We start from the raw sequence: 72,089 nt of genomic DNA, 5'->3' as shown, positions 1-72,089 counted from the left end.
TGCCCTTTTAACAACAAACCCTCTACTTGTCTTCTAAGTTCTTCATGCTCTTTTAGGCTCATGTGGTAGTGTGGGTGATTAGGTAGATTAGAACTTGGTACAAGATCAATTTGGTGTTGTATATCTCAGAGTGGCGGTAACCCCTCAGGTAGATCATTAGGAAATACATTTGCAAAATCATCTAATAAAGATTTCACAGCCTATGGTACTACACTACCCTTTGAGCTCTCATTTCCCAACAATACAAACACCAATCCCGAATCAAACATCTCTTCAACAAATGCCCTTTTAGCTAAGAGATTATTACCCCATCTTGAAGTTGGCTCAGGTTCAATCTCCTTACAAGGCAACAACATAATTTGTGTGCTACCAAACATGAAACTGTATGTATTCTTCCTACCATCATGTTGAACCTCTCTATCATATTGCCATGGTCTACCAAGGAGAAGATGACATGCATCCATAACCACCTCATCACACCATGCATTATCCTTATATTTCAACCCAATAGAAAAAGAAACCAAGCAACGTTTAGATACAGTTACCTCATTGCCCTTTTTGAGCCAAGATAGTTTGTAAGGGTTAGGGTGCATCTCTGTTGCTAATCCCAATTTTTGAACAGCCTCTTCTGATACCACATTCTCACAGCTTCCAGAATCAATAACAAGTCTACATACCTTGCCCCCATAGTACATTTAGTTTGAAAGATATTGATTCGAAGCCAATCCTCACCTTTAGGTTTGCGAGGTGTGAAACATGCCCTTCTTGTAACTAACAAAAGACCATCATCCCCTTGCACATACTCCTCTTCCTCTTCAACAACATAAATAGCTTCTTGTTCAAAGGTATTTAAATGATCATTATTACATTCTTCACTCTCAATAAATAAACCCTTACCATGCCAGCCACCCTTCTTGCAATCAGCCATTCTATGCCCTGCCTCACCACACTTGAAACATCGAGGGTCAGAACTACTAGCTGCAATACGGTTGGGTTGTGGATTAGCTTGATTAACTTGGTCTTTTCCTTGTGTAGATTGTGTAGTTGCACCATAAGGAGGAGCTACTTGTGGTAATTGGTTGCCACTACTATTTGAAACCATATTAGTCCTCCTATTCATCATCTTCTCTAAATGCAAAGCTCTCTAATGGGCTTCGAATACAGAAATTGGGTCAAATAAATTCAAAGTATCTTGAAATTGTTGCCTCATGCCCCCAATATAACGTGAAACTAATTGATCTTCCGAATTTGCAAGGTCAACTCTAGCTACAAGTTGATAAAACTCTCGAGTATACTCATCTATAGATTGTGTAGTTGTTGATATAATGTACGCATATAATTATGGGGCAAGAATGCAGCACGCATATGTTTCAAAAAAAATTTCCCAAGCATTGATTTTAGATTTACCTTGGCAAATACGGCCTTGCTTTAATTGTTACCACCATGTAGCAGCACGTCCTCTGAATTTGGTCGCCACCAAAGAAACTCCTTTGTCTTGCAGCACCTCCTTAAACTTCAAAATTTCTTCAACCGTAGCAACCCAATCTAGGAATTCTTCAGGTTGTAAACAACCTTTGAACTCTAGAATATCTAATTTGAACCCAGATTCCCATTTGTTTGAATTGTATGAAACCAAGGGTTTCTCCCTCCTCCTCCTATGTCCAGCAAATGGATTTTCCATCTCATCCCCAACATTATAGTCTACCTCATCTTCCTCCACAAAACGTAGAGTTGGACTACGGTTTTGAGGTTGGTTAACAATGGCTAAGGCAGACAACTGCTCTGTCAGCGCTTCAAACTGCTTTTCCTTCCGTTGAAAGCATGCCTCTAGTTGCATATTGCGTACAATCTCATCGCATTCATACTCACCATTTACAATAGTGCGCCTTCCCCCATGTGATCCTTGTGCCATGGTAGGAACCTAACCTAGCTCTGATGCTAACTAATGCAGCGTAGGCGTGTAGAACTAGAATCTATAACACACAATTACTACAACTCTTCCACGAAACCTAAGTTCTATAAGAACACTAGGCCAGTAGGAAAAATAATAGAGAAAACCTTTCTAACAAACTTTATTAAAAAACACATATAACATAAATAACCTTTCTATAAAGAGTATTTATAGGAATAGAATTTCTCCTAGTCCTTTTAGGAAAAGAAATAATAAACCTATTTCTACTTGAGAAAGGAAAAACAATTTAACTAGGAAAAGAAAAACAATTAAAATCCCAATTCAACTAGGAAAATGATTTTAATTCAAAGTACTAGAGTAAATAAATCCTAATTCAAATAGGAAAAGGAAAACAAGAAAAACTCTTTGTTCTTCATAACGTGATTTGCATCACTGATTTAGCCGCATTTCTTAATTTTATGAAGTTCTGGTCTTTATTCTAAAAAAAAAAAATAGCCCAAACAGAAGTTAGTGTTACTTCTGCCCTTGTAATTAGGGGCTTCCCTAGAATTAGTGTCCCTGCAAGACATGATAGTAAAAGGGTTTCAATTGGTACTTGTTCTGGGAAACTAAAAGGTTCAGAGCCAAAGTTGATTGAAATTGTATATGGCTTTGAGCAAGCTACTTAGATTAGGAAGCCTCCTTCATTTGAACCTAGTGATGAAGCCAAAAACGGTCGTTAGTTGATGAACTCGTCTAAAAGCTTGGATGAGGTAATGTTCCCTACAAAGGTGAAAGAAAAAGACACCGAAGTGGCGTAAGTCAATGGTTCTCCAATGATTAAGTCAATAGGATCAATATCTCTCAGAGAATCATAATATAATTCTATCTGTTTGAATTTGTGTACCTTTCTCTTGGTACTTGGTGGCTTATTTTTAGCCATAGTACAACCATTCGAAGGCTCATTATGAGTGTAACTGATGGCAGCCTTTTAATGTCTCTTTTGGCTGTTTTGAGTAACGTCTGTCTACACTTAAATGGAGGCTTAACTAGTTCACGGTTGGCCTTTCTAACCATTGGAGCTCGTTGGTTACGAAACCATTTATTACTGTGCCATTAATGCTATGTAGTCATCTTCTCATGGACGGTCATGTGGATTGGATGCTCGTCATATGTATGGACGAGCATGTAAATTTAATATTTGTCCATTGCATTGACGAGCATGTAATTTTAGTATTGTCACTTGGTATGTTTTTTTTTTTTTTGGGGTAATCAAGATAATATCATTAACTAAAAAACATCAACAACTGAGCAATTACACTCATACACCATTCCATCAGCATCTAGGCTGAGCAAAAGGGAAACATCACTATGGGGGGTAATGGAAAATTACAAAATCATGGGAAAGTAGAGCTCCTCTTCTAGCAAGGGCGTCAGAGCACTTATTGGCCTCTCTATAGCAGTGTAGAACTCTAGTTCTCTAGATCTTCTGCAGACCAGCCTTGCAGTCAACCATAATAGTATCATTGCTATTAAAACTACCTTCATCCTTCTGCAACAACTCAACCATTAGCTTGGCATCAAGTTCAATTAAGACATTGGGCAAGTTTAAATCAACACAAATTAATGCCATCCCGTAATGCCCATAGTTTTGCTGCCACATTGGTGGTGTGCCCAATGGCTCTAGAATATCCACACACCCATTCTCCACTATGGTTACAGAATAATCCACCTCCACCTGCTTTGCCTGGGTTACCTAAAGAAGAGCCGTCTGAATTTAACTTAAACCAATGCTCCGGAGGAGGTAGCCACCGGACTTGAATAGTTGTCAGTGAGCAGCGGTGTCTTTCATTCACATTGAGAAAGGTGAACTTAGATGCTTTAGCAATTGTTTCAGCCATAAGAGGCTTTTTGATGTGCTTATTCCTAAAGATAAAATTGTTACGTCTAAGCCAATGACATGACACACCAAAAGTAAAGAGAGTGCTCCAAGGGATGCCCACAGAGGAATGAAGATGAGAAGTACAGTTAATCCGCAGCCAAACCAATAAATTTGTGCCATAAAATAGATTGGACTGAATTGGAGGGGGAAAAGAATTCCAGAAATCCCGAGCATGTTGACAATATCTCAATGTATAAATAATGGATTCTACATTAGCATTACATAATAGGCAGCAGGGAGGTATGTTCAACCCTCTCATATTCAGAACTTCTTTGGTTGGTATGCTTCGATGAAAGTATCGCCAAAGAAAACATTTGATCTTAGGCAGCATAGAAATTTTCTAGATCCAATTTCCTATGAAATGATCACAATGGGGGTTGTTATGTGTCGTACATGCTAGCTTATAAGATACCTTAAGCTCGAACTCCCCATTTGGAGAAGAAAACCAAGAAATTCTATCTACCCCAGCCGTTGACATAGGGATGGGAGTGGCTTTTATTTTCTGGCTTAAAGAGAAAGGAAGAACAAATGATAAGCACCACAAATTCCAGAAACTGTTTTGAGTAATATCCCTCAGCAAAATAGTATCCTCATTCCTCTAGAAAGGGCCTGCAATAAGGCTTCTAATAGGCCCATTGCTCAACCATTTGTCATGCCAGAAGGATAATAAACTATTCTTGCCCAGAATCCACTTAATGCCCTTCTTGAATATTGTTTCGCCTTTACTTAAAGCCATCCACGTGGTTGAACAAGATATGTTTTTGAATGTAGAAAGTCTACCTCTTCTAGTATATTTATGAGCAAGAACTTTAGCCCATGGTGAATCTTTCTCTTAATGAAATTGCCAGTTGAGTTTGGCAAGTAAAGCCAAATTCTTTTCTTTGGCCAATTGAAGACCAAGACCACCCTCCTTTTTTGTTTTGGTGATTTTCGACCAACTGACTAGATAAAGCGTTTTTTTGTTATCCGTTGTACCCCAAATGAAGTTACGACACAATCTATCAATACCTTGGGTAATCTTTGACGGAAGGGTAGCACATTACATTGAGTAATTTAGGATAATGGAAAGAGTAGTTTGTGTTAAAACAAGCCGTCTAGCAAAAGATAGAAAATGAGCTTTCCAACCCGCAAGTTTGCCTTGAACCTGCTCAATCACCGCCCCAAAATCTTGCGGAGACGATGTGTGCTTTAAGGGAAAACCAAGATACTTACCCAAGGATGGTGTGGAGTGGAACTCTAATATGTTGCAAAGCTCCTCTCTACAACTATGATCCGAATTGGGTGAAAAAAATACCCAAGATTTCCCAACATTCATCTTTTGGCGAAAATCTCACAAAACGTGTCTAGCACCTCTCTTACAGCCCGGCAATTTTTAACATCAACTTTTGCGAATAGAACAAGATCATCCGTGAAGAATAAATGAGAAAAAGGCAAGCCACCCCTAGAGGTCGAAATTGGATCTCACAAATTATCTTCACATTTATCCGTTATGAGTGCCCCAAGGATTTCCATGCACAAGATGAAAAGATAAGGGGAGAGGGGGTCTCCTTGCCTAATACCCCTTAAAGGCTGAAAAGAATCTAGTGCCCTACCATTAAAGAGAATCGAGATGGTTGAAGACGAGACACAGCTCATAATAAGGGAGATGAGGTGGCTAGGGAACTTAAACAAAGTAAGAGTGTTCTTAATAAAGCTCCATTCAAGACGATCATAAGCTTTCTCCAAATCAATTTTAATAGCCATGACTCCTTCTCTACCCCTCTTTTTGGATATTGAGTGCTCCTGAAAAATGATGGCGTTATCAACACCCTTTCTCTTAGGCACAAACGCTGTTTGAAGTGGCGAGACAAGGTATTCTAGGGCTGGTCGGAGGTGAGCCACGATAAGATTAGTTATAACCTTGTACACCATGTTGCATAGGCCTATGGGTTGGTAATTATTAAGCGTTTCTGGGCTGTTACACTTGGGGATGAGAGTAATTAAAGTTTTGTTGAGATACTCTGGAACGTTTCCAATGTAGAAAGATTGTTTGACTTCATTCTTAACCGAATTGCCAACGATTAACCAGAACCGTTGAAAAAAGCCCGCATGAAGTCCATATGAACCTGGAGCTTTGTAAGGTTTAAGAGAGTGTAGTGCAGCGAGGTCACCTGGTATGGTTGGTAACTTGGTAGACTTGTTTTTTGTTTGAGCTATTTCCTTTTTTTTAGGTTGGTAACTTGGTAGACTTGTTTTTTGTGGTAACTTGGTAGACTTGCTTTTTCTGTTTGAGCTGTTTCTTATTTTTTTTAGGTTGGTAACTTAGTAGACTTGTTTTTGTTTTGAGCTGTTTCTTGATGACAGTACAATTAGCCACGCATATTCCTCAAAAAATTATTGATGGTAGACCGAAGCATTATTGCACTCTGCACATTGGTCTAACTTTATTGCATTTTTTAAACCCGCCAAAAGTTTGTCCGGCTATACTGGTGGAAAATAAAAATAATGACTTTTTGGTCAAACCATAAGGATGCATGTGAAGAAAAAAATATATTGTATTTAATATTTGGGGAAACAAAAAGAAATATATATATATATATACCTCATTTATCTATACTTACTTATGTAAAGATATTAAGCTCAACAATCATATTTCAAAAGAAATCTTCATCACACCACTCCGACAATTGATCAAAGCATTGGATGTGGCTAAGAAAGGGCGACCTAAAATGACATAGATTTGTGTACTGGCATTCAGAGCAGGCTCAGTGTCTAACAAACAAAATCAACAGGAAAGTAGAATGCATCCACCTTAATCAGCACATCCTCAACAATACCTCTAGGATTTTCACAGACTATCAGCTAATTGAAGTGTCATGGTTGTGGGTTTCAACTCCCTAAACCTAGCTGTAAATAAACTGAATATAGCATTAGGTTCACACTTGCCCCAAATCTAACAAAGCTCGCTCAATGAGACAATCCCCAATCTTGCATGAAATTGTAGGAGATCTAGGGTCCTTACATTTCACTGGATATTTATTCTAAATGATTGAACTAACTTGCTCTGTCAAAAATGCATTTTTAGGAACATTTGTTTTTCTCTTCATTGTCACAAGATCTTTTAGAAACTTAGCATAAGCAGGAACTTGCTGAATTGCATCAAGAAATGGAATATTAATTTGCACTTGCTTAAAAACCTCTAAAATATCTCCAAATTGCGCACTTTTTTGAGGATTGATTAAACTTTGAGGGAATGGAGCTTTAGGAACAAACCTCCTATCAAGGGGAGAACTAAGATCCTGAATTGGAATTGAGGTTGAGTTGCCCTTATTTTCTTTATGATCATCCTGTGAAATGTGAACTCCTTTTTCCTCTAACACAGTATTTCATTATCCTCCACTTCTAGCATTTTCACTTGATTATCAACTTGTCTACCAGACCTAAGGGTAGTAATAGACTGAACAATTCATGTGCATGAGTAGAACTAGAAGAATCATTAATTGCATACTGCCCTTTTGGGTTAGGTATAGGTTGACTATGAAACTTTCCTTTTTCCCTCTCTCTAACTTGGGTTGCTAACTGGCCAACTTGATTTTCCAACTTTGAAATAGCTTGAGTATTCAAATGGGTGGAACTTTTCATCTCTTGAATGGCTTGGCTCATTGATTGCATGAAAGTTTTGAGACTCCTCCAAAGATGGTTGTTGTCTTGGTGGTGCTACAAACTGAGGTGTTGATTGAGGAATGGGAGGATATGCTTGAGTAGGTGGACGAATTGACTTTGTTGATGCCTTGTTGCCCACCTATATTTGTGGGAGGCTGATTTTGCCTCCATGAGAAATTAAGATGGTTTCCTCCAATTTGGATTGTATGTCTCTAAAAATGGACTAGCAAATGTTTACCATAATTATTTAGTGCATTTGCTTGCTCAGTATAAAAATTAGGGTACCCAGTTACGGAAGGAGACATTTGTGTTGTATGCATAGGACTTGCACAAATAGAACATGTTTCACTTTGAACTTGATTGACAGAATTCATCCCTCTACCTAAAGCTAAAGCTTCAACCTTACGAGTGAGATTATCCAACCTAGCTTTTATGTCTAAATCTTCATTGACTTCATACAATCCTCCTTTCTTAATTGCAGGGGCAGATCTCTCTCTACGAGTGGAAAAATCCCATTGTTGTGAGCTTTCTGATAAATTCTCAAGAAATTGTATGCCTCATCATCTACAAGACTCAAAAATCCACCACCATTCATGGACTCAATCATGTTACGATTTGTCTGAGTCAAACCATTATAAAAATATGTACTAAAACCATGATGAGGACACTTTAAGATCAAGTCCTTAAATCTCCCAACTGTCATAAAATTTCTCTTGTTCATCCTGATAAAAATCTGCAATTTCTCTCCTCAAGCATTGGTCTTGGCCATTAGGAAAATTTAGAGAGGAATTTTGTGACCAATAGTTCCCATGAAGTGATAGATCCAGGTGACAAAGAATTAAGCCATGTTTTTGCCTTATCCTTCAAGGAAAAAGGGAATAAACGCAAGCGAACAGAGTCATCAGTGAAATTCTGGAACTTACAAGTAGCACAAATCTCAAGAAAATCCTTTACATGCATATAAGGTTCTTCTCTATCCAATCCATGAAAAGTAGGAAGAAGATGGATTATCTGTGGTTTCAACTCAAAATGTGCAGCAGTGGTTGCAGGCAATACTATGCAAGATGATGGGTTGGTGGTTATGGGTGAGAACAACTCCTAAGAGTTTTTGAATCATCTCCTGTTTTCCCATTGTGGATGAATAATCAAAACTAACAAGACAATTTTCTTTATCACGTATCCAAGTTCTCATACACCAAGCATAAAGAAATAATTTTTTTTTATATTTAAAAATAAATAAATTTCTTGGGCTCCGTCGAAGGATGGTATTTTTTTTCTCTCTCTCAAATCTGCCTATATGTTGGCTAAAGGGTTAAATGTTTTAAACCCCACACTTTTTCTGCTAACTGGATTTGGAAGCTGAAAGCTCCCCAAAAAATCCTCATTTCCTCTGGCTGTGTTACTACAATAGCATCCCGGTTAAAGAAGTGTTGGGTTCAAGGGGTTTTACCATTAACCAATCTTGCCCTTTATGCAACAATCACCCTGAGTCCATTGTTCACCTATTAAGAGAATGCCAAAGCTCGGTTAGCTTCTGGAATAAACTTGGGTTGCACTCTAAAGTCATCCAATCCTTGGGGTGCCCTTATTGAGTGGCTTCATTTCAATTGTACCTGTAGTTTTCCTTCTAAGCACCTTGGTATACCTTGGAAAGTCATTTTCCTTTTCGGGTTATGGACTCTCTGGTTGAATAGAAACTCTATGGCATTTCATGGAAAACAACAAAGCCTAGATATCGTGGAGTCTTGTATTGCAAAAGTTGCTGAGTTCCACTTCCTCGTCCAAGGTTCACGCTCCATGCCCAGAAAATCCAACGTTTTGCTACCTGGTCTAAGCCAAGTGTGGGATGGTTTAAACTGAACACTGATGCGTCAGTTCTTCCTTCTTCAGGTCGTGCTTTTTGGGGGGGGGGGGGGGGGGGGGGGGGGTGGGTCTTCTTAGGGACTCAAATGGTGCTTGGGTTTAGGGCTTCTCTAGACTCATTGGTTCCTCTAGTGTTCTTCTTGTAGAGTTGTGGGCCTTAAGGGATGGAATAGCTATGGCTTAAACCTTAACATTGACAAATTTATTATTAATCTGGATGCATCTGAAGTCATCAATCTTTTCTCTAAACCAAGCAATACTAATTGGTTAACCCAACCTATTGTGAATGACTGCAGGAGCATGCTTCAAGCTTTCCTGATGTATCGCATGCAACACTGTTACAGGGAGACCAATAAAGCTGTTGACTTGCTTGCAAACCTTGGGCGCTGCCAAGATGAATTTTTGTATCTTATGTAAATCCTCCTTTTGTTGTTATGGAGGCTCTGGACTATGACATTAATGTTCTAACCCATTCTATTCGGGCTTCTGTAGCTTTTGATTAATATTATAACTCCACCGTATTTTACAAAAAAATAATAATAATGTATAGCCACAACATGGTAGTTGACAATAGCATCTCCTATGGTAAATTTAAAAATACGTCTTTGCTGTCCCAAATCCCCGAGCCAATCGGAAAGCACCAGTCCCACCAATAATTGGCATCTCACGCAGTGGTTGCAGAGCTGCATTCCTGCCCAAAATAGTGAGACTGCTACCATTGAATTTCCTAGTTGTGAAAACAAAGTTCATGGCCACAAGTAGGCTTAGTTCTTGTTGCCCAGCGGACCCGTATAGACCTTGAGGCTTGAGCTCAACCCACAAGCATAGAGGTGGGTTCAGGCCCTTCTGTTAATGGGTCATCAAAGATGTTGAGTAGTCCAAACAAGGAGGGTGATTTCTTAGTCATTGATGCTTCGGCTACTTCCACTGCACTTGGGTTTTTGCCTGATAGTGTCATGAAAGTAAAAATGGAGCCTAGAGACTTTCTCTTTGGCATGATGCAGCTTTTGGATCCATTCATCTACTTCTTTGGTGCTGTGCATCAATGGTATGCAATGCCTATTGAGAAAAGCAATAGAACTAGAGCTAGCTTTGTCATTCTCTTTTTCTCTTTCACTCGCACAATGAGAGTTAGGGTAGGGAGGCTCTTTATAGCGGAAGATATATATATATATATATATTTTGGAGAAGCAGAAACATTTTCTCCATTTTAACTTTTATGAACACATTGCACGAGAATCTGGACACAAGAATATTGATTGAAACGTGTCAGATAGCAGGAGCATAATAACTGGTATTAAAAAAAATTAACGTTTAGCACACAATAGTTTTTATATTACATATTGTAATTGGAATGATAATATTTTTTACTTAGTTTGTTACTAAACAGGGGCGGACCTACAGTACGGCGGGGGGCCATTCCCCCCCCCCCCCCAAAAAAAAAAAAAAAAGCTAGTGTGTATATATATATGTTGAAATTTTAAATTTTGGTCCTAATAGCACCCCCTCCCCCAAATTAAATAATAATAAAAAAATGGTATACATATGTAATTTGAAAATTAAGATTTGCCCATAAATATATATATATTTTTTGATCTCCTCTGAAATAACATCAAGTTCCATTTTGATAAATATGTTAAAATGTTTAAAAAACACTTATTTTATATGTTATACTTTGTTGACATTTTTATAATATCAAATGTTTAGGAACACTTATTTTATATGTAGTATTTTGTTGAATATGAAATAAATGTTAGTTTTTATTTTCATAAAAAAAAAAATTGTTTTAAGCTTTGGCCCCGCTCAAGTTCAAATCATGGTTCCGTCCTATTACTAAATATCTTTAATATGAATCAAGATGTCAAAAGAGTTGTGCTCCGCTATAATTATTGGTGTCAAAAATCAATCCAACATGTTGATGATATCAGTTTATTCTTCAATCTTAGAATCAAATCAAATTACAATATATATTCATTCTCAGAAAAAATATATATATATATATATATATATATATATATATTTCTTTTTGTTTCCCCAAATATTAAATACAATATATTTTTTTCTTCACATGCATCCTTATGGTTTGACCAAAAAGTCATTATTTTTATTTTCCACCAGTATAGCCGGACAAACTTTTGGCGGGTTTAAAAAATGCAATAAAGTTAGACCAATGTGCAGAGTGCAATAATGCTTCGGTCTACCATCAATAATTTTTTGAGGAATATGCGTGGCTAATTGTACTGTCATCAAGAAACAGCTCAAAACAAAAACAAGTCTACTAAGTTACCAACCTAAAAAAAATAAGAAACAGCTCAAACAGAAAAAGCAAGTCTACCAAGTTACCACAAAAAACAAGTCTACCAAGTTACCAACCNTTTTTTATAACTAGAGTTAAATTTATGTGGTTTTGTTTCTTTTTTTTATTTAGGAAGTTGAATCAAAGTTGTTTTAAATGTGTGACCTTTTATTATTGGTTGGGACTACTTGGGACCTAGGTCCTAATAATTTCTCATTTGAAGAACCTAACAGCATATACGAATTGAATAGAAATTCCCAGGAAAGAACCTACTTAACGACACAAAAAATCATCCAACTTCTACACACCTTGTCAAACTTATATAATGGTTTTGAAACCCAGACTGTTCAAATAACTAGAGAACGAAGGAGTTTAAGGTTTTTGAGGTTATATAGAGGTCTAACCAATGTCGAACCATGATGATATCATAATTAATTTAAAAATTATTTAAAATATAAATAAATATAATAAATTAGTATAAATGGAAAAAATGACTAAAATAGTTCCAAAAAATAAAAATAAAAACCATCTTTCAAATGTATTTTTTATATCAACAAAATATTATTAATTGTTAAAAAAATAGTGATAAAAAGAAAAATTATTAATTCACATTATACTATCAAGATAAGATAGAATTATATTATAGACAAAACAAATATTTACAAAATTATATATTTTTATGCAAATATGTATAATATTTATACTTTTTTAATCTATAATATAAATTTTAATTTACAATAACACATGAATTTAACATATGAATACGTGGGTTTTGTAGTACCAATAAATTACTGCAATTAGATATTTAAATGTCTCATAAAAAATGTAATTAAATGAAAATGGTTTAAAAAATTTAAAAGCAAATGAATGGTGAAAACATGGCCACATGTCCAACCTTTTCATGGAGAAGGGATAGCGTCTGCCATATTGGTAGACAACTTTATTGGTAAAAGAAAAAAAAAAAAATCTAAAACTTTTGATTTCTTTTGGTTTTGCCATTTCGGGTACCAGTGAGGGAGGAAGTAAGAAACCCCAGAGAAGCAAGAAGAATAATTGCAGAAAGAAAACACAGAAGATTGGAGAAGAAGGAAAACTGGAAAACGCAGAAGAAGCAGGGTAACGATAAGGTTTGTGCTTTTCATTTCTATTTTATTTTGTGGACTTGGTGTGTTTTGGGACTGCATAACGTCAACGCCCCCATCTTTTTTTTATTTATTTATTTTTTAAGCTTCAGCCTGACCCGTCAGACCCAGCCACTGTATTTTTTGTGTAGAGCGGATTTTGGGTTTAAAGAACAACAGTTTCCGGCCGGTTTTCAAAACCATAAATAGAACAGAGATAAGAAACTTGACACCCAAATACTCAGACCGAACCAAATGGTAAAAACTGGGGAAAAAAAATATAAAAATCCAAACAAATAGGAAAAAAAATTACTGTAATCTTTTCCTAGCAGATATCATAGCACCGGCAGTCATGGTGGCACTTGCAGCATTTCGGCCCTGGTGGCCCTGGCGGCCCTTTCGGCCCTTGCAGCCCTGGCGGCCCTGGCAGCCCTGGCGGCCCTGGCGGCCCTTGCTTCCCTGTCTCCCCTTGCTTCCCTGTCTCCCCTTTCGGCCCTGGCTTCCCTGGATCCCCTGTGTCCCCTTTCGGCCCTTTTCGCCAGTAAATTGGCATTGCGATTAAGATAAGTATTATTATTGAAGCCAAGAGACCCCCCAGCAGGAACCACACCAACACGGGTGTTCTATGTGGTCGAGTTGGTGCAGGCCATATGTAGCCATCTGGTAGTGATGGAGTGAAAGGGGGAGATGGGAGAAAATGTTGGCTTGGAGTAAACTCAAATGCTGGCGCTGTTGGTGGTGGAGGCGGAGTGAAGGGGGGAAACGGGGGGGAGGGTGGTGGTGGTTGTGAAGAGAGGGTTGGAATTAGTGGTGCAATGATGCTGGTAAACAACATGAAGAACAGGGCAAACATGGTTGAAATATTTGGATTTTGGAGTTGGAGGTGAAGCTCCGTCTGCTCTGAAATGCCCACAAAGCCATGCTTTTTATAGTTGCTTGGATCACCATCGTTTGGTAGATAGACTTAGGCAGTCTCAGACTTCACCAACCTTATTTTTATTTTTTGCATGAACCTCTTTTGTTTTATTTTGTTATTTTTTCCGAAAACAAAAATAACCCAAAAATAAAAAATAAAAAAGAGCTTGCTTTAAGCCCACGTGGGGGCCCATGCGACATGGACCTTTCTATTTTTATGAATAGGAAAGTCGGTGCAAGTACAATAATACATGCATGATGCATGCACCTACTTTCCTGTTAGAATTTTCTAGACCGTACGTAATGGTTGTTAACTTCTCAGTTGTGGCAGTCCTGATCACTACAAGAAATTTGGTCTTTAGCGATGGCATATAGTCGTCACTAATGCTTTAAATATCGTCGCTAATTATATTTGCGACGAAAAATGTCGTCGCTAACTTTCGTTAAACGAACTTGGTAACAAAAAAGTTTTTTAGTGACGATTTAATGTCGTCGCAAATACAAGGTGGTTGTGAAGAGAGGGTTGGAATTAGTGGTGCAATGATGGTGGTAAACAACATGAAGAACAGGGCAAACATGGTTGAAATATTTGGATTTTGGAGTTGGAGGTGAAGCTCCGTCTGCTCTGAAATAGCCACAAAGCCATGCTTTTTATAGTTGCTAGGATCACCATCGTTTGGTAGATAGTCTTAGGCAGTCTCAGACTTCACCAACCTTATTTTTATTTTTTGCATGAACCTCTTTTGTTTTATTTTGTTATTTTTTCCGAAAACAAAAATAACCCAAAAATAAAAAATAAAAAAGAGCTTGTTTTAAGCCCACGTGGGCCATTGGCCCATGCGACATGGACCTTTCTGTTTTTATTATATTTCTATAAAGCATTGTAGACCTTTCCTGGAAGATAGAAGTCTTTGATGACCGTATTTGTTTTATCCTCTATCTATATATATATATATATATATATAATCAAATCTACTAGCACCACAATTTTTCACATCAGTATAATATAATATTTAAAAAAAATAAAATAAAATTATAAACACTATTTTTCTCTCAGTGAAACTCTAAATCTTCAACAAGTTCAACTTAAACTAAAACTCAAATTTTGATAATTTAACTTAAGGTTAATTATGAACACTACAATTACAATGTCACCATCTGTAATCAGCTCTACTCATCTGTGACTCTATTCTCAATTTCTTCCTCTCTCAGCATTCCAACTTCAAATTCACTAATCACTATGCTAAAGTTAAGTTTGATTTACTATTCTTTTTCCCCTTTCCTTTAATCATTAGCCATTTATGAAGCAAACAGTTGGTCTGCATTGCCCCAATTTCCAAGACAACGTGCATCACGTGTGGTTAAAATTTGATGTTTTCATCAATTGAAGTTGTGGCCAAGTATGACTCCTTTTTTTTTTTTTTTTTTTTTTAAATGAGGTATGACTCCTCTTTCCTCTTTAATTCTTATTAAAATAATATATATTGTGGGGCTAGAAAATCGAGCAGCCTCGGCCCACTCCAAGCCAGGCCCAAAGGGCCCACGCCGAGGATGCATGAGGGGTCCGAGAATGAAAGCGCGTGGACCGACCCCCGAAGAACATATCCGAGGAGGTGCCCATCCTCGGGCGTCCGAGACCGCGGAAGAACACGAGCACCTCCCCACCAAAGGGACTCCTTGAATATCCGAGGAGGAAAGGGTCCAGTGCCATGCGTCGGCGACGGAAGCACGGCGTAGGAACAAGCCTTAGGCGAGCTGTCAACTCTGCATTGAATGCCCTCAACTAATGTCCTGGCCGCATTAATGAGGACAGGACTCCTGAACAGCGCCGCCTTGGGTGCTAAAACCCACTGGAGGAACAGGGATGCAGCTGATGGGNCTTGAGCCACTGTCCCACACTGTTTTCAACTGCTTTGCAATGGTGGATGACCTGGTTGAGGATGTTCTCAAAAACACCCTGTTTGATTGCAAATATAATGCCAAGATTGCCCCTCCATGACAAATAACAATACACACAACTTACTCTCTCAAATCATTCATAATAAGCATATGGATCACAAAGTCTGTGGGGAGACCTTTATTCTTGAAAGTAGTGTCAATAGTGGTATCCATGCCAACATCAGTTTCCTGCTAAACAAAGTCAGAAACATTAGCCTTAGTATTCTGAACCTATTCGGAAGCCATAACTGCATCAACAAATGATGTTCAGCACTAAAATTAACAGTACCATTGTTCTCAAAAATATTTCCCATTGGCTCTGCCTTTTAGGTACTTAGCCGTCCTCAATTATGAAAGACAAGGCTGTAGGAGTCATAGGTTAAGCATGACACTTACACCTATCACTAAACATTCATCAACAGGAATTAATCAGCCACATTTGTAAGTTCTCCCTGGCATCTCTAAATGTAGAAGTTCTACTCAAAGAGGTACATGTGTTTGAGAAAGATGTGTGCCCATTTATGTGATTATATTTACTAGAAATATTGGCATGTAGAAGTTTATATCTTTTAATGGGCTTCCACCAGTCATATAAAGCTTTTATCTGCAATCCACATCTCACAATACAGAGTTCAAGTCTTGGACATAGGCCATGGATTTGATCTTCACCCTCAACTCTTCTAACTTCGCATATATAGCCTCTTTTTGAGGATGTTGTTGATCACCTGCATAAAATTTATGGATTCTACCTTTGACGGAAATCCAACTATATCCCGGTTCCTTTTTCACACCTTGCTCTTTCATCATATCTCTCAAATTAAGTCCATCTTCATAGCTCCCTTTCTCAATATACGTGTTGGATAGAAGTACATAGGTAGCTGAGTAGTCGGGCATAAGTGAAAGAATTTTCTGGGCAGCAATCTCTCCTAACTCAATGTTGCCATGGACCCTACATGCTCCCAACAAGGTCTGCCAGACCATCACATTGGGCTCAATGGGCATCCTTTCTATAAAATCCATTGCATCATCAAGACGACCAACTCGACCTAAGAGATCAACAATACATGCATAATGTTCCATCTCCGGCACTAGCCCATAACTGTCCTGCATTTGTTGAAAATAATTTAGGCCCTCCTCCACCATTCCTCCGTGGCTGCAAGCAAACAGGACACACAGCAAGGTAACAGCATTGGCATTCGTACCTAACTGATTCATCTGGCTAAAGAGTTGAAGAGCATCCTCCACCAGACCATGTTGAGCATAACCTGATATAACAGCTGTCCATGTTACAGTGTCAGGGTTAGATACTTTCTCAAAAACCTTACGCGCTTCAGTTATACTGCCACATTTGGCATACATGTCAATTAGAGCACTTTCTATGCAGTTATCAGTGTCCAAGCCAGCCTTGCAAAGAAGAGAATGGACTTGATGACCATACTCAAGTAAACCAAGGCTGGTGCAAGCAACGAGCACACTAGAAAAGGTAAACTGATTGGGTATAAAGCCTTCTTCCCTCATCTGAGAGAAGATGGCTAGTGCTTCCTCCCATTCAGAACATTGAGAGTAAGCAGTCACCAGGGTTGTCCAAGACACTATATCTCTCTCTTCCATCCTATCAAATACCTTCCTTACATCTTCAAGCAACCCACATTTGGCATATGTATCAGCAATTGCATTGGAAACACTTACAACTTTCATATTTAATCCACTCTTCAGAACCATGCAATGAACTTCCTTTCCGAATCGCAAAAGCTTTGAAGTGGCAATAGCATTGAACACACTGCAATAAGTGTAAACGTCAGATTTTATATCATTTCGACACATTTCTACAAAAAGTTCCAACGCTTCTTGGCTAAACCCATATTGAGAATAGCCTGAAATCATTGCATTCCAAGGTGTGTTAACTCCACAACAGGTGAAACTTGAGTCAAAAATAGATCTTGCATCACTCAATGAACCACATTTTGAGAACATATCAATTATAGCTGTTCCAACAAGAACATTAGACTCCAAACCCAATTCAGAAACATAATTCTGAACCTCTTTGCCCTTTCTGACATCACCTAAGTTTCCAACTGCTTTTGAAACACTAATAAGTGTGGAAATATTTGGTGTAATGCCTCCTTTCTTCATTCTAAGAAAATGATCAAATGCTTCAAAGTGAAGACCATTTCCTGTAAACCCCGATATCATTGCATTCCATGAGACTTGATTATGTTCAGTCATGGTCTCAAATACCTTATTGGACACATCAATCATTCCCAATTTGGCATACATGTTAAGAAGAGATGTAGTAACAAAAGTATGACATGCATAGCCTCTTATAACAATCTGGGCATGAACCATTCTACCCAATTCAACACACTCCAAACCGATACACGTCTGGAAGACTGATGAATATGCAAACTCATCAGGTAAGATACCATGATTCATCATCTCACAGAAGAACTTGAATCCTTCAAGAAAAAAGCCATTCTCAGTACAAGCAACAATCATGACCGTCCAAGAAAATATGTTTCTCTCAGACATTCTATCAAACACTCGACGAGCAGCATCAAAATCTGAACATTTAGAGTACACATGAGCTACATGGTTTAACAAGACCATCAAGTCCCTATCCGAAAAATCCAATTTTGACAACAACCCATGAACCGCTTTTGCTCGTTTTACAGACCCTTTATCTGCACAGTCACGTAAGACATCAACTAATGGCTGAAACTGTAAGTGTTTGTGAGTTTCATCTTGTAAAGCTGAGTTAGCAAGTTTGCCTCCATTTGATGGTAGAGTCAGAACTGAACTTCTAGTCTGCCCAATAAGACAAAAATACAAGTTAGTACTTCTACAAGTCTACAATTACGTTGTAGAAATGCAAGTCGAGGAGGAGGTGTGTATGTTTGCCTCACTTTATTATTGTTGTTGGCAACAAGGGTAGGCAATAAGACTGGATGAGCAGGTTGAGGAACACCCAGTTTGACACACAAACTCATAATACTCATTTGTACGTCAATTCAGCTCCAGACTAGATGAGAAGTTGGCTTGTTTGTAACTTATGGGAACTCCGAAGGTGCAAAGACTAGAGAGTAGATGGTATAGATGTACTACTTCGAACAGAGTTTTGCTGATAGATGCTATTTGAGATTTGAGATTTGTAAACAATGTTCAAACTGACATGGGCTTAAACGTTTGGACTTGGACCTCAAACAACCATGGATTCAAACAAGAATCTAACACAAACAGTTCACTAAGGTATAATGGCCAAACCCGCCCAACCTAAGTTGGTCTCATATTTTTAATGACTCGTCTTTTTTAAAAAAAAAAAAAAATAGAGAACAGTAACTTGTGACAGTTATTAATTAAATCTATATAAAATAAAATCTTCTCCCTCCAAAAAAAAAAGGGTCCCTACAAAAATTTATTTTCAATCAGTCACACATCTGTGTAAGATAAGATTATGTATAATTGATTGCAAAATTGGGTCAAGTTTGTGTGAAAATTTACATAACAATTTTAGATAGATACTGTACACCTGCTACATGGAGAGTTTTCACTATTGAAGACATCAAGCCATCAGTATAGCAATTTCTTACCAAATCCACTAGAGCATTTAGCCCCTATCCCGGAAGTTGAAGTTATGTAACAACATATGTAATCAAAGTAGACTACAATCCCCGCCTACATCAAAGTAGACTACAACATATGCAACAACATATGTAATCAAAATAAGTTCTAATTAGCTCAACTGGTAAAGTCTTTGATGCTTAAATAAGAGAGTTGGGGTTTAATCTCTGCCTACATCAAAAATCAATTGGTGTCTTGATTTGATGATAAAGAGCATCATCAGGAGTGAACGCCATAAATTGAAACTCTCTCTCTTAAAAAAAGAAAAAAGAAAAAAGTAGACTAGAAACACAAATCTAGGATATAGTATAATTCAGCCCCTATTCTCTCAATGCTCTGTCAAACACAATGGGATCCCAATACATAGAAAAAACAATACATAAAATGATAATGTCTCGTACTAATCTTCAAGGCCTTTTAAGTGGACTATTTAGAATGAGGTTTTTACTATCATAGAATGAGGTTGTTCCATTTAGTGATCTATTTAGGAAATACAATTAATTGTTTTTTTCTTTTTTTATAAAAAGTTTTTAAAAATATTACTTAAATTAATGTCCATCAGTTAATAGATGAGAATTGATATATCTAAAATATTTTCACAACAAATCTTACACAACAAATTGTTATTAATTTTAAATTGAATCAATAATTAAAATTACCTTTTTACTCACTAATAATAATCTATCATATAATATTTATTGTAAAAATATTGTGATCATCACATTTCTATGTAAAGATATGCACCCTCTTTTCAAGGCAAATTCGATTTTTTTTCATCCGTGGGCCACATTTAAAGGATCACAATCATTGTTGTCCACAAAATAGTTGGCAAGTTTTACTACCAAAGTACCAATCCATATGCGTGCTAGATCTTACTAGAACTTACCCGCTGCTCGTGATCCTCATGCTAGAAATTGGTTTTAAGACACAGTTAGATTGCGCTGTTGACTTGAGAAGTCTAGGTGACACTGTATGAACGTGAATATGAAGCTTAGAACTTACAAGTAAGAGACACAGAGTGGGAACCTACCGACAGATCTTGGGTAATTATCTATGGTACTAGGAGCCCATCCAACATCAATGCACCCACCTAAATGTTCAGTCATTGTAAATAAATTATAAAATCAATCAATTTTGCCATTTAAAACTATGAAAATTCTCAGAAGAGAGAGGGAGAAAAAAATGTGTGAGAAAAAAGTGACATGAGACTGATAAACTCTTTGGAAAAAAGAAATTAGATGGGTATAACATTTTTTTTTTCTTACAATAAGAGTGTGTTTAAGAAAAAGCATTGTGTTTTGCCTTTTGCCTCATGTTTATTAACAATAATCTAACTTTTAATAATTTTTTAGAAATAGGGTTTGTTTGAGAACAATTTTGTAAAAAAATGCTGCCCAATATAAGCTATATCAAACGCAATCTTAAACTAACTTTTATTTTTTGTCACATATTTAACTTAAAAATTATATATATATATATTTATAAATAATATGCAAATAAATTACCAAATATTGCTAGCTACTCAAACAGACCCGAGTGAGATTTCAATCCAAAATTTTTTGGTAGTTTTTTTTTATTTACCCCATTTAATTGAAAATATCAATATTAATCCGTACACAGAAAGCTTAATACATTTTAAAAAAAATCAATTACTTAAAAGTTGAGCAAACTATAAAGTGTGGCACTGGCATGCACTATTACATATAAAACTATCTTTACATAATTATTGCTATTATTATACTGGTCAACCAAAAATAAAAGAAGGATTTTAAAAATCTCATTGTAATAATCATACTGGAGTCTCATACTCTCATTGCTGATGCGAAAGTGACTACCATGTGATCGTGTCTCTACTAAAAAATACCAAATACCACCAAATCCTAAATGTACTAGTAAGTACTAACAAAAAAAATATTCACATTTACGCTATCATATAAAAAAAAAAAACAAAGATTATCTTTTGGTTTTGGATAAACCGAGACAGAATTTTCTATTTTGAACTATATTATTATTAGGCCGTAAAATATACAGTACCTTTATTCGTTTCTTCATATTTTAAACGTTGAAAAGTTGGAAAAGTTCTCAGCAAAAATAAATAAATAAATAAAAAGTTGGTAAAGTTAAGTTTTGTTATCTATATCATCACGTATGAAAACGGTTGGGCCCTCTCTAATTAAAAAAAAATCATCACGTATTAAAAGCATGTTGGCACTTGGCACTTTCTTTTTGTCATTGAATTTTTTTTTTTTTTAAAGATTGTCATTGAATTTTCCACCATTTAATAGTGACCACGTAATACGGGTATGATTTATCACTCTTTCTCTTTGTCATAGATTTTTCCACCACTTATCTTAAATGAATAGTGATGAGTGGCTACGTAACACCTGTACGGCTGTACACTACTTACAGCAAAAATAAATAATGACGTAACACCTACACATAATGAGGAGTGATTCTATAAATATATATATATATATATTATTAATATTTGCATTTATTATCATATTATTGACCAGAAGTCATAAGTTAAAATTTAATCTTACCAATAAAAAAATCAATCTTATAAGCATTTTGTGATCAAATTGGTAAGTGTTTTATAAGTGTGAATTTAGATTAGATTTTTGTTAAAACTTGATAAAAATTCTCTTATATTTAAAATTATTAAAACAATGTATAACCACATAAACTAATATCACCTAATATAAGCTAGAGTTTGAATGGTAAGGACAAGGTATAAAATCTCTATTTTACACATCAATAATAGATTGTCACATCAGCTTTTTACTTAACAATAAATATACCCTACCACACTTAATAACATCTTAATTAACTCTCACTTTTATCAACGTCTTTGATTTCAAAACAAACTTAAACTAGGACCTCATCCTTTCCTATCCAAAAATAAATAAAAATTTGAAATCTCATCGTTTTCAGCATCATTGCTCAAGTTTAAATTTTTCTTGATTTCTTCTTTTTCCCAAAATCATTCTTAATCGTTTCTCAATCGTTCCCATCTTGTACCTATTAGAAATCATAAAATTTTCAAATACCTATCAAAAACTTGAAACATTCATGGAAGTGATTTTGTACATTTCCTACAAAATCAACATTCATCAAAATTTCTAATAGGTAATTACGAAAATGGCTTCCATGAAAACAGTAATTTTTTCAAATCAGAAATCACACAAGTCAATTCAACCTTGACAATGGAATGCGTGACTTCAGTGTACATATCTATATCAACAAACACAATAAACACATTTAATATAAGACAGGATTCTATGTTACCTATGGAACAACAAACAAAATTGTGTGCAAATCCAGTGTCAAGATTTGAATACCAACAAGATCAAAGATCTTCAAATATAGCAAAACAGATCTTCAAGTGTCGTATTCCACTGTCAAGGTTTGAATAGCAACTCTGGCGAATTGATGTGGCAGAGAACGAAAGTCCTTTTTTTTTTTTTTTTTTTTTTGGTTAAGATGTTATTAAGTGTATTATAATGTATTGATTTTACAACAAGTCTTTAGTAAAAAGTTAATGTGGCATGTCCTTATTATTATTTTTTTTTAATTTTTTGAGAAGCTTGTGACATGTCCTTATTGGTTGGTGTAAACCAAAGAGTTTACACCCCGTCCTTATTAAATTTATTATTTACAAGCTAACATAAAAATGCTACTGCTTCTTTTATTGTCAATGTGTTGAATAGTGATAATAGACACTCCAAAGTCCAAACCTTTGTCTCTTATGATTGATGACTGCAAAATTCTTCTAAGAAGAATTCCTCGTCGCAAAATCCAACACTATTTCAAGAAAGGCCGATAGATGTGCTAACAAAATGGCCAAAAGGGAAGGAGATATGACCTAGAATTTTGTTGTTATTGCTCATCCCTGAATTGTATTTTGATCAATTTAGACTTGATGCCTTGGGCACTGTTTATTGTAGGCATTGTCATGGCAGCAGGGGCGGCCCAACATAATTTGGGGCCTAAGGCGAAAAATTTATGCGGGACCTTTAATATGTAAATATTAATTAAACAAAATTATTTAATACTAATCAAATTAAGGTTAATTTAATACATTAAATACATAAATAATACCAACTAGATTAATGTTAATTTCATATAAAGAATTGAATATCATAGTTGAACCTATAAATATTAATAAAAAGAAATAAAAATATGTTGCGATTGAAAAAGATACTTTATTTTGGATATAAGACGATGCATAGTTAAATAAAATTGTAATCTAATTTTTAATTTTATATTTTGATTTTAAGAGAGAGAGATAGATATTACTTGGTGTATGACTTTGTAGGATATTATTTTACAAAAATCAAAGTCTCAAACTATTAGGAGAGATTAATCTATAATTGATGATTTAACACCTTTGCAACATCTTTTTGAAATATTTTAGGATTTCAATTGAGTTAAGGTTCTATTAGTCTCGTACTTTGAGAGTCTTAATAAAAATGAAAAAGAAAAATGCGCTAATTAAAAGCACTATAAAATGTTCAAAATATAATGTGATATTGTTTCTCATTGATGAACTTCATCAATTTAACTAATGAATGTTTATATCACTTTTTTTGTGACTAATAATATGGCAATTTGTAAGCTAATAGTAAAATTTGTAGTATCTTTAACATCACTAATAAAAAAAAATGTACAACCTTTAGAAAACATATATATAATTTTATAAAAATTTGGACTTTTAACTATGAAAAGTGGGGCTTTTTTTCCTAAGGAAAAATTTATTTTTTGGTGGGGCCTTAGGCCTAGGCCTAATTTGCCTATGCCTTGAGCCGGCACTGCATGGCAGTGCAATAACTCTGTAGTCTCTTCCTTCTATTTATTTATATTCCAGTTAAACAAAGATAAATAAAAATGCTAATGCTAATCCAAACACAAGTGCATTTGACAAGCCCAAAAAAGGTCAATATTTTTTAGAAGCTTTTTGAGCTATTTTTGGGGATCTCACTCCCAAAAAAATACAAACCCTTTTCTTTTGTACTGTATTTTAAACAAATAAATAGTTAACAAAGCCTACGAACTACAAACATAACTTTTTTCTATTTTTTTTTAATAATTTATTAAATTAGTAATCTATACTATTATTATTTAAGAGGTTTCTCCTGGTTCAGATCCTCAATTTTAATGCTCAAAATACCCTCAAATTTACCAGTTTGTAAAGCTTAAATTCTAGGATTATATATGTTAATTACTAATTTAAAAACTCCTAAATTTGAGCTAAATTAAAAAAGAAAAAGCAATATACAAATGGTTTGGTCCTAAATTTTAGTTCCAACTCTCTCATATTTAGGAATTTTTAAATTAGCAATTTTACATATATAACCCTAGAATTTAAGCTTCACAAACTGATAATTTTGAGGGTATTTTGAGTATTAAAATTGAGGATCCCAAATAAGAAAAACTCTTTAAATAGTAGTATAGATAAGCAACCACCTTATCCCTTTTTGTAAATGTGTCATTCAGGTTTTTTGACAAAAAGAATTTTATGACAGAGCCAACACAACCATTCATCTGGGAAAAATGTATGTCAACCTAAAAATTTTGTAACATCCTCCTTTGATATCAATAAACTCCTTTGTCCTTTTTCACATTTGGAATTTATTTATTTTTGTTTCTCCTTTGGATTTTTTTTCCCAATATATATAACAACACCGTCTTTTGGTAAAGAGGCTCACAAGTTTACAAGTTTTTGGCAGAAGGATTTTCTTATAAAGCCAGCATGATCATTCATATGAAGAAGGTATGTCAACCTAAAAATTTAAGGCTTTTTAATAAAAATTATGTCATTGTTTACTTCTTTTTAATAACTCCCAAAAATGATGATATAACGTGTTTTTTTTTTTTTTTTTTTGATTTATACTATTACTTTTTTTTTTATGGATTTTTTTTCCAATATATATAACAACACCGTCTTTTGGTAATGAGACTCACAGGTTTATAAATTTTTTGACAGAAGGATTTTCTTATAAAGCCAGCACGATCATTCATATGAAGAAGGTATGTCAACCTAAAAATTTAAGGCTTTTAAAAAAAAAAAAAATTATGTCATTACTTCTTTTTAATAACTCAAAAAAGAAGAAGAAGATCATATAGCATTTTTTTAAAAATAATTTATACCATTACTTTTTTAATATATAAGATGACATTGTAACTTCAATAAAAATTATGATATATAGGTTTTTTTTTTTTCATGTTTTATTCGTTTCAAACGTATGCCACTGTTTACCATTACAAAAGACATTGCTTACATATTCTGTTGCATTAAATTTATTATTAAAAAAAATGTTCCAAAACAATGTTTGCAAGTCTTTGAATGTTCCTTTAATATTGTCTAATTGTTTTATTGAACTCCTTGATTAGCCATCATCGATTGTACATTGAATTGATAAATGTAAAAAATTAACTGGTTGATTTTGAGATGAATTTTGACATTATGAAAAAATATAGTTTGTTTATTTGTTTGTACTTTTTCATTGCTCGATATTAAATTGCTAAAAAAAACCTATGATGTTATTTTTATTTGTGACTATTTTAACAATTACTTTGCCTTATAAAAGCTATCAACTTTTTTTCCCCTTTCCTTTTTAATAGGGTTCACATATTCACAAACTTGTTAGATTGCATAAAGGCAAAATTGGATTCATTTGAGTGAGAGGCACTATTTCTTGATTGCACAACTTCAAAGACAATTATGTAGTTTTTATTAGAAATTAGCTTTGTAAATTAACTCATCACATCTTTAAATTTTTTGGTGATTGAAAAATATAGTAATCTCTAATAATAATGGATGCAAATTATTAAATTTTACAAAAAAATAAAAATAAAAAAGTGTCTTAGCACGTGCTCAGAAGCTAGTAAGTTATTATTAGAATGATATTACTTCATAAAAAAAATGCTAAAATCATAAATTTTTTACAATTTTTTTTTTTAACAAATAACCAATATAACTATTAGTAAGTAAAAAGTGAGATTAGTGGCAAACACAAACGAGAATCTGTAAAAATATGTCATGTACAAATATTATAAAATAATGGGATTTTAGCATTCTTTATATCAATCACAATAAATAAGCCAGGACACCAACCTTAAGAGATAAGATCAGACATATACACACAATTTTTATTTTATTTTTATAATGCAAAAGAGCCAAACAAAAAAATAAAAGGGAATATACCAAAACAAACTATTTTTTTTAGTACAGTATAGTATAGTATTATTTTAGTTTGCTCCAACACCAAAGTCGTTCCCGACGTAAAAAGTATATTATTAGCACACGGTCCCACAACAGTACCCCCCTTCTTAATTGGAATCATTGACACAACCCAACCATCTCATCCGATCAGAAACCAAATAGCAACAACAAAAATCTAATAAAACCACTCTCTTTCACTTTCTCTCTCACACGCACACACACTCACTCTCAAAACTCACAAAAAATCCACATTTCCATTTTTCCATTTTCCAGAATTGAACTAACACAATGTCCAAACAGACCTACAGAGTCTGCTTCTGCTTCCATAGGCGGTTCAGGCTCGCCGTCACGGAAGCACCGGCGGAGATCAAGGACCTTTTCAGTCAGTACTCCGAGAATGGGATCATGAACGCCGATCGGTTACGGAACTTCCTGATCGAAGTTCAGAAACAAGAGAAAGTGACCGAATCGGACGCTCAGTCCATCATCGATCAGCTCAGGCACATTCATCGCAAGGGACTCAACCTCGAGGCCTTCTTTAAGTACCTCTTCTCTGATTCTAACCTTCCTCTCCAATCTCCTACGGTATAATATAACTTTTTTCTCACTGAGTTGGTTAAACTTAGTAACGCATTTTGTGGAAGACTTTTATGGTCAATTCTTTTTTGTTGTTGTAACTATATGTAAAAGTAGAATTTATCTAAGGATTTTTATTTTTGGAAATATTTTATTTTGACTAAATTTATGTTTTTAGAAAAAACAAAAATTTTATGGCTGTCATAATATATACGGTTGCTGTATTTGTATTTGTTTTTTTGGATGATTACAATTCATCTTATTCCGGTTTAGCCGTATCATAATCTAGTCCACAAACCTGTAATTGTTACATTTGAGAATTTTTTTTTTTTTTTTTTTAGAGTTTTAACCTATGGCATCCGTTATAGCTCCTCTTAATCAGATCAAGAGATCAAGACAACAGTCAGTTTTTGGTGTAAGCAGGGATTGAACTTAAAACCTTACCATTTGAGCTAATTGTTACCTTTGAGATTTGAGTCCCTAAGTTTTGGACTGAAATGAAATTGTTAGGGCTTCGTCCAAAGTATCATTAGTGTCCAGTGTTCAAATCCCCTTTCCTCGTTGAAACTATTGAATTATGATTATCAAAATAAAAATCTAGGGGTGCTAAAGGTCACAATTGAGAAGGCGCGTGAGACTAAATTGTGATTGGGCTTAACCACAATGGGTAAATTGTTTATCCTTAAACTGCTAAATTTGTTAACTTGGATGGAACTGGGAACTCTAATGATTTCATTTTTAATTCAAACTTTCGGGGATCCAATGTAACGATTGAGAGTTAATGAACTAAATTGTGAGAGTTAGTAATAATTATCCGTTAAAATTTCTATATTTTGTGTTTTTGTTGTTTAGTGCTTACATTACATTTTAGCTGTTTCACTTTTTGTTACTATTAGTGAAGCAGATTAAGGACTAATGCAACTGTTANGTGTTGTATTTGATTTAAAATCCAGGTACTTTTGTAATTTTTCTCATGTTGGGTTTCCAGCAGCTTTATTTTAAAAGCAGTTTGTAGCCAACTAATTAAATAAACAATGTTTCCAGAAATTTTCTACAGCCATTGTCTGAGTGTGTGAAGCATTCAAACCCTAGGATTGAATATAGGTCTTTTTTCCCCCTTCTTTCTTCCCCATTTTCTGATTATAATAACATGAAATTCTAATACTTTCAGCCTCCACCAAAACCCCATTTTAATTTCCTTAACCTTAACCCTAGTCCAAGATACAACTCTATTAGCCCATTTTTGTTTACATCACCTAGCCTTTATACTTTATACACCTCTTTTTATCCCTGTAAAAGCTACAGTGCTTACTTATGTGGGTAGAAAAATTATTAATTGAACCTTGACGTTTTCCTCTTTACTTAGTCAGAAATCTAAATCTTGCAGGTCAATGTTTAATTTTATGTAATCAGTTAGAGACATACTGCTAGTTGTAACATTGTTTGATCAAATTTTTATAGGATTCTGAAAGATTCGAAAATATTATTTATGAGATGTTGCTCCATCTGAAAGTCCTTTTTTATGAATGTGCAGGATCTGTCACTTGTGGATTTTAGTTGTGCATGTCTGAAAAATGTGTTCTTCTCACGTGCAAACCTTCTATCTGCTAAGTTCCGGGTAGATTTATATTTAGTGCTGTAAAGGGCAATCTCTTTGTCATTAAAGATAACTTCTAATTTCCCCAAGTAAAATATTATCATTCTCAACGGAACAAAATTTAGCTACAAAATTGGTTGTAGCCTTACTCAATAAAATAAATATTGCTACACATTTTGAAAATCTAACTGTTGAATTGAATGTTCTTTACGTTTTTAATATACATTCAAATTTTGTATCAATCGGATATTATTTATTATATGATCTATAAGCTTATATTTTATGCATAATTTTAAACTACAAAAACTTGCAATTAAAATAGTTTATTGAGGACAAAGCTATTGATTTTTAATTTTCTAAAAATTTTGCAAGTACGGAGGATATAAGAAGAATATGTAATCCAATGGTGGATTTATTAAAATTCATTTTCAATAAAAAGATATTGAGCAAGGAGGTTACAATCAATTTTGTAGCTAAACTTTGTCTTTCTCAATAGCCTTTGTGCTTTTTATATGCAAATTTTAATATATTTGGGATTGGTTTAGTTTGGAAGATTACTGCCCAGCATGTTTGATTTCTGTTTAACTTGAAGTTGGGATTCTTTATTTTGTTCATCTATGTGTGAAATTATCATATATGGTAGTTCCTTTATTTCATCACTTTGAAAGTTGCATTTGATAGCGTGTTTTTGTTTTTAAATGAAATTATTTACTTATCAAAGGAAAAAAAATTTGCATTTGATTATCACAGGATGTGGATGCTGAGGGCTCCATCTTTCACAATGCAACTTTGCGTGAGTAAGACACTAAAGCAATTCTTTATGGTTTCAATTATATATTTGTACAGATGGCCTTCATAATGATTTTATCTTGCCTAGGAAAGGTGTGAATTTAATGGGGCAAATCTTCGTGGAGCTTTATTAGCTGGAGCTAATCTTCAGAGTGCTAATCTACAAGGCAATCTTTTTTTTAGTTTCAAATATGCTACTCTTTTCATTGATGTTAATGCATTAAAATTGACAACCTATGTTATCATTTCATTTCGTATTAGCCTGAACCTATAGTATTACTTTATACTCTTAATTAGGAATTGTTAGTTGAGCAGAACCACATTTATTATTATATTACCTTTAGGCTCTGTTTGGTTAGGGTGATTTTAGGAGGGATGGAAAAGGAGATGAGAAAAGTGGAGAGAAAATGGTATTTTGGTGTGTTTAGTTGCAGAAGAAAATGGGCAGGAAACCTGGTGGGGCCTGGGTCTTTTTCCCCGGTCCCACCAGAATGCAATCTCCCCAATTTGGGAGAAAACTTGAGAGAAAATGAGGGACAAAAAGTTCCGCCTGAGAGAGACCAAATTACCACGTGCAACATTCACTTTCAATTTGTCATTTTCTTCTTTTTTGACCACACGTTTCTTCTTTCCTTTTGTCCTTTTCTATTACTTTTTATTCCTTTTGGGTGGTCATCTGTTTTTCTTTCCTCATCTGCTTTGGTTTTTTTTTTCCCCAATCAGTTTTATTTTTCCTCAGTTGTTTTGGATTTTTGTACTCTTTTTTATTTTTTATTTTTATATAATGAAATTCACATCCATACACATTTTTTCAATAAAAATATAATTTGTTACTCTTTTTATTTTTATTAATCTAATTGGGGCTTTAAAGTAAATTTATACAAGCTACATTTTCCATCTCAATTTTCTTCTCAACCAAACAAAAGAGTTTTCCGTCCCTCCACCTTTCCCCCACTCTTCCATCCCCCCCCAATTATCTATCTTCTCACTTTTCCATCACCCAAATGAACCCTTAAAGATGGCATATTATCATACTTACCATAAAAAAGAAGAAAAAAGACCTAGTATCTTGATTCAAACAAGTATTAATGAACAAGCTTTATTAATACTTTATAAAAACAATGGTGTGTGGGTTGATGAACTTTATGAAAGATAGGATCTAGAACAAACTATATTTTGTAACTCCAAAATATAATTGTAATCTTCACCCTAAGTTCTTGTTGAATATAGCCTCCTTTGTCTTTAGCTACTATTAAAACTCAATTTCCTTTCTAGCATGTGAAATTTGCGTGACTTCACAAATTTAATGTGCAAAGGAATAAGTAAAAATGACTTATTTGTGATACCCATTTATGGCAAGAGATTCTAAGGATTGTGTGGATTTGGACAGTAAGGATGCTGGAAGTGTTTTTTGTGATGGTAAGAAAAAATATAACTAAATAAATACATAAATTAACGCATATTATCTCCATGGATAATTTCTGATAGACATAACAATAGAATAAATCTGACTGGGTAGTACAAATATAAGTAAATTTTTAAAAGGAAAAGAAAAAGCAATAATACTATCACCCAAAATAATAATAATGACGATAGATTAAATGAATTATAATATAAATAACTAGACTCATTGGTGCAGAATATCACGTTCTTCCATCCTTAAAATTTGAGCACATACTTTGGGAAAAGAGATATGGGTGTCTTTGCCTCATTTTCTTCCATTGCCTACCAGGTCATCTATTTTGTAGAATGATTCTTCTGTAACACCTTTTCTATAGGAAAATTCTTGGTGCAGAGGACTTGCTCCTTTACATCCCACATCACAATTGAAACTTTTACATAGCCTCACACATTGAGAATTTATTAGGGGTGATTTGGCCCATTTGAATGGTTATAAGGAACTTCAATTGTGGTTATATGCATGTTTACAAGTTGCGAAGGTTGGAGTGGATGTTTTGTGGTTGTGTGCTAAGTTCCATATCATATGTGGGCTAAGCTGATCTGGCCTATATAAGCAGGCATCAAAATCCCTAGTTTGCCTAATCTTTTTGACATATGCTACATGTCTGAAGTCTCGAACAAATTGGATCATAATCAATTTGGTATTGCCATGTGGCATGGGGATGTAGTATGATATGGATTACCCTGTTGAGAATGTGGAGATTTGGTAGATTGTGATGACCATCATGGCAAAGGATGACTGGGTATAATAAGGGTTATGCAAATTTGGAACGTGAAAGTGCTACATGGACGTTTGGTAAGTTCCATGGCAGGTAGTCCCTTTGTCTCATTTTGCTGGTCTTGCAAGCATGACTTTTTAAACAAAATGGGATGGAGGGAGTAAGTATTTGGTTGATGTTGACTACTCCGTTTATGACTAGTCCTTTTAGAGCATAGTAGATGCAGTTAGCACATCCTTGGATCCTAATGTATTTAATAAAAGCTATAGAAAAGGTAAAAAAGAAAGGTTAAAATATGATTTTGGTTCCCATATTAGGTGTTGGTACCCATGCAACCTAGTAGAGATGTGACTTTAATACTTTTTTAAAATAAGTTATATAGATAGCTATCTGGAGGTTTGTGCCGTACTGTTTGATGTGGTGTATTTGGTTGGAACAGAATGCTAGAAGTTCTAAGGGCTGTGAACGGTTTATTCTCAGGATTAAGTCTTTTTTCTTTCTTACTCTCCTTGAATGGAGTCTAGTGTTGCCAAAATTTTCTTGTTTTTCCCTTCCTGTTCTTTTTGATCATTGTATTTCGGGCTCTTGATTTTATGCCTCTATAATACATTTCTATTGACTTGGGTTGACTATTTTTTTAATAAAAGTTCTTAACGTTACCTATCAAAAAATTAAAAAACATAGTGGTCCTTAACATGGATGTCATGGGTCCATATGCTTTGGTTTTGTGAGATTAGCATATGGCTTAACGTACCATATTAGCGTTAAGAAAGTTACGTGTGTGAGAAAAACATTTGACATTGTTTTATGCTTACTGATGTTTCATAGGGTAAGGGTAACATTGAGGTGATTTTGAACCTTTAAAGACTAAATTGAAACACTCAATGGTTCAAGGATGAAATTGTTCTGGGACCAAAATTGTATTTTGATGAAGGACAGAGTAAATCTTCTTTATGGTCTGCTACTACTATTTCTGTTGATTCAAATTAAACAAATGAGTGAGAGAGTGGAAAGAAAAGATATAATAAGGAAAAAGTACATGCGGTGGAAAGAAGAGAAGGAAGAAAAGGTTTTTTTCAACATAGTTACCACCATTGATGATCATCTTTCTCTAATACACCCAAACTAAATATGTGCTTAAGCATTAATAGCCCATCACAACTTGGATTACATTTTCTCCCTCTACCACACTTACCTGGGTAAGTTGATACCGGAAAAGAATGAGGTAAATCAAACTCATCAAAGATGATGAATGAGGGATGGCTGGATGTATATATTTTTTGGTTACATGGAATAAGAAAACACTCAAGTATTAAAAAGGGATAGATAAACTCATCACCAAAGCAAATCCAAAGAGATAAAGATATCACCACACAAAATAATTTAGCTAAGGATACAGAACTGAATTGACGCACCACTCAATGGGATACAAAATATCACCACCCAAAGAGATACAAAAACTGAATTGCCACCCAAAGGAATTCACCCAAGGGATTAGAGTTAGTTAGAAGAATCCCAGATTTTGAAAGTACAAAGGCTAATTTTTTGAAATACAATCTTTGATTTATTCATTTCAACCAAATGGCTTATGTCGTGCTGAGAACAACCTCTAACCATGAAAGAATGAAAATAACAATTAAAACATTACATTTTCAAGACCATAGTCATATTTGACTCATAGAAACTAGGAAAACTGAAACATGAAGGCTGAATATTTCCTAGGAAGCCCCAATTAAATGCTATTTGACTTCTCAGAGAAAATGACTTATTTAATCTTCAAATATCTTCTGAGTTGGTGAGAAATTTTGTTCAAAATATGGGTCTTATCTGCTAGGCTTGAAAATCAACTTGGCTGGGCTTATGAATCTGATTGGGTTGGGCTGTAGGCTTCTTTGATGCTCCTCATGCCACCATGATTGTGGCTGCTGCATAATCTGTCACTTCGCTCCCATGTCACACTCATCCTATAGTTTAAATTTAGATCATCCCAAATTGTTTCATCCAACTTCTTGTGGTCTTCACTTGAAATCCATACATCTTCGAAATCTGATGTTCCTTATCAATACAACAAGCATTGAGTGTGATAATCACAGTCATATTTGACTCATAGAAACAAAATACGGACTTGTTTGCCTAGGAGATCTGAAACATGAAGGCTGAATATCTCCTAGGAAACCCCAATTAATGCTATTTGACTTCTTGGAGAAAATGGCTTATTTAATCTTCAAATATCTTCTGAGTTGGTGGGAAATTTCGATCAAAATATGGGTCTTATTTGCTGGGTTTGAAAATCAACTTGGCTGGACTTATGAATCTGATTGGATTGAGCTGTAGGCTTCTTTGGACACTCCTCATGCCAACATGCTTGTGGCTGCCTCATAGTCTGCCACTTCGCTCCTATATGTCATGAGTGCAGAGCTCTTCACTCACCATAGGAAGCACAAAGCCATTCTAGTTTTGCCTCCTCACAAAAAACACCAAGCTCTTTGCCTTTGCACCTACCCTTGCCTTGATCTTCCCAGTAATATCTATGATGGGAACCCTAGCCAATATCTATGATGTGAGGCAAATTGTTAGTTTTTGACATGTCATAAGAAAATGTTAGTTTTGACAATAATTACCAAAGTACGGTGCTTTCTGCCACAATGGGTAAGGTTTGAGGTGGATTGCTCAAATTGAAGGTTCAGGAATGACAAAAGGAAGGCGCTTGCTGCATTTTCCCATGGTTTGGGGTGGGAAAATGCAGCTTACCCTTGAGTTTATTAATAATGATTATAATTTATGTTTCTCATATTGGATTTTCATGAAAAACATATGAATTAACCATGTAGTAATTAAAATTCCATATTCTAAGTATATTGAAGGAGAGGAGTGGATGAGACTGTGCCACAGTTTGTTTTATCTCACTTAAAACTTATGTTATATATCGAAAAACTTGATCGAAATTAACATTTATTTTTCATGTTACAGATGCTTGTTTGATAGATTGTAGCTTCTTTGAAGCAGATCTGCGTTCTGCACACCTTCAGGTTTATAATTTCTTAATCTTTAAGCTATGTTGGACTTAAAATCCTTTGTTTCTTCTGTCCTCTTTTATGGTACATTAATTAATGGTCTAATAATGGGATGGAGGATGAGATCTTGTGTTCAAGATCCACCGGTGTGTGTCTAAATTTCTAATAATAATAATAAAAGGGTATGACTTTGTTTCAACTATATGTTTGACTTAAGTCCCAAATTTTTAGTAACTTAGGGTCATAATTTTGATTAGGTCATGAAAAAATGGCTGTACGCTAATTATTTTATTTTTATTTTTGGACACACAGTTGTGCACTTTTAATTATCCTTGTGGGAACATATAAAGTGAAAACGTTCTATTGTTTATCAGATCTTTACATCAATGTTTTTGTTAGTTTATGGAGTTAAGGCAAGTTCAAGTCAATAAGATCTGGTTTAAGTGGAATTTCTTCTTGGAAAAAAAATAAAAAGGAATTTCTTCCTCTCATAATAATGGGATGGAAGGTGAGGTTGTGAATTTAAGATTTATTGGGTGTTTATATAACACCCATAAAAAAATATTGGTTCAGCCTCATCTACAAAATTCGGAATAACTTTTAGGAATTCAACCATCTTGCCCAAATAATTATTTGATATTTATTAGTATATATTGAATCGCAAGCACATAATTTGATACTATTCACAGGAACATGTGTCCTTTGTCTGCAAACTGTTTCTTCTGGTATTAAATGATTTTTGTTTTTCTCTGCTTCACGTTTACCCTTAATTTCTGTTTATTTATATAAACATGCATGCATGCTCACATATATGTGTATGTGTGTGCGTTTGAAATTTGTATTTTATATGATTTCATAGTTGAAAAAGAGTTTCTTCTTTCTTCTTATCTTTTTTTATTTTTCCCATGCTAAGTGTTGAAATAATACTACTATTTTCTGATCAAAACATTGATTCTGTGGGGTTTTCCGTTTTCTACTTCAAAGTTGTCATGGTATATTAAATTATTTACTCCATTAATATTTCAGAATGCCGACCTTACTAATGCGAATTTGGAGAATGCTAATCTGGAAGGAGCCAATTTAAAGGTAAATGTTTGATTTTTGCATTATCACAATTGGTATTTTGTAAGGAAGGACTAGTATACTGTTACGTAAAAAAATTTTAGAGTATATTTGATGTCTCTTTGTGGACTGGAGTTTTAAAAGAAAGGAGGGCTTGACTTGCCATGAGTTATAGCTCATCTGTCACTTCCTTCCATAATAATATGGAGGATGAGGTCATGAGTTCAAGGCTTACCGGGTGTAACATACCAAATTTTTTTTTTTTTTTTTAAAAGGAAGGACTTGAAGTTTTCTGCTACTGCTTTTCAACAATTTTTCCCTCTGTTTTTATTTGGAGAGGGGGGAGCACTTCGCAAAATTTTATAGATCAAGGCAAGAAATTTGTGACTGGCTAGATGGTGCCATTTCAGCTCTTTTAAGTAGGGAATGTCCTATATTTGCACTTCATACACATTTATGCTGAACAAGAGTTTCTTCTTTCTTCTTTCAACTCCTTTGAGTGGGGAACATCCTATATTTAACACCTCTGTATTTTCTGTTCGATGTAGTTTTTAAATAAAAATGTCCCTTCATGGTACCTTGAATATTATTGCCATGTGCTTATGTGTGTACCAGTTCATATAACAGATGATAATTACTTAAGTAAGCATGAGAAAAGAGGCAGTTACGTTATATTTGACAACAATTTTTTTTTTCCTTTTTTTTTTTTTTAATTAATAGTTTGTTTTGCTTTCTAATTTATATGTTCATATCAACTACGTGTTTCAGGGGGCAACGTTGAGTAATGCTAACTTGAAGGGTGCAAACCTACAACGAGCTTATTTACGGCAGGTCAATCTTCGAGAAACAGTAAGTTGACATAAACTGGGTTTTAAATGTTGTGAATTTATTTAATATTCTCCAGTTATTTTAGAGGGTAAGATTTAGTAGTCAATAAGTTCTACCTAAACTAGCCCCTCCTTCCCTTATGAGTGTTAGGTGGAGGGTGAGGTTATGGGTTCAACTTACCAATTAAAAAAAAAAAAAAATAATAGTGGTTTCATATTTTAATTTTACCAAAAAAATTTCTTTAACTGTTAAAAATGAAATGACAGGAATTAAAGCTCAAAATATGATGATATTAAAATTGTCAATAGTAAAAAAATTCATGTGAGAAGGATAGCCTGCATAGTGATGCATGTTAGAGTGGGGTGCAAATGAGTTGAGCTTTGTTAATTCTGGTATTTTCTTAATATAATTGTTAATGCTAATCAATATTTGGCATGCCTGGAACTCTGCATCTGTCCAATTTTCTGTCACAAAGTATATGCTTTTGACCTCTTGACCTTATGTTATTGGAAATTCATAATAATAATAAGACTGACATTTTATCATTTCTCCTAATTATTAGGCCAAACTACACTATTGGTCCCTAAAGTTTAACCTTTGAATGCTATTGGTCCCTTAGGTTTCAAATAAGCACGGTGGTCCCTCAAGTTTATGAATGAGCGCAATTGGTCCTTTTATTAACAATCGTCAATTTCAGTGCTGATGTTGCTAAAAAAAACAATGACATGGCAATTTTGAGTGACATGGCATCAATATTAATATAAAAAGAATTTAAAAACGTTACTAACTCATTAAAAAAACCTTGACCCTTTAGAAAATCACCCAACCCATTTTGTGAACTGGTATTCTCAAATCCAAGAAACGAGAAAGAGAGATATGAAATCCCAGTGCCGTCCAAAGAATGATCAAAATAAAACTCAAATCTCATCAATTTTTCCCCGCATTCTAGTTGATGATGTGGTCTATAGTAAATGATCAAAATCAAACTTTTCTATATCACTATTAATTATAATTAGGCTATCGGTTCTCTCTCATCTTTTAACGTAGTCACGAATCTTGATTAAAGAGGCTATGTCTCTCTCTGCCAAAAAATTCCTTCAATTTCTCAGATGATATGCCCCCCTCCTCCTACTCTTCCTCTCAATGAGTTTGTTTTACATGTTTGACAATAATTCCATAATTATGTACCTGAAAAGCAACTCTCGTAACTGAACCCAACCCAAAAAGCAATTCAAAAGAAAGATACATAGTAACAGATACAGTGAGAATTTTAATCATTCTTGGGCTTCGAGAAAAAGTGAAAAATAGAAAATCAAATTCAAATTTGAGAAACAAAAAAGGGAGAAAAGAATTCCCAACAAGTATGATTTTGATTTGGGAATACCCATTTGCTTACGGGTCATAAAATGGGTTGGGTGATTTTCTAACCGGTCATAGGTTTTTTAGTAAGTCAGCAATGGTTTTTAATTTTTTAATGTTAAAATTGATGTTATGTCATTTGAAATTTGCCATGTCATTATTCTGTTAGCCACGTAGGCACTGAGACTAACAATTGTTAACAAAAAGATCAGTTCCTCTCATTTTTTAAACTTAAAGGACTAATAGTGTTCATTTGAAACTTGAAGGACCAATAGTGCTCAATAGGCAAATTTCAGAGACTAATAGTGTAGTTTTGCCATTATATTAATTATCCTTTATGCATTGATAATTTTTCCTCAGCATTTGGAAGGCGCAAAGCTTGATGGTGCCAACTTGAATGGAGCAATCAGATGACATTGGAGTGAAATTGTAAATTTCTAGAATAGGTTGTTACAGTCACTATAATATATGTGCAGCCTATCTTATTTTCATACCTTCTGGCAGCACTGGATTCTCTCAATGAAAATATTGTGCAAATTGTGGGTAGGCAATGTTGTAATTTACTTAAATTAGAGCTCAGTGCAAAATATATATATTACATGCTTCTGGTTTATATTACAGAATATGCTTGTACAAGAGCATTTCCAGAGAAGAACAGTGTCACTGGGGTGGGTCATGTGGCTTTGACAAGATGCCTCAGTGGCTTCTTTTGTAAGCTCAAAGATTGTAAACATGGATGTTTTGTTATGGCTTGTGTGCAGCTCAAATGTCAGGATATGGTTACTGAAGTTTAATGGTCTGTCTGTTGGCATGGTCATTGATCGGTTTGGGAGTAGGATAGGTTTTTGCTTTTAACTTCAAATTAGATGGTGGTTCAAAAGGTCAACGCCTTTCTGTCAGGGGAGATTAACAAAAAATATGTCCTTGCATATTTGGTCAATCTTTTCAAGTTTTTGGGTAAATTACATTGACACATCAGGTGTAATGAAATTAAACTTATTATATTCAATTTTCTAGAAATAACGGTCTCTCAAATGATCAAATTATAATAATTGATATTTCCTCTCCAAATTATTTGGTGGAGGAATTTAAGCACGTTCAATTTCACTATAATTGAAGTTTTAGAGTAATTTATCCTCCTAAAAAAATTATATTTAAAAAATGGGATAATTACAATTTACCCACCTGTGGTTTGCCTCTAATTCTAAGTGCCTACCTGTGGTTCAAATTTTGACACTTTACCCACTTATGATTTTCTCTGTTACTGAGCCGTGACTCACCTCTCCTTCAGCCGTTACTCTAACACATAATATGTCAAAAACAAAAGCCTAAACGGATCAAAACACTCCTCACATGAAGATACTTCACAAATATGAAGAACATTAACCCAGAAAACTAATACAAATTAAATCAAGCATTATCATCTAACTTGCTCACCAAACTAAGATCCTAGATCCAAGGCAGTAAATCTACAAAAACAAAGCAGATTGCATCAGCACCCAAAAACAAAAAGTAATTTCCAAACCCCATTTCAAAAATCATAGATTACAGCAATCTCAGTTAACTTTTCAAGCATTCATCATTAAAAACTGATAGCTAGAATTCCATCCCATTACTTTCCTTAAAAAGCCCAAAAACATTAAAAAAAAAACTTAAGTAATTCCCAAACCCCATTTCAAAAAATCACAAAACACAACAATCCCAGCTAGAGAGAGAGAGAGACAGAGAGAGAAGAAGACCCCATCAACAAGAGCATCATAGAAGCGAACATCGTCTTCATGAAAAGCAAAGGAGGCGCAAACAATGTCGCCTACAGAGACTTTAGAGCAATCAGAGTCTTGGACCTGTACGGAAATGGGTCTGAAGCCTCTCTCTTTTATCAACTCCATCACCTCTCTCCTCGCTCGCGCCTCTCTCTTTCCTCTTGTGCGATGAAGAATGCTGCCTCTCCACGAACCCATCCCTATCGTACAGTCTCTCGAGCTCCTCATCATCGGACAGCTCGCGTTTCGCGTCGCGATGCTTAGTCCTGTCCCTCTCTCTACTCCCTTCCCTCTCGTTCCCGCGCTTCGAATCGCGGTCTCTGCTTCCTTCTCGATCCTCATGAGAGCGCTCTCAACCAGATCGATGGCGGTGAGAAGAAGAAGAAGAAGAAGAAGAAGAAGAAGAAGAAGAGTGGTGGTGGTGAGACGATCGGTGCTTGTGGTCTCGATCGCGATCGTCTCTGGTGCGCTTACTTCTTCTGTCTCTCTCCGAGAGGCGGTCCATGCTTGGGTTTAGTTTTGCAGATCACACTCTCTCTCTCTCTCGCGCTCACTCTTTCTCTGTGTGTCTCTCGCTCTTTCTCTGTGCTGTAATGTATGATTTTTGAAATGGGGTTTGGAAATTACTTTTTGTTTTTGGGTGCTGTTGCAATCTTTTTTATTTTTTATTTTTTATTTTTTATAAATTTACTGCCTTGGATCTGGGATCTTAATTTGGTGAGCAAGTTAATTTGGTGAGCAAGTTGGATGATATTACTTGATTTGATTTGTATTAGTTTGCTGGGTTAATGTTCTTCATATTTGTGTATGTACTTCATGTGAAGAGTGTTTTGATCCGTTTAGGCTTTTGTTTTTGACATATCATGTATTAGAGTAACGGCTGAAGGATAGGTGGGTTACGGCTTAGTAACGGAAGAAATCACAGGTGGGTAAAGTGTCAAAATTTGAACCACAGGTAGACACTTAGAATTAGAGGCAAACCACAGGTGGGTAAATTGTAATTATCCCTTAAAAAATTAAACCCAATAGAGAATTATAACAAAATAATTTTTGATTTGTGCTTCAATTGGGTGTCGAATTGATGATTTTGTAAAAACTATAGTTAATTATGGGGTACAGTAATTTAAATAAGGTAATTGTGCCACGTGTTATACCCATGGCTGAGGGGGCCATTATTGTGCCGAGGAGGTCACACCCTTGGATAGTAAGGTCATGTCAGTGGCACGTTACTAGAGGAAGTCATACTGTAGAGAGAGCTTCAGAGAAGGGGTTTGCCTTGACATAATTAAAGGAATGGTGGCTGCCACCACATTTAATGCATCTTACCAAACCTCTTAATTACATTTATGTGGAAAAAACCTATGAACAATGCTACATTGACTGCCACAACTCACAAGGGATTTGGGAAGGTGTCTGATGGGACAAGCACTCAAGTAGTGGTATGGACGATCAATAAGTTGAGGGCCAAGATCATCTAAAGGGAGCTATATAATAAAAGAGACATTCCATGGAAAGGGAGTCGAAAAATCTATAGAGAAAATACTGTAGTAATAAAAACTGTAATTGTATCAAAGTTTAAGAGAAATATACATAAGGACCACTCTCTTTGGATTTCGCCGAGGAAGGTTTCCTTTATATAGAGCTTGTCTTCCCTTACTTTCTTACTATCTTTGATTCACTGTGCATGTTTTTTGATACATAGAAACCTAGTTTTTATGCACATTTTTTACAAATTCATTGTATTGTGTTCTTTGAACCTTAATCCATTCATCTTTTGGGCTTAAAACCAAAATCCGCCCTTACATTAATAATTATTTGTTTTTCCCTTTTCTAATAACTAAAATTAGGTAAAAAAAAATATTAACCGATTTTTCACTTTTTATAAAATAGAAAATAAGAAATTATAAACAAATAAAAATAGCTAAATAATTTAAAAGCACAATAATCACCCTCTTGACTCTTTGAGTATAAAACAGAAATAATTAATTGAGCACTATCTTTTAAGCCTAACAGCACGAAAAAAATTGTCTAATGAAAGAACTTGATCGGCACTTTCTAAAATAGTTGCTAAAACACAAAAATGTTAAAAGTCATTTTCTTGTTCAATTACAACAATAAACGTCGCAAATCCCAACTCAAGTAACACAGCAAACACCATAGAGAAGCTAACAAAAGGAGACAATTTCCACCCTCCTCTAATAGTCTAAGAACGTTCTTATCCGCGGAAATGTGTCATCAGACATATTCCCACATCCACACACATCCCAAAACCAAATTTCCATGTATCTATCCCAACTGCACCCACCTTTTCCAATACTTATCTTATTCAATTAATTTATGCATTTTCCTTCTCATAATGTATGTCTAGACAGATATTGCAAATATTAGACACATGAGATACATTCTCTCATGTGTCTAATCTTAACCTCTTCTCCCTAATTGTGGACTGCAGGATTCTGTTCAATTACATACCTTAGGTCAAGCTTAATCATTGCTTCCGTGAAGTCAACCAGTGCGCTGATGCACTAGCCAGGAAAGGAACTCGCTGCTAGCAAGATTTCATGATTTTTGATAGTTCGCCTGTGGACATTTCGATGCTTTTGTATTATGACAATATTGGCATATATTATGAGAGGATTAGTTTTCAAACTTCCTTCCCCAGTTAGGGGTTTTTAATATAATTCCTGTTTACCAAAAAAAAAAAAAAAAGAAAAAAAGATACATTCTCTCACCTTTCACACACTTTTTTTTTTGGTGGATAAGTTAGCATGTATTTGTTAGGGTATATTTTTTTTACACGTAATATTATTTAAATAACACTTATTTATTTTCAAACATCACCAACAAATTATTGGGTTTCCCTAAATATTTTGACTATTATTATGCTAACCCACAACCATTCTTCTTTCCATCACAAAATTGGGCTACAAATATAAAACACTATAAGACCCAATATTTTTGTAAATCCTAATCCCAAATTATTTATTTTATTAAGCAAGTTAAAATATCATTCTTGACTATTAAGCAAGCTCTCACTGGCAATATCAAAAAACCCAGTTCTCACTGGCAATATCGAAAACTCAATTTACCTTGACACTATTTATCAAAAGTCCAAGATTATTAACACTTGGCAAAAATACTATGTCATAATTATTTCACTTAAAAGTCCAATGATGAACAATGTTTCAATTTCTTAAACATTACTACAATCTATGGCAATTATCTGTTCTCAAAAATCATTGCAATCATCTTATAAAAGCTCACGGAAAGTTATTTATTTTAAAATTATAATATTTATCTCATACCATATTATAAACCCATGGAATGTATATAGTAAGAACCCATGGTAACTATTTATATCACAACATTCATAATATTTATTTTAAAAACTCATGGTAACTATTCATCCTACAAGCTCACCATTTAAATTATGACGTGATTATCGGGAACCATAAACATTACTTATGATATGGAATTCATCATTTCAAAAAATAGTAAAGGTTATTTACAAAAGCATTTTGAAGTAATTAAGCTTATGTTGTTATTTTAAATATTACAACTCATTGCTCAAAGACCCATTCACTAATAATAAGAGTCCATGAGGGATGAAAACTAGGGCTGTCCACCAGACCCGACCCACCCGTCGTCGCCGACCGAATCCGATCCGCTGCCAATCGATTTCGTTATCCAAAAACTGAAATCAGTGGGTCGAATATTAGATCTCCTTCTCTCAAATCAAGAAACTCGAACCGACCGACCCATTTGTGTATTCTGGCGAATACTGGAATTTTTTCGGGAAGATCTAGCTAGATCCGACAAGATTTCGCTAGATTTAGCCTAAATCTTACCGAAAATGGCTGAGATCTTGCAGGATCTGGCAAGATCTCGCGGGATTTAGGCCGTTTTGCAATTTTTTTCTCGTCGGATTTCAGTCGTTTTTCATCTTTTCTTGCTGGATTCTTGTTGTTTTCTAGATCTTCATCCTTGACCGATCCGCCCAACAATTATTGAAGCTCCGACTGGCCCGATCCGATTCTCCTCCTGGTTGACAGCGGGTTGGTGGTGGCTCTATCCAATTAGTTCGGGTTGGATGTGAGTTGAGCCTACACCCAATCCAACCCGAACCGTGGACAGGCCTAATGAAAACCCATGGCAATATGTGTCATTGATGTCCATTTTGTAGGTCCAAATATGCTATAAAAGGAGAATAAGCCCAAGTAAAAAGGGGATGAACACAGCCCAACCCAAAGGGTCCAACCCACGAAAGCAAGCCCGATCCAAAGAACTCCAACAAAGGCAGAGGACTGAAATAGACAACCAACTTCCCTCTTGTTCATTCTTGACCAAGGTCCAGCTGGAGGCCTCTACAAGAGAACCAAATCTTTAAGAATGAACTAGGGGCTATCCCATCAACTTTTTGTCACCCTCTCCTTGATGTGAACAGTGCCTAGAGTTTGTACTAGTAGCTGAAGTCTAATGGGAAATGAGACTTCATCACTTTCCTCAAGACTATATCTGCAATGGAAGGGGAGCCATAACCAAGTTACCCAAGTCTCAACAAATCAATGCTATAAATGTCAAAACATTCAAGAAATGGTTCATGTGCTAAGCTTATGAATCCTAAAGGAAAAAATTTGAGAGCATGTGGTTTGGAGGGCAAAAAAGGAATCTCTAGCAGAACCTTCTGTGGTGGGCTTAAACTTTGACACCTGGCTTGGGGTGTTGAAATCCTACTTCCCAAGGTCCAAATCTCAGTTGCAGCACTAGCATCCTTCCTTAATGCTTGTCTTAACCTCATTGGCTGAATATAAACTCAGAGATCCAAGCATTTAATACAAGATTATGCTGATTTTACCAATGTGTGACATTGCCCAAAGATTTAAGACAGCCCAAAAGAGAATCCACCATTCATAGCCAAATCCTAGGATAATCAAGCTGCTATTCTGCCTTCTGATCAGTCCTATGTTTTTGGACTTTTTCTAATTAACACCTCCCTAAACTCTACTATAAAAGTATAAGCACATTAGCACACAAGACACACACTAACCCCTCTAAAATCTTTGTCATTCTTGCAACTTTGCCACATTTTAGCCTGTAGTTTGACTCTCCTCAGCTCATAAATCATTCCCCTTGGCCTACACTCCCTTAGCCTCAAACATTCTCTTTCCTTTTTCGGCACATCGTAAGCCCATAAATGCTTCCTAATCAGTCATAAACAACCTATTACCCATTAAAAACTTAGTTTTAGCATTAACTCTACCACATCATCACAAGCTTGCATACCCAGTCACTCATAAACAGCCTATACTACCCCATTCATACCCCACATATATATTGCCCAAGAATCTTAGTTCAATATTTGTTGCACTGAGCTGGAATCTCTCCCTCCTTTCACACCATGCCAAATAACCCCTTTCTTCTCACCATGGAACCATTAATTTTTACTTTTTGTTTTACTATTGAAGGATATAATGTATTTATAACAATGAAATTCTTTCCTCATATTAATGTAATGATGGCTGGAAGTACAATAGACCCCCTTGACCAAGACACACAAGGACTTCTAGAAGTGAACACTTTCTTAAATCTGCTTAATAACTGATTGCTGGGCTTTAAGTTTAATTTCACCCTATCGCTGGGGAATTTATTTTTCTTGTATTATCGAAATAGGACCACTAATCTACTAATAAACTATTGTGAAGCGTTTTATTGGGCTTTGTTGTTGTTTTGTCAAAGTGCAACCTTTATTTCTTGCTTGGATAGGCTTATCACTACACTGAAAGCCTTTGGGCATCATCTCAAGAGCCTATCGTTGAGTTTCGGCTTTGCTTCCCCATATTTTATTCGAAGACATCAACTTTCCCCTCAACAATATTATTCTATAAAAAGAAAAAAGAAAAAGAAAAAAGAAAAGAAAAAGATATACAATAAGGCTCAAAACTCACATTGGAGGACCTTACTCCCCATCACTCCCTAAACCTAGCTTTTCTAATTGGAAAGCACCAAAAAACTCTCACATCACAAGAGTACTAGGAACACCACTTTAATGTCTAAGAGGGTTGAATAGTGAGACTAAGCTTACTAACTACATGTGACAAAAAATTTTACTTCATTACAACATAAGAAACAAGGCAGCTATTATGGGGGCTTAAATTTCATATTTCTCACTATTTCAACAAGTTTAGAAGCCTTCTTGCTTTGCCTTCCTAAAGGGCTAGGAACACCTTTTGTGACCTTTTCCCTTGCTAGTTTAAGATCTTGAATTTTCTCACTTAGGGTCTGTACGTGCAAGTTAGATTTGAGCTTATATAGGGGAAGTAAAATAAGTTATCTAACAATACATCTACATGAGAAAGCTTGACAAGGTGCTAACTTTCACATGACACTTGAACAAGAAAGAGAAAGTGATGGTAGGACATGAAAAAGACGCACATTTAAACAAGAAGAAGAAAGTAATGTTGAAAGAAACATAGGATGCACGTGGAAAACCCTAGAGAAGGGATGAAAAACCATGGTTTGAGTAAGAATGTAATGTTCTTGCCCTACTCAAATCTAGTTGATTTCTTACAACAAGGTTGTTCCTCTCTCCTACCAACTCTCTACCATCTTTTCTCAAATCTCTCCTTTTTTGTTCTAGGATTCTTGCCCCTAATACTGCTGCATGTTCCTTTTATAATTTGAGGAATATGGCTAAGTACAAGGACATGTGTCAAGTCATCATTTCCCTACTTTAGACCTTTGCACAGCTGTGATATTATTTGCTAACTAGAGGCTAGGAATTGTGCCAATGTGGCATTGGGACCCGTGAGTAGGTGGCCTTGCCACTGCTTGGGAAACAAGTCCTGGATATTAAGAGGGACATCAGGAGTACTATAATTGATACACATGTCTCTGATGTGGTCCAACATACATTCAATCAATAAGGGGTGTCCTCATAGCTTCTGATCTTAAATAGTCACTATCTCCCTTTTTGTATCAGGTGCAAATCTTACTTCCTCTCCAAGGCAGTCACGCCTCTAGCATAGACCAAGACAAATCCCTTAGCCAATGCTTCCTCTTCCTTTGCTCATAGCCATTCCACGTGTAAGGTCCAGATTCAACCACTTATGCATTTTCCCATGCCTTAATGGTGTTATGTACAGGGTCCATTTAGGAACAGTTTATTTAGCTGAAATTGAAAACTTTTTGCTGAAAATATAGAAAAAAAAAAAGGGTTAAAAGTTAGCTGAATAGTATAATGGAATCCATGAATAACAAAACTAGCATAGTAATTGAGGGCCACGTAAAGATGGTTTTGATACCACCTTAAAATCAAAGGGAAAACATTGTGGAGAATTGGTGAAAAATATGTGCAAGCAGGAGATTAAAAGAGAAAATACAAAGTTATGTAATTCCACTTAACGACCTATGTCATCGGGATAAAACTCTTGACGACTACTTCTTTGATATTAGCACTATATTGTACAATGAACCATAGCAAAATATGTATAGAAATTACATGAGTTAGGATTAGGTGTACCTAAGTTTATTACATAATTAAGACTCTTGAGCCAATACATAAAATAATATAAATACAATATATTATTTTAACACATAAAATAATATAAACACAATATTATGGTATCTTTTAACAAATAGATACCATTTTTATGTTCTTTGTATTAATTTACCCTTTAACTTATTTATCACTTTTTAATCCAAAAACTTTTATATTCATATTTTGGCTCTGTACAAAGATTGTTCTGCCTTGCTACTTAAGATTTTTAGCTATGGGCCTATTTAAAAATGATATTACTTCATTCATGACTTACCAGTTACCACCCTATATTATGAAAAATGTTATAAAAAATGTCACGTCTCTTTTGTTCACTAATGAATTTTCCTTTTTTTTTATAAAAAAAAGGTCTAATTAACAGGATGGCCTTGGTGCATTTGCTAATAGATCATTTTTGGAAAGTTTGTATACTACTTTCACGGGAAATATAAAAGAATGGTAAAAACAAAACCAGTTGTTTTTAGGGATGGCAATTTTTGCCCGACCCGCGGATACTCGGCCCGGCCCGACCCTAATGGGCCAGATTTTACCCGGTCCGATTAGGAATAGGGTCGGGTATGGGTTTTTTTAAAAAAACCCAAACCGGGTCCGGGTTTTATAAATAAAACCCGAGACCCGGCCCGAGACCCGACCCGTTAAAAAACCCGGAACCCTAAATTACGAAAATACCCTCTATATATATATATAAACCTAATCTAAACCTAACTCTCCAAAACTCTCCCTCATTTCTTTTCTTCAGCCTCCCTCCCTCGTTTGATTTCAGCCTCCCTCGCCTCAGCTCAGTCCGTCCCTCGCCTCCCTCCCTCGCCTCACTCCCTCATTTCAGCTCAGTCACGCCTCCGGCCTCATTTTAGCTCAGTCCGTTCCTCGCCTCCCTCCCTCGCCTCAGTCCCTCACTCCGACGCTCCGACGCTCCCTCATTTCAGCTCAGTCACGCCTCCGGCCTCATTTCAGAGAAGTGCTTTCCTCCCTCGCTTCAGCGATTTCATATTTTTGGTTGTCCTATGCTAAAACAAAACTGCGAGAAAGACAAAGGGATAATGTGGTCAAAGATTGCCAACATCCCTTTGGTTAGAATTGATGGCGTGAAGCAGCAGAAATAATTTTGCAAAATAGAGAGATCTTCCTTCCAGGTACAACATTATTTCGTTTCATAATATTTCAGTTCAAGAATTTTTACAATTATACAATAAAAAAACAACTAGGAATGGCAACGGGTCGGTTCGGACCGGGTTTTTCCATACCCGAACCCGACCCGCGGGGCAAGGCCCGTAACCCGGACCCGGCCTGTTTAGGGTACCGGGTTTTTTCCCGGGCCCCGCAGGCCCGCGGGCCCCGTTTAAGATTGGGCCCAATTCGTGGCCCAACCTCAAAAAAAAAAAAATTTTATTAGCCCAGAATTTTTTTTGCCTAAACTAAGCCTGCATTTAGTCCAATTCATTAAGCCTATAATTTATTAACCAAATCACTGAAACCAGTCCAAATTTTTTTTGCCTACATTAAGCCTACATGGCCCAATTGCCAAATCAGTCCAAATCAATTAGAAACTACTAATCATAAATCAATAAATCACCTGTTCATTATAAATCAATAAATCATAACTAATATAATAATCATAATTCAATAAATTATAACTAAGATTTTAAATCAATAAATTACCAAGCTAAGATAACCATTTAATCATTAATCAACAAAATCATAACTAAAATCACCGTCTAAACATAAAAATAAAATAAATCCTACAAATCCAAGAAATAAGTATCAAAAGTCCAACGAGTCCAAGAAATTAAAAAGCTACAAAATATATCCCACAAGTTTAGAATAATTACAAACCAACAAATTAATCTAACAAGTCTAAGAAATTAAAAAAACTACTAAATTATTACAAAATGTTTAATCTTCATCAATTGTGATACAACTCCCATCAATTGTGGCACAACTCCCATCATCTTCATTTGGCTCCCATCATCAAGAATTGATTGAAATGTACTATCTCCAAATATAGTTGAAGAACCTACAACAACAATGAATTAAAAAATGGAATAAACTTTATCAAATTGTAACTAGCAAATATAAAAACACACTTTGATTTTATAAACAGAAATTAGACAATTACTAACCGTTGATTTCACTCTATAACCAATTCTGAGCACACATCATTGCCTCTATAGTCTTGGGATGTACCCTACTACGGTGTGGACTTAAAAGTCTCCCACTAGTGCTAAAGGCAGCTTCTGAAGCAACAGTTGTGACGGGAATAGCTAAAATATCTCTTGCAATCCTTTGTTTGTGTCTGTGTTGTGTCTTCCATCTCCGTTTTAGGCTCTGCATTTACAACAAACACAAATATGAATAATGATGACAGATTGTGAAACATTTTTATATATATATATATAAATATCCAACATATAATTTTATGAAACATTTTTATAAATATCCAACAAACACATTTATTGGCAGTGGCACAAATTAGGCATAATAATGGGACTAGGAAAGGCTCAGGTGGGACTCAAACCACATATATTGGCAGTGGCACAAATTAGGCAAAGAAAGACATAATTGTCTAATAGAAATTTCCAGTAAGAGAGCATTAAGTGATAACACAGTTCAGCTGAATGAATCATTAACTAGATGCATGATAATGTGACAAAACATCTGCACAACATAATGACGAAAATAGTGAAATGGAGAGAAACATTACAAGTGATATAAAAATTACTTGCATTTATACATGTCAACTCTTCAGGACAAAGGAGAAGTTTGATTAATCAAATTATACGCAAATACTTGGATTAACCAATCAAGCGGAAGTGTGAGAATATCATTTCCTCCATTTGGGCGTTTGGGCACAAAAAATTCGATCAACAAATTCACTACCTATTTTCAAGTTTTAAGTAGTGCAAACACTTCTTAGTACCACTACAGTGCTCCATTTTGCTATATAGACTGCTTTAACTAGCAAGCAACATAATAAGAATATGAAACCAATGGCAGATATTGAATGCAAGCAATAAAATAACTACCCATTTCAACCCAAAAAACTAATTCCAAAAATATCATATACTGTGGGAGTCACTCTTGAAAACAGCCACATAATGTCCTCTAGTTTGTTCATTTAGGTTAGTTTTGGATAATGTAGAAATACCTGCCATCTACAGGAACAGGTGAGAATGATTTGATCTTTAATAGCTGCTCAGGCATCATATTGATAAAAAGCCATTATGTGCATATCTCCATTGATCATTGTTCCTCAACATGATATATAACCGGCAATCATCACAGTACATGGTATAATAATTATCCTGACATTATGTGCAAATGGGATCCTTGGTATTATTAGTACTATCTTAAAGGTTCTCAAATTCCACAATACAATATCTATTTTAGGCATTTCATCGAACAACTATATGCCACTAGGAATAAAGGGTTCATATAATTTAAATAACTTACAAGCATAAGAGATGAGCGAAAAATTCAAGGTGCCAGAAATTCAATTGTTAAAAGAAGAAAAAAAAAATTGAACATATATGAGCCAAAATTTAACATACCGCCTCCAAGTTTTGAAGCTAGCCTTTACTGCAACACTGTAAGAATTAGCTTGGGTTAGGGTTTGAATTTTTAAAATCATATTGTTTAAATACACAAACAGAGGGGATTNCTTCAATAATATTAATTTTGAAATTAGTATTTTTTTTTTTTTTTTTTTAAGAAACAAACAAAGAGGGGTTATGACTGAGATAACACGAAAGAGACACTACAAAGTAGAAATTCCATGAAAAAAGAAAAAAAAAAAAAGAAAAAGAAGTAATATTTAACAAAACTTGGAGTTTGTTTCTTAAAAAAAAAAAAAAAAAAATACTAATTTCAAAATTAATATTATTGAAGTAAAAAGTAACAATCTTTTTTTTTTTCCTCTCGTTCTCTCCAGTAGAGATGTTTAGATTGGCGTAATCTATGAATGACAATTTGGTGTGCTCAAATTAGGAGTGTCATGTTCTTGTCCCAAAATTATGTCTTATTAGTATTATACTTGTGCAATGCATGATTTAATTAAGAATCACATGTAACTTAAACAAAAGATAACAATAACTAAGTTTTTGTATTTATCTAAAAATTGATAGAGATGTATAGAAAAAATCAATAAAAACAATTATAATTTTGTGTCTATCCGTGAGGTGTTTTAAAAAAAAATAAAAAATAGAATTAAAGGTTGATATTAGTAGTTGTATACGCGTACTATGATTGTTTAAAAAAAAATTTTAATGTTGATATGAACAATTAGTGTGAAACCAAAATTCTAATCTCCTGGAATGCTAGAACCCATAAATCATAAATGAAGTTGGTCTCCTATTGCTAATTAAATAAATCATTTAGAAATTATAGATAAATTAATAATAAAAGGATTAGATGAAGAATTTGGATTGTATTCAAATTGAAATTTTTCATCAACTTAGAAATTATAGGAGAAGAAGATAAGAACAATATATATATATATATATATTAAAAAAATCTAACAAAATTTCTACAATTTGGTGAAGCCACGTGGCACAACCACGGCTTCTAAGTCTAACTTTTATTATATAGTATATGATATTAGCATGCTCTCATGGCATTTATACAAACAAAATTATGTCTCACACCTATTTTGGTAATATCCATATGTGTGTGTGAGAGAAAAATATTTAAAATTCATTTGTAACACATTTCCCATAAATAGAAGAAAAGAGAAGTGGCTTTGTACTAAATAAAAGAAAGTTACACGTATGTCATATGGGAGACTTTTATCTATATTTTTCTAGATTCATCACTTTTTTTGTGGAGCCTGGCACTTATTTTTATATTACACAAAAAATAGGATAAAAATAAACTATAAAATTGAAGAACTAAAATTTTATTGAATAATGGAATGGATTTACATTACATCACTTCTTGTCCTAATTACAATCTACAGAACATACAAGGCCTTGCTCTTAAATACATAATAAAGAAGGTAAAAAGAAATGAATAAAATTCTAGCTACTAACCTCAGATCTTGGTTCGAGAACTAAGTTATCGAGTAGAAAGGTGTTAGGCACTCACTCTGCTCGGAAAAATCCAATCTTCTAGACTTAAGGGTCCGTTTGGGATCCATTTATTTTGCTGAAATTGAAATTTTTTTGTTGAAGATACTGTAGATAAAAATAAAAATTAGTTGAAATAGTATAGTGAGACACATAAATAGTACAAAAAGTGTAGTAAGACCCATGAATAATAGTAAAAAAATAAGCTGAATAGTAAAATAAGTTGGTAAAAATAATCCAGGCCAAACGCACACTAAAGATTATCATTCATATACCCACATACAATTAATGTGTTTATATTAGATTACAACATTAATTGTTAGCTTTCCTAGATTTAAGATTAAATCTAAACCTAGATTCATAGATCAATTTTTGACAGAGAATTTTAGATTGTGAAATTAATTGAATAGCAAAGTAGATCTAAGAGATAAAAAATAATAGATCTATAATTTATGTATGAGAAAATATATTTTTATCTACGCAAAAAATTAGAGAGATTTTTACCTACATGATTTAAATGAAAAAAACGAAAGAAAAAAATAAAGAGATCTTGAAAGATCTCTCCAACCTCTAAGAGGAGAACAATAACTTTGGAAAAAATCTTGAAGAATAGAGACTACTAAAAAATCTTATCTAAGGAATGTCAGATTCTTAGAAAAGTTTCAAGAGTCTCTCCAAAATTAGGGGAAATTAAAGGTGCAGAAGGATGAATGTTCCTCTCTATATAATGACTTAAAAATTAAGCTATAATAGCTTAAAAATTCAGCAAAATATGTAGTGGGAAAGTCCTAAAAAATGAGATTTGGATAGGAATTGAGCTAAATTTTCAAATTTGCAGATGTTTTAGTGTTTTGACCATATCTTTCTGCTCAAAAATCCAATTGGGTTGAAATTTAAATAGCTGAAGGAAATTTCAATTCTGTACAATTTTGACAAAATTGTGTGAGTCTGAAAACTTCTACTTGATTAGAACGTTTTTAAAGTTATTTTCAAGCCTAAAACTGTATTTGGATGCATTTTTAATGTATTTTCATGATAAATTATGTTCCAAAATGATAATTATGCTTCTAAAATAATTATCTTAATGATAATTACTTTAAAAAATCACAATATCTATCCAAATTAAATCTTTATCAGCTTATCTAAATCAATTCCCTTCAACATGATATATTTTGAGACTATACCTAACCAATCACAAAATCTATTTAATTAATTTTAATTAGTGATCACTCAAAATTAATTTTAATTAATTCTGAGTGATGAGCTACATCCAATCGAATGCATGATAACTATTAAAACTTGATCTTTAGATATCTTTTTGATCGACCATCTGATTGTGATTGTTGAACCCTCAAAATCAATTTTATGACAAGTGATGAATGAGTTAGTGAATAAAATACAACCATGTTTCTAAGTATATGAAATAACCATCTTGCCATCTTTTATGGTTAAATTATGAATGCAAAATAGGGTGTCTACAAATTAAGAGAATGACTCGAAAACCGTGTAGGAAAAGATCTAATGAAAGGAGATGCAATGACCTTGTTGGAGAGAGAGAGAAAATTATGAGGAAAAAAAAAAAGTATAAGCTACCGTGCCTCCTAAATTTGGATTAAGCTCAATAGTATAATCTTATTTTGCCTAATAGGTACACAAATACGTGGGTATTTTTTTGGGGTTCATTGGGAAAATTTTGGGTCTTACTATTTTAGCACATCTAAATCCGGATGCTCCTTTGACTTTGTTTTTTGTTTTTTTTTTTTTTGTTTTTTTAAAACTAACACAAACTTATAGTTAGCCTAACCATAATTAGAAAAGTTTTGGGCTAAAATGCAAAACTCAACCTTTACCTTTACTTTCATTCATTTCAATCTTTTAAATTTTAAGTTTATTTAATTAAGAATTTTTCATCAATTTTTGTTAAATTGTATGATTAATTATCTAATTATTTTTCTTCAAAAATTTTAAATTAAAAAAAAAACAAATAGTGGTTGAAAAATATATTTCAGAATTTTTTTTAATAAAAAATTTTAACGAAAGTTGACTAAAAAACTTTAATTGAATAAATTTAAAAATTAAATAAATGAAATAAATTTTGACAAGTTTTATAATTTTAGTTTTTTTTTTTCAATCCTGAAATTACCCGAGTTAGATTTTATTTTTGACAAGTTTTATAATTTTAGTTTTTTTTTTTTTTTTTCAATCCTGAAATTACCCGAGTTAGACTTTATTTATTATTTAATTTAGCTTTGAAATAAGGTGGCATATTTTAGACCTTATATTTATTTAAGAGGACACTTTTCATTTTCACATTGAACGTGGGGTAGATCCAAAATTATATCAGGGGCCTTGCTGTTAGTGATAAGAGTTGACGTGTACACGGAAGGTGGGTAACAATGTAATTTCGAAAAAGCCAAACGCGGGTTGTACTGTAAGCCACTAGGCCCACTGCTTGAATGCTTATATAGTTATATATAGAGAAGGAGCCCTCTGTATTTTTCAGATAAAGATCATCAAGAAAAGAAAGAAACAGAGTACTTCAAATACAATACCAATAACAACAACAAACAATGGCAGGAATTATGCACAAGATCGAAGAAACCCTTCACATCGGAGGAGGAGGCCAAAAGAAAGAAGAGCAGCAGAAGGGAGAACAACACCATGCAGCAGCAGGAAGTGATCAGCACAAGGGAGATCAGCAGCACAAGCCTGAACACAAGGAAGGGGTTGTAGATAAAATCAAAGACAAGATCCACGGTGAAGGCCAGGGCAAGCCAGAGGAGGGGAAGAAGAAGAAGAAGGAGAAGAAGGAGAAGAAACATGATGGCCACGACAGCAGCAGCAGCGACAGTGATTAGATCACTTTGCTCATCAAACTTCGATATTATATATCATCCAGATCTACTCTTATCTTTTTAGGTATTTTATTTATGTACTGCCGGAAATATGTGTTGTTAGTACGTACGTAAGTACACGTGCACGTATATGTAACACACATTTGTGTGAGACGTGCTACCTGGATCTTCCGATCGTTAAACTTTGTGTGAGTTTTGTTTTCTTGAAAAATCCGTGCGCTTTTATATATATAAGTATAAATAAATTTGTGATCTCTCTCTCTCTTTTTTTTTATTTTTTTTTATTTTTTGTCGTTATAGTTGAAATTTTTTCTTTATGACTTTATGCCCTTGAATAATTTCTAGATCTGTTGGTTAGCTCAACTGCTCTAACGGATCGTTGAATTTGAATAGATGGTTGAATCTGAACCGATGATAAATATAGCAGAGGCCAAAGATTGAAATTCTCTCTAGGAAAAACAAAGTTATCACTACGAGCTAACAGAGGCTGTAACTCTTTAAAAAAAAAAAATTTCCTGGATCTTCATGATATTTTCTTTGGCTTTTTTAGACATCAGGATGGATTAATTAACCTTGATTTGTCAAAAAAAAAAAAAAAGACTTTGATTAAACTTTATCTTGGTTCTTCAATGCTTTGCAGGTATAAATTTGTCTACTTCCTTCGGCTTTTTTTAGACATCGGGATGGATTAATTAACTTTGATTGGCACTGTTTTAACTTATTCAGGGAATTGAGGCTTATTTAGGGAATTGAGGGGAGAGACTAAAATTCGGCAACGGTGTGTTACCGAAATTTCAACAAAAGTGAGAGAGAGAAAAAAAGTGAGAGAGAGAAAATGTTGAATTTAAGCAATAGCATTACTGAAATTTTTGCTGCCCTACCACGCTGACCGAGTGGGTGTGAGAAGTGCTCGGAGCGTTTGGGTGCTCAAAAAAAAATTTGTGGCAATTATGGTAAAGTTATTGCCGAAAATGGAAAAAAAAGTGGTTGTCGAAATTTGGAGAGAAATTAAAAAAATATATAATGTATTATGTCTATAAATTTTCATAATAAATTATAAGTAATTAGTTTAAATTTGAATTTTACATTTAGATTACTTTTTTAATCTAATAATAACAATCAGTAACAATTTGTTATTTAGAATTTGTTGTAAAAATTGTATGCACTTACTATTTCTTAAAAAAAAAAAAGTGTAATGGATTTCTGGTAATGTTATTGCCAAAATAGGAAAAAAAATTTGTGGCAATTGTGGCAATATCATTGTCGAAAATGGGAGGAAAAAAATGTTGTAATTGGTTTGTGGCGCATTATATATATTTTTAATTTCTCCCCATATTTCGGTAACTACTTTTTTTTTTCTCATTTTCGATAATGGCATTACCACAATTGTTACAAATTTTTTTTGAACACCTATACACTTCGAGCACTCACTTGGTCAGTGTGTTAGGGCAGCAGGAATTTCGTTAATATCAGTGTCGAAATTTAACATTTTCTCTTTTTTACTTTTTCTCTTTTTCTCTTATACTTTTGTTGAAATTTCGGCAATGCCATTATTGTCATTCAATCTCTCCTCAATTTCTTAAATAAGTTAAAACAATACCCATAACATAAATAAATTCAAAATACAGCAATATTCAACCAAAAGTCTCATCTGTCTACGTTCGATAAAATCTAATTTCGTAAAGTATTCTATCGGTGGTGTTGCAGGTGTACGGTACGGTGTCATTGAAAGAGCATGCATAAATCTCCATCTGTTTACTAAAAACGAGAGGAATTAAAAAAATCTAAAAAAAAAAAAAGCTTTAAATCATTGGCCTTTGTGTGTGTGTGTGTGTGTGGTAGCTAGCTAGCTAGCTAGCTCTACTTTTTGTGTGTGGGTGTAGCAGTAGCTAGCTAGCTCTACTTACGACTTACGTACGAGTGATGTAGGGAAAGGTCTGAATTAATGTGACACCCGTATTTACAATATGGGGCAATGGCATGATAATAAGGATGACAATACGATGTTTCTCTTTTGGTGACTAAACTATATGTTTTAGTATTTCAGCAAAATATATATGAATGTTCTCTTTTGCCCAATGGCTCTTTTTCTCTTATCAATATGAGTTATTTACTAGCTAAATTAAGGAGCTTGATTATGGTAAGGGGGCATGATTTATTAGCAGATTTATCCACCCCATACTCTATATATTTCATTCTACGGTTCCGACCAACCACCACCATTAACAACCCACACCACCTTCTATTCAAACCGGATCACCGGATAATATCTCACACACACACATGTATATTTATATATACAACACATATATCATAATCGAGTAATAAAACACATTTGAAGTAACACATACTATTATGACAAACACCTAAATTCACTGAAGCAAGCTTAAAAAATTTTGGGTGGCTTATAGGAACATTGTATGTGGATGTGGATGTGTTATTAGGAATAATCTTCAGCCCAATATTTCAGTTCTACCTGGGCAGATAAAGATGATATATTTGATTTTTATGAGTTGTAGAAATCCATCAATTGGTTAGAACACAAGTCGATAAGCCCAAGCTAAAAACTTACCCAATTAGATATTCATGGACGAGAATTAGCCATGAGGCCCGCCTAAGGCCTATTGATTTTTTTGATTCATTCTCAAGGTGAAAGCAATGTACATATGTAATTGCGGGTTCGGATTAGGTCTAGTGTTCAGGACTCGATATTGGACTTGTTGAAATTGTGACATGTAATCTATTTTTAGACACGTGTCATCATCTGACCAGGTCCAATATACTGGAAACATTGGACCCAAACCTCCCCTAATTACGCATGCATATATTAGAAAAGTTTGAAATGGTGTCATTCAAATTTGATTTTAAACCCATTATCTACAGTACACCCATCCAGGGGCCACCCAAGGGTTCTAAACTCAAAAGTATAATAATATAAATCTTAAAAATAAATGGATGTACAGGTTTAGAGAACTCTGAATCACTTTCTTCTCAACAAAGCATGACTTACATCCTCCGAACTTTGGGATGGTAACCATTATACCACCCCCCAACATTAACTTTTATTTAGCCAATTTAAGGCATTTGTTAGCCTTATTTGTAGTCACTAACGTCACTTACGTGACACATATGTCCACATAAATTAACAAAACCAAAATCGAGAGAAAAACTAGAGCCTAACAACCAGTTTGTATGATACAAAGAGAATCAGAAAGGAGAGCGAGGCCGCTAGATTTCGTGGGCTTGCCTCTGTTTGTAGTTTCCAACACAGATCTCGCCATTCTTGGGTTCTGCCGCTGTTCATGGGTTTCCATACGTTCCCCTCCTTTTCTCTACTTCACTCTTTGGGTTTGGTTCCGTAAGTTCTGACTTCTACAAAGAATTTGAAGTTGAAGAGAATATATATATATATATATATATGTGGGTTGAGTTGAAGTTTACTCCTGATTTAATTCTAAGTAATATTGCACTAATTATTAACTTGTTATGAAATTCATATTTTGAAAATCTATTATATATATATATATATATATATTTTTTTTAACATTCATGCTAATTTTCATGTTAATTAAATGTTATTTTATCATTTGATTTTTATTTTCTCAAGGTAAAAGCAATGTACATATGTAATTGAGTTTGGGTTACGTCTAGTGTTCAGGACTTGAAATTGGACTCGTTGGAATTGTGACATGTGTCTATTTTTAGACACGTGTCATCATCTGACCAGATCCAGTGTATTGGAAACAGTAGACCCAAACCCCCCTAATTACACATGCATATATTAGAAAAGTTTGAAACGGTGTCATTCAAATTTGATTTTAAACTCATTATCTACAGTACACCCATGCAGGGGCCACCCATGGGTTCTAAACTCAAAAGTATAATAATATAAATCTTAAAAATAAATGGATGTACAAGTTTAGAGAACTCTGAATCACTTTCTTCTCAACAAAGCATGACTTACATCCTCCGAACTTTGGGATGTACAAGTTTAGAGGCCGCTAGATTTCGTGGGCTCGCCTCTGTTTGTAGTTTCCAACACAGATCTCGCCATTCTTGGGTTCTGCCGCTGTTCATGGGTTTCCATACGTTCCCCTCCCTTTCTCTACTTCACTCTTTGGGTTTGGTTCCGTAAGTTCTGACTTCTACAAAGAATGTGAAGTTGAAGAGAATATATATATATATATATATATATGAGTTGAGTTGAAGTTTACTTATGATTTAATTCTAAGTAATATTACACAAATTATTAACTTGTTATAGAATTTATATTTTGAAAATCTATTATATATATATATATATTTAACACTCATACTAATTTTCATGTTAATTAGATATTATTTTATAATTCAATCCATAAACTCATATTTTATATATTATTTTAAACTACAAAAATATAAATTTAAAAAAAATTGACCGTATTGATTTTTGAAGATCACATAAAGAACATACAAAAATAATGTGATCCAATAGTAAATTGTCAAAATTCATACAAAGGTTTTTAAAGTTTGATTGATTTTAAAGTTTCCTTTTGTTAATCTTGTATGGCATAAAAAATATGGAGGTTTTTATTTGCCTCAATAATGCTCCTTTTGGTTGCTGCGAAACCAGAAGAAAAAAATAATAAAACTAAATTCTGATGCTAATAATTTCATTATTTGGCACTCCAGATAATATGAATGTATTTCCCTACCTTAGCTGAGCGTTAAAAAAAAAAAAAAAAAGAATACTTTTCTTAAAATTTTCACTAACCAAGCAAAGAGTAAAGTCAGTTATATTCCCCTTATTTCCTTTAATTTGAGAAATTTAGTATTTTTTTTTCCTGTGGGGGGATAATAGATCAACAGAGCATCAATTGCTTTATGTTACAGTAAGAAATTAGAATGTCATATAGCAGAGAGCGATTTACAAGATAGGTAGATTATTAACAGAACATTTGGGCTAAATAGCAGGAAACAAACCTTTATATGACTGGCATTTGTCATGGGAAAATCATTGATCCCCAAAGGACACATAAATGACTACAAAAAAGCACAGAAAACTATATCAGATGACCTCCAATATCATACCTATTAAACAAAAGAAAAGTAGTTTCTTTAGCTGTTGTTTTTAATTCCTTGCTTCCTGCTCTTTTGTTTGGGTTAAAAGAACCTGCAAACTGCAATTCTGCAGCCCACACAGCTGCAAAATTTGCTCTTGTCTCTAACCACTCTTGATTTTTCATTAATGGTAAGCTTCCCCCTACCTTAATGGCAATCTGTAAGGTTGATTCTNAAGTGTGCATGATTTATTAGCAGATTTATCCATTCCATACTCTATATATTTCATTCTACGTTTCCGACCAACCACCACCATTAACAACCCACACCACCTTCTATTCAAACCGGATCACCGGATCATATCTCACACACACACACACACGTACGTATATTTATACATACAACACATATATCATAATCGAGTAATAAAACACATTTGAAGTAACACATACTACTCTGACAAACACCTAAATTCACTGAAGCAAGCTTAAAAAATTTTGGGAGGATTATAGGAACATTGTATGTGGATGTGGATGTGTTATTAGGAATAATCTTCAGCCCAATATTTCAGTGCTACCTGGGCAGATAAAGATGATAAATTTTATTTTTATGAGTTGTAGAAATCCATCAATTGGTTAGAACACAAGTCGATAAGCCCAAGCTGAAGACTTACCCAATTAGATATTCATGGACGGGAATTAGCCATGAGGCCCGCCTAAGGCCTATATTTGATTTTTATGATTCATTCTCAAGGTAAAAGCAATGTACATATGTAATTACGAGTTTGGGTTACGTCTAGTGTTCAGGACTTGAAATTGGACTCGTTGGAATTGTGACATGTGTCTATTTTTAGACACGTGTCATCATCTGACCAGATCCAGTGTATTGGAAACAGTAGACCCAAACCCCCCCTAATTACACATGCATATATTAGAAAAGTTTGAAACGGTGTCATTCAAATTTGATTTTAAACTCATTATCTACAGTACACCCATGCAGGGGCCACCCATGGGTTCTAAACTCAAAAGTATAATAATATAAATCTTAAAAATAAATGGATGTACAAGTTTAGAGAACTCTGAATCACTTTCTTCTCAACAAAGCATGACTTACATCCTCCGAACTTTGGGATGTACAAGTTTAGAGGCCGCTAGATTTCGTGGGCTCGCCTCTGTTTGTAGTTTCCAACACAGATCTCGCCATTCTTGGGTTCTGCCGCTGTTCATGGGTTTCCATACGTTCCCCTCCCTTTCTCTACTTCACTCTTTGGGTTTGGTTCCGTAAGTTCTGACTTCTACAAAGAATGTGAAGTTGAAGAGAATATATATATATATATATATATATGAGTTGAGTTGAAGTTTACTTATGATTTAATTCTAAGTAATATTACACAAATTATTAACTTGTTATAGAATTTATATTTTGAAAATCTATTATATATATATATATATTTAACACTCATACTAATTTTCATGTTAATTAGATATTATTTTATAATTCAATCCATAAACTCATATTTTATATATTATTTTAAACTACAAAAATATAAATTTAAAAAAAATTGACCGTATTGATTTTTGAAGATCACATAAAGAACATACAAAAATAATGTGATCCAATAGTAAATTGTCAAAATTCATACAAAGGTTTTTAAAGTTTGATTGATTTTAAAGTTTCCTTTTGTTAATCTTGTATGGCATAAAAAATATGGAGGTTTTTATTTGCCTCAATAATGCTCCTTTTGGTTGCTGCGAAACCAGAAGAAAAAAATAATAAAACTAAATTCTGATGCTAATAATTTCATTATTTGGCACTCCAGATAATATGAATGTATTTCCCTACCTTAGCTGAGCGTTAAAAAAAAAAAAAAAAAAGAATACTTTTCTTAAAATTTTCACTAACCAAGCAAAGAGTAAAGTCAGTTATATTCCCCTTATTTCCTTTAATTTGAGAAATTTAGTATTTTTTTTTCCTGTGGGGGGATAATAGATCAACAGAGCATCAATTGCTTTATGTTACAGTAAGAAATTAGAATGTCATATAGCAGAGAGCGATTTACAAGATAGGTAGATTATTAACAGAACATTTGGGCTAAATAGCAGGAAACAAACCTTTATATGACTGGCATTTGTCATGGGAAAATCATTGATCCCCAAAGGACACATAAATGACTACAAAAAAGCACAGAAAACTATATCAGATGACCTCCAATATCATACCTATTAAACAAAAGAAAAGTAGTTTCTTTAGCTGTTGTTTTTTAATTCCTTGCTTCCTGCTCTTTTGTTTGGGTTAAAAGAACCTGCAAACTGCAATTCTGCAGCCCACACAGCTGCAAAATTTGCTCTTGTCTCTAACCACTCTTGATTTTTCATTAATGGTAAGCTTCCCCCTACCTTAATGGCAATCTGTAAGGTTGATTCTTGTTCCTTTCCTTCTCATTAATGCATTGAAGTTTTTCAAAAAAAAAAAAAAAAAAAAAGACAAAAGAAAAGTTGGAGTCTTGATGGTCTAGATAGACACTATACACATACTTTACAATGCTATTGTATTTTTAACATACAATAACCATACTTTATATGTATTATCAAATTAAACAATGATGATGAAGCAGATCTTACATGATATTTATTTTCAAAATGTTCCAACTTTAGTTCTGTTGCTACAAGTCAGCTAGGTAGAAAACTCTAAAATTCAATTAATACTTAAGATTAGGCTCAAACATGAAACAGCTAAACTCATATAGAAGTTTGAAATATTGTAAGTCCAAAAACACTACAGAACCACACTCTTGAAACTTAGGTTCCATGAATTAGTGGTGGATCTTCAGTCGCAGTCCCTAGCTACTGAGTACTATCATTATCTCTCTTAAGAAGATTAGGTTACTCAATTGTCTAATACAGTAAAAAGATAAGAGGAAAGTGATGCCTCCCTCTTCAGATGTGAAAATCCTTCATGAGCCACCCAAATAAGTCATCGCATTTTGGAAGTAATTCTATTGAGAAGATTTATATTAAAATTGTAAAATTACAAGTAGAAGGATTGAAATTGGAAATTAGAAAATTACTCTAGGTATGCACAAGCTATTACAACCATCTGCTACCATCTGACAATATGCACACACTTAACTCACAGACCTCTCACAATCTTTGCCATTGCTGCTACATTATGTTTATACAAATATTATGTTTTGTGTCTTTGAAAAAATACATGTGATAGGGGCATTTTCAAAAAAGGCTCACAAAACATAAGGCCAAGAGAGCAGACAACCTTGGTAGGGTCGACCTCATGGAAAGGTGATAAGAGGTCTCTCTTAGAAGGATGACACCAAAGCTGATGGACGCATCCACAGAAAGCAGAGGCGACGGTAACACACCCAAACCGACGGGACGAAGAAAACCGTCGAGTCCTACGTTTCCATGCGTGCTCCCCACGCATGCTCTTACAAGGAAATGTCTTGCACATCACGTACCAAGGCCATATCACATCTATGTGTGTTCCTCATATGAAAAGACATTCGGGAATCACAGAAACCCTAACACAAAATACCATCCGCAAGGAAAGATCCCTACTTCTAAGGGAACTCAATTCACCGCTCGCCACTATATAAGTGCCAGACCCCCTCTTTTCTTAGGTACACAGAAAATCTCTAGCTCTCTCACTATATAGTTCATAGAGATTTCTCATTCACTAATTTAACATTCGGAGGGTCTTTGGCCGGTACCACACCGGTGCCTTCTGTTTAGTCCATTTGTTCTTATTCTACAGGTACCCATTGGAGTGCTTTGGAGCCTATAACTCACTGATGATTTCAACAAGTTATCAGTTGGTGCCGTTTGTGGGAAACTAGCAACAATTCTAAGATGAAAGAGTTGCATGGTCCAGACGCGTTCAATGGCTACCATCAACCAGGAAATAGGGAATCCACCTAACACCCAAGAAAGGCAAGTGCAAACCTTGGCCTCTGCGGTAAAGTGACTCACCCAACTCAACCAGGAGTTGGAACAACAGCTGAACCAAAGGAACGAGCGACGCTAGGAAGGACCACACGACGAAGGAGATGTCAACGAGCAAAATGGTAGTCACTTACCTACAGGGGGCAAGCAAGAGTGGACCAGGAAGAATGCAATGTACCCAGCAGAAGGGACAGCCCGGGAGACACTAGCCGGCCCTTCGAAATAAAAGTTAATGCGATGCGCATGGCCCATGAGATGTAGATGATGAAGGAGAAGATATACATGATGATGAACGCTATGAGGGGATGGGTATCTACCAACTTGGATGAGCTATTCCATCAGACTAACTCCCCTTTCATAGCTAAGGAAACATCTTTCCCCCTCCCAACGAAGTTTCAGATGCCGCAAGTAGAAACATATGACAGGTCGAGGGATCCACTTGACCACCTGGAGTCATTTAAAACCCTTATGCACCTACAAGGAGCACCATATGAGATTATGTGTAGGGCATTCCCTACCAAGCTAAAGGGGCCAACAAGGGTGTGGTTCAACAAGCTTACCCCAAACATAGTCTCCACCTTCAAAGAATTGAGTAGGCACTTTGTTACACACTTCATCAAAGGGCAAAGACACAGATGATCCTCTGTGGCCATACTAAACATCAAGCAACGAGATGATGAAAGCCTGAGGTCGTACGTCACCCGTTTCAACAAAGAGACCCTCCTGATTGATGAAGTCGATGGCAAGGTTCTCGTCACTGCCTTCACCAGTGGACTAAAACGAGGAGAATTCCTATTCTCCATCTACAAGAACGACTCAAAGACGATGGTTGAAACACTGTATAAAGCCACGAAGTATATGAATGTCGAGGACACGATGATAGCATGAGGAGATGGACCGAGGAAGAGAGAAAGACAGGACGACCCTCGCCCAAACCGAGGGAGGAAGTCGGCTCGAACAAACGATAGAAGAGATGACAGGAGATCAAGACCCCCGTCAGGGAGAACAACAAACTTCACTAACCTGAACGCCCCGCTAGATCAAGTCCTCATGTAGATAAGGGATGACGTGGTGTTAACTTGGCCAAACAAGCTGAAGGGTGACCCAAACAAAAGACCCAGAAACAAGTATTGCCGCTTCCACAGGGACCATGGGCACGATAACTCTGAATGCTACAACCTCAAGCAGCAGATCGAAGCTCTCATCAAACAAAGGAAGTTGCAACGGTTTGTCAGAAATAAGGAAGATCCACCGAGGGACCCCAAGGCCCACTTATAGGCTGAGGAGAGACCTATAGCTCCACTAGGGGAGATACGGGTATTAGTAGGAGGGAGCACCATGGTGTGATCGTCTAAGAAGGTGAGGAAGATGTACCTACATATGGTACAGAGCGTCAAGATCTCTAGACGACCCCTTAAGGCAACAGGCTTGACAATTTAGCCATCAGCTTCACAGAAGAAGATGCCAGGAGACTACACCATTGTCATGACGACGCCCTTGTAATCAATTTATCCATCGCATATTTCAATACTCGACTGGTGTTGGTGGATAACGAGAGCTTAGCAGATATCTTTTATTACCCAGCATTCCAGCAGATAAGGATCGACCGAGAGCATCTCGTACCTTCAGACATACCCTTAGTAGGGTTTGGCAGCACCAAAGTCTTCCCTGTAGGGGCCGTCACTTTGCCAGTAACCATCGGGACATACCTTCACCAGCTCACCAGGGAGGTCAACTTCCTTGTCATTGATTGCTTCTCTGCCTACAATGCCATCATTGGACGTCCCACACTTAACGTGTGGCAGGTGGCCACATCCACATACCACTTGCTGGTGAAGTTTCCAACGGAATATAGGATAGGAGAGGCGCGAAGAGACTAGATGGCCGCCCAAGAGTTCTACATAGCCATGCTAGAAATGGATGATCACTTGTAAGCTTTGAACATTGAAGAAAGGAAGGTTACTATTGAACCAACAGAGGATCTGGAAGAAATCTCCTTGTACGATGACGATGCTGATCGAATCACTCGGATCGGCACACAAGCTGACCTTTCGGTTTGAAGGGAACTTGCACTCTTCCTCAAAGGACGTTTTCAAGTGGAGCCACGATTACATGCTAGGCATCAGTCCTAGCACCATGCTACACAAAACCAACATATGCTCGTCCTTCCTCTTGGTCCGGCAAAAGAAGAGGGTCTTTGCTCAAGAAAGGGACAATGTGGGCTTTATGGTGTAGCGTCAAGGAAATTCTTGGGCTTTATGGTGTCAAAGTGTGGTATAGAGGCCAATCCTGACAAGGTTCAGGTGATAAAGGAGATGGCCCCTCCAAAGAACGTCAAGGAGGTACAAAGCCTAAATGGTAGGGTTGCAGCCCTTAACAGGTTCATCTCCAGAGCAACGGATAAGTGTCTACCCATCTTCAAGGTACTACGGAAAGCTTTCAAATGGACTGACTAGTGTCAGAAGGCCTTTGAAAAGCTAAAGACCTACCTCATGTCTCCCTTACAACTCAGCCTATCCAAACTTGGGGAAGAGCTCTCCCTCTACTTAGCCGAATCTCAAACAATCGTCAATTTCGCTCTGGTGTGGGGGGAAGACCAAGTAAAACTACCCGTCTACTACACCAGTTGGGCATTGCGAGGAGCAGAGGGACGATACCCCCCAATGGAGAAGCTAGCCTTTGCGTTGATCACAACTGCACAGAAATTCAGACCGTACTTCCAAGCACATACCTTAGTGGTCCAAACTGATAAGTCGCTATAAAAGGCAATGGATAACCTGGAGGCGGCTAGACGACTGGTCCTATGGACGGTAGAGCTTGGTGAGTTCAACGTTCAATACTGACCTTGAACTACGATCAAAGCACAGGCGTTAGCTGATTTTGTTGCAAAATTCATGATAGGAGAAGTTGAAGAGGAAGAACCAACGGCATGGATGGTGTGGACAGACGGATCGTCTAATTAACGGGCAAGAGGAGCTGAGGTTTTGTTACAAACATTAGAAGGAGATACAATAAAGTGTGCAGTCCGCCTCTAATTTCCAACAACTAACAACAAGGCAAAATACGAAACGGTCCTCTTGGGCATCGACTTAGCTAAGGCAGTAGGGGCCACGTTAGCAATCATGCATTGTGACTTGCAGGTAGTAGTCGGACATATCATCGGCGACTATGAGGCAAAAGGAGAGTGGATGAAGAAATATTTGAGCTTGGTCAAGAGCAAGACGGGATATGGGTTTGTAGTCAAGTTTGTATAGATCTCGAGGGAGGAAAATGAGCAAGTAGATCGACTGGCAAAGGCTGCGTTTGCAGAATACATGGACATTGCTAGTAAGGTATTATCCTTCATTCAATACACCCCTGCCATTGACGAGTTGGAAGTACATGTCATCTCTTGAGGGACCGACTGGACGACGCCCATCGTATCCTACCTTAAAGCTGGGACATTGCAGAAGATTGTAATGCTTCCTGTAGGCTGAAGGTACAAGCTGCACATTTTGTAATGATCAGGGACGCCTTTTACAAAAGGAGTTTCTCTCGTCCATATCTAAGGTGCCTGGCCCTTGATGAAGCCGACTATGTTATGAGAGAAGTGCATGAAGGAATATGCGGGAACCACTCGGGGGCACGCTTACGAGTTCACAAGCTAGAACGGGCTGGATACTATTGGCCCACTATGCAAAAGGATGCCCAATCCTACGTAAGGGTGTGTGATCGGTGCCAGCACCTTAGTAATATCATACGGCAACCAACAGAGGAACTTACAACAATGAGCGCCCCCTGGCCGTTTGCCCAGTGGGGGTTGGACACAGTAGGATCGTTTCCTCCCGCTATATGACAACTCAAGTTTCTCGTCATTAAGATCGACTGAATGGGTTGAGGCAGAACCGCTGGGTACTATCATGGAGAAAAATGTCTGAAAGTTCGTCTAGAAGAACATCATTTACGGCTTTGGAATTCCCAGGGTCTTCGTCTCTGACAATGGCAAGCAATTCGACAACAACGCCTTTAGAAACTTCTGCTAGTGGTTGGGAATCAAGAACCACTACTCCTCTCCCACTCACCCCTAGGCCAATGGACAGGTTGAAGTCATAAACCGATCCTTGCTCAAGATGGTCAAGACTCGGCTTAAGGGGGCAAAGGGTATATGGCCAGATGAGTTACCTAGCATCCTTGGGTGTACAGAAAAATGGCTTGTACACCTACAGGAGAGACACTTTTTCTCTTAGCATATGGACACGAGGCCTACAAGGGCCCCAAAGAAAGCAAATGGGCCCAAGGGAGCCCCAAAAAATGAAATAGTAAGCCCATGAGAATTTTAAGAAGTAGAAAGAAAGCAAAGACAAGTTGGAGGAGCCCAAAGAAGGGGATTAGTAAATAGGATTGGTCCAAAGGCCAATAAACCCAAAAGTAAAGGATATGGTAATTGGGTTCGGGAAGCCCAAAAGATTTAGCAAAAGCCTATGAGAATGCAAGAAGTAGGAAAGAATGAGATGGGTCAAGGATGCCTCAAGGAATGAAATGGGACGATGATGCCCCAAGGAATAAAATGGGCCAGGAAAGCCCAAGATGCTACGAGAATTGACTCAGCAGAAGTACTGGGCAACGTAAACTAAGGGAAGGAATAATACATGAAACTGGTATGGCAGGCCCAGAGGGAGCCAAGCAAACACAAGTTAAACAGTATCATGGCAGAAACAATGTAGTGGCGTGACAAGAGTATTAGTTAGCCTGTAAACTAGAAGTGAAAGGAGATAATGGCTGAATTAAAGAAGAAAAAGCCCATACCCAAGCAATACCCAGCCCAAAGAAGAAGCGAGATGCAAAGAATGAAGATCCAATGACTCATTCACGCCATAAAGAGTTAAACAAGTAGTAGAACACACAACAGTACTAGACGAATCTGCAGGCAATAGCAAACGCGTGAACACCAGGCAAGCAATGGACTCATATAGGAGTGGAGCACGTATAAAGCTTAGGCACTATCCACTTGTACCCAGCCAATACAGGGGCTGTGGGCCATGGGTTAGAGGTAAGATAGGGTATGGTTTGGTGGTGAGGAGAAGGGGGAAGCCTATTATGGAGTTCCCGCTCAAGGTTTTGGGGAAAATGTCCTGCTGGGATGACATACCACCCAAAAGAGGCAAAGATGAGCTGGAATCACTAGGTGTATGCTATAGGAGTTAGTAAGAGAGAAACCCAACCCTTATCCTGATAGGAGTGCCACGGGAAGTAAGAAAACAAAACAAAACAACTTTTTTTTGGAGAATGAAGCGTAATGCAGCCAGCACAAGGTAGTGATGGTGGCTGGGCAGCTAGCAGAATAGTGTGTAGTCTGAGAAGGACACCCACAACAAGTCAAAAGTAGTTGAAGGGTAAAATGGTAAATCTTATCACAACAGGTAGTTTAACAAGGCTTTAGCTGTGCATAGTAAACAACACAACAACAGCAACAAGGAGGAATAGGAGAAAGCATTGAAAAATAGAGAAATAGAAAACAAAGAAAACATAGAAGATAAACAAAGAAAATAAGAGAGCCGAGAATGAAGAGAGAAAACAGGAGTGTGAGGAGTGAAAAGCATGCACCAATAGGCTATCCCTTCTCTCCCTCTTAATAGCCTACTCTCTAGCAAGTTAAGAATTTGAGATTAATTCACATAGGTCCATTTTCCAAAGTAGGTAATTTCTAAGGTAGGATTCCCCTATGAGCTTACCTACATTGGAAATTGGTTCCCTTCTTGGACTTAAGTTTGCCAAGGAGCCAAGTTTAGTAGGCTAACCCCTTTCTTTCTTTTATTATAGTTGTTTAAGTGCTGGCGTTATTTTTCTTGTTGCTAAATCATTTTTGCCATACTTATACTATCATATTTTCCTTTTGCAAAATTGTTTAAGCATTATCTTTGATCAGTGGCAAGTACTTTAGTTAAGATATTTTATCTATTCTACTGTATTATGTTTCTCCTGCTATAATGTTTTTTGTGACAGTATTTCTTGCCTTGGGCACGTGACTCCATTAAAACTTCTACTAGGGATTCTAACTTGTGCACAAGCTTGCCTAAGGTGAGTTTCAATTAAGTTAGTCTTGACTCTCCTACCCCAGAATCATTGGGCCATAGTGTGGCGCTAGCAGCCTAGCCCAGTACATAAAATGGCCCACCACAATGCGCAAGCAGGAGATTAAAAGAGAAAATACAAAGTTATGTGATTTCACTTAATGACCTATGTCATCGGGATAAAACTCTTGACAACTACTTCTTTGATATTAGCACTATATTGTACAATGAACCATAGCAAATTATGTATAGAAAATTACATGGGTTAGGATTAGGTGTGCCTAAGCTTATTACAGACTTAAGCTTCTTGAGCCAATACATAAAATAATATAAACACAATATATTATTAAACCACTCACCCGAAAGGGTATTAATGCTTCTATTCTCATGTGTTTAAGAGATGCTAGATTTAAGCACTTTAAAGATAGCATTCTTGGTATGATTACTGCTTCTTTGTATGATGGTCCTATTTATTTCAATTGTTATCCTGATCTTACTCTTACTTTGGATGATCCTAATATTGTTAAAGCTTTGACTTTGAATATTGCTTCATCTGGTTATATCATGGACGAAGATAGCAAACCTTTTGCTTTGATTTACCACATTTATTACAGATTTTTGGGTACTCAGTTAAATCCTGGTGCTATAAATAATAGAGAACATTCTAGTAAAACTATGTTAATTCAATGTTCAACTCCTAATAGAGCAATTCGATTTGCTAATAAATTTCCTGATGTTATCACTGATAAAACCTAGCTCTAAAGATTTCTTGGATCATTGAATTATGTTGCTGATTTCTACAAGGATATGAGGAAACAATGTAAACCTCTTTTTGATAGGTTAAAAAGCAATCCTCCACCACCATTGATGCTTTCAAAATTGTTGAAACCGATGCCTCTGACATTGGTTATGGTGGTATTTTGAAACAAAGAGTTTCCCCTGAGTCCTCTGAATAAACTGTTCGCTTTTACTCAAGAATTTGGAATAATGCACAGTTAAACTATAGTACTATTAAAAAAGAGATTTTATCTATAGTACTATGTATTTCAAAGTTTCAAAGTGATTTATGAAATCAAAAGTTTTTATTGCGTATTGATTGCAAAAGTGCTAAATATGTTATTGAAAAAGATGTTGAAAATATAGCTTCAAAACATATTTTTGCTAGATGGCAAGCTATTTTAAATGTTTTTGATTTTGATATTGAATATATTAAAGGATCTCAAAATTTTATCCCTGATTTCCTTACCCGTGAATTTCTACAGTGTCACAATGGCAAGTAGAAGACCCAAAGATAATCATCCTGCTGAAACCTCCAAACAAATTGTCAAAAAAGAACATGTTTCTCCTATTGAAATTGCTAACTGTTTCACCACCCTAGGAACCATCCCTAAGCTCAATTACTCCTCTGTTCTTGCCTCGTGCTATGACCCTTGTGCTATAACCCCTGTTAACCAACCTATTAAGATTGTTTTCCCTAGAAACTCCAGTATTCCTCAATACATCAAGAAACAATATTTCCAAAACATGTTTTATATTGAACCCAACAGATTCTCAATTTCTGATCCTCTCAAACTTGCTAAAAGTTATTTCCCTCCAAGATTTCACTGGATCCCTGAGCATAAAGATAAGAATTTACAATATTATTCAGATCTCTTGCGTCATGAAAAATCTATCATTATTAACACCATATCTGACAAAATTGATACATCCAAAATTATTTACCACAGTGTTTACATTGTCAATGTTATAACTGAAGAAAAATAGGGTCCTTCCCCTAGTTTTACCAAAACAATGTCCTCTTCTCCCATCCCCTATTCCTACTATGATTACATCACTGCTTGGTCAAGATTTATTCTTCACCAGAATGAAAACATATCTCATTCCTGGTTTGTTAACTTTGATAAAAATTTCACTGGTTCTCTACCTCTTTGGTTCAACCGTTGGTGGTCTCAATT

General features: G+C 35.3%; 3 protein-coding genes, 1 long non-coding RNA gene and 1 other non-coding gene across 9 annotated transcripts; 4 read left to right on the top strand and 1 right to left on the bottom strand.

Moving 5' to 3' along the window:
• Positions 1–8,125: 8,125 nt before the first annotated feature.
• Positions 8,126–8,231, top strand: LOC112040677 (small nucleolar RNA R71). Its single transcript, XR_002886092.2, has one exon. It is a non-coding gene; the product is annotated as a small nucleolar RNA R71 (small nucleolar RNA).
• Positions 8,232–15,555: 7,324 nt separating this feature from the next.
• LOC136061002 (pentatricopeptide repeat-containing protein At2g27610-like) lies at positions 15,556–18,837 on the bottom strand. 3 transcript variants are annotated; one of them, XR_010623698.1, is made up of 3 exons: positions 18,512–18,837; positions 15,898–18,413; positions 15,556–15,800 (listed from the first exon to the last, which is right to left on the bottom strand). XR_010623698.1 is itself a non-coding variant. In XM_065760186.1 (2 exons), exons 1-2 carry the CDS (start codon positions 18,602–18,604, stop codon positions 16,227–16,229), a joined length of 2,280 nt encoding a protein of 759 aa, XP_065616258.1. In that variant the 5' UTR covers positions 18,605–18,837; the 3' UTR covers positions 15,556–16,226. The 3 variants fall into 3 exon arrangements, 1 of the variants encoding a protein (XP_065616258.1); XR_010623697.1 differs by having other exon boundaries at positions 15,556–15,797; XM_065760186.1 differs by having other exon boundaries at positions 15,556–18,413.
• Positions 18,838–24,722: 5,885 nt separating this feature from the next.
• On the top strand, positions 24,723–27,653 carry LOC136061835 (uncharacterized). 2 transcript variants are annotated; one of them, XR_010623693.1, is made up of 4 exons: positions 24,732–24,781; positions 24,956–24,999; positions 25,213–25,256; positions 26,752–27,653. It is a non-coding gene; the product is annotated as an uncharacterized LOC136061835 (long non-coding RNA). The 2 variants fall into 2 exon arrangements; XR_010623692.1 differs by having other exon boundaries at positions 24,723–24,999.
• Positions 27,654–28,515: 862 nt separating this feature from the next.
• On the top strand, positions 28,516–38,644 carry LOC136061834 (FH protein interacting protein FIP2-like). Of its 2 annotated transcripts, none has more exons than XM_065760182.1 (7): positions 28,516–28,645; positions 29,375–29,421; positions 29,507–29,580; positions 34,564–34,622; positions 35,634–35,693; positions 36,438–36,518; positions 38,217–38,644. In XM_065760182.1, the coding sequence occupies exons 1-7, from the start codon at positions 28,550–28,552 to the stop codon at positions 38,268–38,270; spliced, it is 471 nt and encodes a 156-aa protein (XP_065616254.1). In that variant the 5' UTR covers positions 28,516–28,549; the 3' UTR covers positions 38,271–38,644. The 2 variants fall into 2 exon arrangements, with proteins under 2 accessions (XP_065616254.1, XP_065616255.1); XM_065760183.1 differs by having other exon boundaries at positions 28,517–28,645; positions 29,375–29,417; positions 29,502–29,580.
• Positions 38,645–54,715: 16,071 nt separating this feature from the next.
• On the top strand, positions 54,716–55,343 carry LOC112040846 (protein SRC1). Its single transcript, XM_024073783.2, has one exon. It carries the CDS (start codon positions 54,805–54,807, stop codon positions 55,090–55,092), a length of 288 nt encoding a protein of 95 aa, XP_023929551.1. The 5' UTR covers positions 54,716–54,804; the 3' UTR covers positions 55,093–55,343.
• Positions 55,344–72,089: the final 16,746 nt, after the last annotated feature.

This window comes from Quercus suber, unplaced genomic scaffold, assembly GCF_002906115.3.
Source record: "Quercus suber isolate HL8 unplaced genomic scaffold, Cork oak 2.0 scaffold_356, whole genome shotgun sequence".
Taxonomy (NCBI): Eukaryota; Viridiplantae; Streptophyta; class Magnoliopsida; order Fagales; family Fagaceae; genus Quercus; species Quercus suber.
Note: the sequence above shows the minus strand (reverse complement) of the source record. Positions and strands in the feature narration are given on the sequence as shown.

Excerpts from the sequence above, each read along its gene's own strand:
- LOC136061002 (XM_065760186.1), bottom strand. The coding sequence starts at position 18,604 with ATGAGTATTATGAGTTTGTGTGTCAAACTGGGTGTTCCTCAACCTGCT. Across the intron at positions 18,414-18,511 it reads TTGCCAACAACAATAATAAA|ACTAGAAGTTCAGTTCTGAC; the intron begins GTGAGGCAAACA and ends CTTATTGGGCAG.
- LOC136061834 (XM_065760182.1), top strand. The coding sequence starts at position 28,550 with ATGAATGTGCAGGATCTGTCACTTGTGGATTTTAGTTGTGCATGTCTG. Across the intron at positions 29,422-29,506 it reads CACAATGCAACTTTGCGTGA|GTGTGAATTTAATGGGGCAA; the intron begins GTAAGACACTAA and ends TGCCTAGGAAAG. Across the intron at positions 29,581-34,563 it reads TCAGAGTGCTAATCTACAAG|ATGCTTGTTTGATAGATTGT; the intron begins GCAATCTTTTTT and ends TTCATGTTACAG.
- LOC112040846 (XM_024073783.2), top strand. The coding sequence starts at position 54,805 with ATGGCAGGAATTATGCACAAGATCGAAGAAACCCTTCACATCGGAGGA.